This window comes from Schistocerca gregaria, chromosome X, assembly GCF_023897955.1.
Source record: "Schistocerca gregaria isolate iqSchGreg1 chromosome X, iqSchGreg1.2, whole genome shotgun sequence".
NCBI lineage: Eukaryota > Metazoa > Arthropoda > Insecta > Orthoptera > Acrididae > Schistocerca > Schistocerca gregaria.
The window spans coordinates 512,790,401-512,861,035 of record NC_064931.1 but is presented as its reverse complement, the minus strand read 5'-3'; the positions used below and the strand labels follow the sequence as shown (position 1 = coordinate 512,861,035).

Genomic DNA, 70,635 nt, shown 5'->3' with positions numbered 1-70,635 from the left:
CACCCAGAATTTGCTGTAGTGGTTTGTCAGTGATCTGATAATCTTAAGGTAGTCAATTGCCTCATCACTAGCATTAATGGATGCCACACTGTGGGCTGAAATTTGAAAATACACTCTTGAGACATGTTGAATTTGTTGTAAGATCTGGATGGTGCTCGCATGATCTCAAGGTTGCCAAATGCTTTGTCATGTACATGAATGGTTTCCGAGCTATATGCCACAATTCAAAAATGCACTCATGAGAGACACGCAGCATTTGCTGTAAGGATTTTGATGACAGTCTGATGATCTTCAGGTAGCCAAATACCACAACTCTAACATGAACTGTGTAAATTTTCATTTCTTCATCATTACCCTCAGTCATTTTGTACTCAAAATTTTAAGTATGTATATTTCTGAATTGCCATGATGCTAATTTTCTGTATAGACCCTCTCGTAAGTAACACTTATCAAGCACTTCACAAATTTTTTATCAAACGAAGCTGATCATAATAAACTACGGCATTTTTAAAGGTCACAGTGAGTGACATTCCATGTTGTAGGCTTAGACTCAACACAATTCAACTCAGGTTTATTCCGCACAGTGGCAGTAAACTCCAACCCCACATGAAACTTATCGATAGCCACAGCGGCTGCACAGCGCATGAACACAATTTGAGTTGGCAACAATCTAATGTGGATTGACTTGAAATTCCTTCAACCCAAGTTAACTCAGTTTAGCAACAGTACTCTTGGTTCATACAGCTGACAACTATGCAGCTCACGTACAACAATGAAGTATCTGATGCAACTTCGCTGTGGTATTGTAGATTCTCAAAGTTTGGTGAGTGGGTGCTGAAGCAAATATGATATTTGACCGAAGGCTTCTGATTTTTGCTGATTTCTGCCAACTAAGGATTGAAGTAAAGTTGTTTAACTTAGAGTGTTTCAAATTATTTGATTCAGCAATAAGTGAAATGCGAAACAGATCTCTCATGTAACATATTATTTCATCTTACTTTTATTCCCTGTTAGCAATGTCTGAAATGAGAGCTCTGTATCTTATTTTGAAAAATATTCAGAAAAATATTCAGCAGCTTTTGGTGTCAAATATAGCAGAAATATTGATACAGCTGAGCTGTTTAATGAAATGGTGGCTTTCAAATACCAGGCAAAAAAGCTCATGAACACTGATACAGCTTCCCATTTGTATATTTTGAAGTTTTTTTTAACCAAGTATGGGCTACAATATTGAAATTGATTGGGATAATTATAACAAGTCTAGTGACACCAGCATCTTTTCAGTGCAGTTTCAGCAAATTGGAGATAATAAAAAGCTACTTAAGATGGAGTATAGGTGAAACAGATTGTCAAATTTAGCTGTCTTGTCGACAGAATATGACGCAGTTGCCAATTTCATTTCAGAGACATAACCAATGAGTTTGCTTTGCTCAAAGCTAACAAATTTAAGTTAAAATTATAATAAAAATGTAATTTTGGGAAATGATTTCAACTCTCAAAGCTATCCATTCATTTTTTGTTGTATTTGTTGCCCTAGTTTCAGGCAAACATCTAATACTCTTGAAATTCTCAACAACCTCTGGTTCTTTCAATTAATGTGTGTCACAGCTCCTTAACTTCCTACCTTTTTGCAAATTTTTCAGTTTTAATCATATCCAATTAATAATTTATGCACTATTAATAATTCATGAGGAGCAGATCTGTTATTTACTATATGCTGTATTTGGCTAGTGTATAAGTTTGTTGCACATTTCTCTAAGTTTAATAAACACAATGGATACACATAACAGTGACTTTAGTTATCAATAATATATTCTCCTTCATTGTTTACAACAGTCTACCAAAGTTAGGGTAACTTTTCGATTTCGTGACTGTAGAAATCGCTTAGTTTTGATAGAGAGTGGAAGAGGTGAAAACCTGAGGGCAAATAATGTGGGCATGAAAGACTTCCCAGACCAACTTCTGTATAGTGTATTTTGTCAGTCTATCAGAATGTAGGCAGGCGTTATCGTGGAGTTGCATCACTTCATGGAGTCTTCCTGGCCATTGCTCATGGACTGTGTCTGCAAGACATGTCAGTATGTCACACTAATTGTCAGCAGTGATGATTACGCATTAGGGAGGCAATTTTTAGTATCCCACAATGTCGCTGTTCCACCAGATGCATAATATTATCTTTCGTCAGTGTGCCCAGGTCTTTGTTTGAGAACTTGCTGCTTTGTTTGGGCTCAACCATTCCTTTCTTTTCCTTATGTTAGCATGAAGACACCGTATCCCGTCACCAGTAATGTAGCAGGGTAGGAATGGTCGGTGTTATTCACAAGCCAGTTGATGACAAGCAAGCAGAGTTGCACATGTGACCTTCCGATGGTTTTGTGATTTTGTCTTAGAGCATGCGATACTTCCATTACCAAACTGATAATTCCTTGATGCCCCACAGTGTGTTCTGTGAACTGACCCATTATTTTGGTTTAGTTGTGCCTACATTTCTTTTTTCCCCATTTTGATTTATTTGCTATTCCATCAACACATCTAATCTTCAGTAGTCTTTTGTAACATTACATTCTAAAAGCTTCTACACTGAAGAGCCAAAGGAACAGGTACACCTGCCTAATACCTTGTAGGGCTCCCACAAGCATGCAGAAGTGCCACAACATGATGTGGCATGGACTCGACTAATGTCTGAAGTAGTGCTGGGAGGGGGGAGAGGCTGGAATTGGCACAGTGAATCTTGCAGGGCTGCCCATAAATCTGTAAGAGAACGAGGCAGTGAAGATCTCTTCTGAACAGTATGTTGCAATGCATCCCAGATATGTTCAATAATGTTCATGTCTGGAAAGTTTGGAAGCCAGCGGAAGTGTTTAAATTCGGAAAAGTGTTCCTGGAGCCACTCAGTAGAATTTCTGAATGTATGTCCTGCTGGAATTGCTCAAGTCCATCAGAATGCACAACGGACGTTAATGGATGCAGGTGATCAGACAGGATGCTTACGAACATGTCGCCTGTCAAAGTCATATATAGACGTATCGGGTGTCCCATGTCGATCCAAATGTACATGCCTCACACCATTACAGAGCTTCACCAGCTTGAACAGTCCCCTGCTGATATGCAGGGTCCATAGAGTCATGAGATTGTCTCCATACGCGTACACATCCATCTGCTTGATACAGTTTGAAGTGAGACTTGTCCGACTAGGCGATATGTTTCCAGTCATCAACAGTTCAATGTCAGTGTTGATGGGCCCAGGTGAGGTGTAAAACTTTGTGTTGTGCAGTCATCAAGGGTACACGAGTGGGCCTTCAGTTCTGAAAGCCCATATTGATAATGTTTCGTTGAATGGTTCTCACACTGATACTTGTTGATGGCCCAGCATTGAAATATGCAGCAATTTGAAGAAGGGTTGCACTTCTGTCATGTGGAACAATTCTCCTGAGTTGTCATTGGTCCCGTTCTTGCAGGATCTTTTTCCGGCCGCAGCGATGTCAGAGATTTGATGTTTTACCAGATTCCTGATATTCACAATTCACTCATGAAATGGTCGTAAGGGAAAATCCCCACTTCATCGCTACCTTCTAGATGCTGTGTCCCATCACTTGTGCACCGACTAACATCACATTCAAACTCTCTTAAATCTTGATAACGTGCTATTGTAGCAGCAGTAACCAATCTAACAACTACAACAGACACTTGTTGTCTTATGTAGGCACTGCCAAACACAGTGCCATATTCTGCCTGTTTACATATATCTGTATTTGGATATGCATGCCTATACTAATTTATTTAACACTTCAGTGTATTGTCTTCTTGTCTGAGTTTCCTTTCGTCCATGTTTCACTGCCATACACAGCTACATTCCAGTCAAGTACCTTCAGAAAAGATTTCCTAACCATTTTGGGACCATCATCAGTTGTTTTCACTTAGACGTTTCAGAGATCTGTTAAATTCTTCTCCCATTAGCATATCTCTCACCTCATCTTCATCTGCTTCTTCTTCCCTTCCTATAATCTTGCCTTCAGATTCATTGCCCTGGTAGAGGCAATAATCTTACACTGCATTTCAGCTTTCCCTTTTTTGCACGGCACTGGCTGCTATCTGAACTCATAATATTTATACAGTCGCTTCTCTTTTTTCCAATGATCTTTTTGATTTTCCATGAGCAGCATGTATTTCTTGTCTATTTATGTATGCTTCTACAGCCTCGCATTTATCCTCCACCCCTTCCTGCTGAATCTTTTTGCGCTTTCTATCAGTTTCATTTTTTAGACATCTGTATTCCCTTTCACCTGCTTCATTTTTATATTTACTCCTCTTGCCAATTAAATTCATTATCTACTGTGATATCCGAGGATTTGTACTAGGTCTTGTCTTTTTACCTATGTGATCCTCTGCTGCCTTCACTGTTTCACCTCTCAAAGTTATCCATTCATTTCTATTGTATTTGTTTCCCTTGTTCCAGTCTAACATTGTCTAATGCTCCTTCTGAAACTCTGGTTCTTTCAACTTATCCATATCCCATCTCCTTACTTTCCTACCATTATGCTAATTTTTCACTTTTAATCTACAGCTAATAACGGATAAATTATGGTCAGAGTCCACACCTGCCTCTGGAAATGTCTTTACACTTTAAAACTCGATTGCAAAATATCATCTTTCCATCACATAATCACTCTGATACCTTCCAGTGTCTCTAGGTGTCTTCCCCATACACAATATTCTTACATGAATTGAAATCAAATGTTGGCAATGATTGAGTTATGTTCTTTGTAACATTTTACCACGTGGATTCCTCTTTCATTCCTTTTATCCAGACCATGTTCTCCAAATATGAGGGTTGGAACTTAAATAGTGGCAACTATTTATTCACAACTGATACAAAAGAGTTACATGTTTGCACCTGTTACTGTCCTTAAAAGTAGTCACCAGTGTTGTGTAGAACCCGTTGCCAGCGATGTGCGAGGCGTAGTACACGGTTAGCAAAGCCTGTTCTGTTGATGGTGCGAATGGGGCTGTCTACTGCCTGTCGAATCTCTGGAACTGTTCTGAAGTGAATGTCATGAAGTGGTTCCTTCATCTTTGGAATCAAATCAAAGTCACAAGGACTTAAATCCAGTGAGTATGGTGGATGGTACAGTACTTCCCAGTCCCATCGACCGAACAGAGCAGCCCCACAGCTTGCGCCTGGGCATTGTCGTGCAAAATGATGGGTGGGTTGTGCAGAAAGTGTCGCCGCTTCTTTTGCAAAGCTGGTCACAGGTGATGCTCCAAAAATTAACAGCAATACTTTGCATCGATTACCTGCCATGGAGGAATGTAATGCGTTAGTATAACACAGTCACAGTTGTACACGAGAATCACCATAACTTTCACCATACTGGGGCTCTGACACTCTCTCAACTTTCGTGGCGACCCACAATGACGCCATTCGTTGGATTAGTGTTTCAGTTTTGGCTCATACGATGTGGCCCATGTCTCATCCAGTGTTACAATACGGTGCAAGAAAGCTGCTCCTTCACGCTCATAGTGCTCCTAGTGCGTCTGAGCAGCATCGTAACGCATCCATTTCTGCATTTCCGTCAAGTCATGCTGAACCCATCATGATGCAATTTTTCTCATGCCCAGGCATTCCTTCTGGATGCAAAGCACAGTCGTATGTGCTAACCTGGTTTCCTTGGCAAGCACACGAATCATATGTCATCAATCACTGTCCACTAATGCGGCAATAGCATGTATGTCTTCTTCAGAGATGCTAGGACGACCTCCCCAATGCATGTCTGCTACAGTTTGCCAACCTTTGTTGAAGGTTTTTACCCAATGTGCCACTGTTCTGTACGGCAATGCCGATTTCCCACACACCTCTTGAAGGCCTTGATGACACTGTCGTGCTGGACGACCTCTGGCACATTCAATCTTGATCCAACTCCATTGCTCTTGTTTCGAAAACATAGTGACACCATTACGTTAGACCACTCGCTCACAAGTGACTGTGTTTCCCTCGATTGTGCGCACATCAGCAACAATAGTAGATTCCATTGCAGTGTCTGCACAGCAGTGTTGCCACTATTTAAGTTCCAAACTGTGTATTTTTCCATCTCTTCTTTTTCCTACTACTGAACTTCAGTCAGCCATCACAACTATCTGAACAATTTCCTTTATCTCAGCACAATCTCTTCATCACCTGTGGAGCTAGTAAGCATATAAACTCGTGCTACTGTAATGCCTGTAAGATTTTGTATATCTTGGCTATGATAATTATGCTGTTTGTAGAAGCTTACCCACATTTCTATTGTCTTATTATTAAACCTACTCCTAGATTATCTCTATCTGATTTTGCATTGATAACCTTGTACTGACCTGAACACAGGTTATGTTCTTCCTGCAAGTGCACTTCATTAACTCTCACTATCGCTAACTTTAATATATCCATTTCCCAAATTAATTTCTCTAACCTGCTTACCCGATTGAGGTATATAACATACCACACTGTGACCTGAAGAATATGTTTCGTTTTTCCTGATGATGTCATCCTGCTAAGTAGTCCCCATCCAGAGATCCAAATGGGGGAACTACTTTACCTCTAGAATGTCTTAAGCAAGAGGGTGCTATCTTTACTTAACTATTTAGTACAAGTGCATTCTCGCACTCTCGTGCGAGAGAAAAGTTACAGCTATAGCTTCCACTTGCCTTCAGCCGTTTGCAGGACTAGCACAGCAAGGCCATGTTGGTTGATGTTACAAGGTCAGATCAGTCATTCAGAAACTGTTGAAAAGGCTGCTGACATTGTTCAGGAAGTACAAGTTATTTGGTGTCTTCACAAATATTCCTTCATTGTGGTTGCATCTATGGTATCTGTATCATTTCATCTATATAGCTCATTTAAGAAATATATTGTCAATAATGCTTAATTTTTATCAAACTTGCTTCACAAATTACAAAATTTCCTAAATGCATGTAGAAAACATTGTAGAAAGGTGGAAGGGGGGGGGGGGGGGGGGCAGGCTTAGCAGTTCTATCAAGGGCACAGGATCACATTGGTATGGCTCAGCATATGACTGTTTTCTTATATACTTGAAAGTTACCACAGTCAGGATTCATGGGGAAGTAAGTCGTCATTGCAGAGTGTAAAAATATTGAAAAATGCAAAACTGTGAAAAAAATTACCATTGCTAATATTTCAAGGCCTCCAGTGCAAAAAAGCAAGGGTCGAGCAATGAAAATATTTATTTGGCTCTACTTAAAAACATTAGCATAGCCAGTGCTTAATTAATTCCAAAATAATTACCAAGTTTGTCAAAAGTATTGTTTGTATAACTATATCTATTAGTTTCATTATTTAATGAACAATTCAGACTAATCTTTGTGATAGAAGGAACTGTTAAAAAAGGAGGGATTTTTCAATGGATTCAGTTAATTGAATGAGTTATATTTTAATTGTAATTTCTCTAAATTTAAAATTAAACAATGTAGTTTCAGTGCCTATTATTGTGAAGATATATAAAGGCCTGATTTTTGGCCCCAAGACAGTCAGTCCATGGCTGATTCTCAGGCGGGAATTCTGTATCAGTTAGAATAACAATAATGCATTAACTTAACAGTGGAATTAGTGTAATACCAATAGGCCATGTGTTAAAACAATGACGGTGTCTGTTCAATTTATGTGAGAAATAGTGTCACATGTACCTTAATATTCTGCAGAATTGTGAACTGTGTGGTTAGGTATTTACTGCTCATAGATGTTCAACAGCAAACTATTGTAGCAGTATGCTGATGTTTGTCTGCAAGCTATTAATAGCGAACTGGCCATATAACTTTGTAATATTGGGGGGGGGGGGGGGGGGGGGCGTTGTGAACAGTGTAAGTAAAGAACTGTGAAATGTAAATGTGCAATTGTCAGCTACATCATTGACAGCAGTCAGTGTTGAACTTCCACCTCCCATTTTTCAGCCAGTATAACAATGCAGTACGTTGAGACCAAGGACTATCAACAAAGAAATAAAGCAAGTGAATGTCATATAGTGTGGAGTGGGGTCTCGTGCTCTTCTCATATTGGAAGAGATTCAGACTTAGTTGTGATTCTGGGTATTGTTTCATATGGCGAGAAGTGGGAATGTAATGCACCCCGGAACATTGTCGCTTTTTTTGGTGGTGCAGGTACTATGGTGTGGGTATGCATAATGTTGTATGGAAATACTGACTTTGAAACTTTGAGAACAGTACACTCCCCAGTTAATATTATTGTGATACTGCATTGCTTCCCAATGTGCATCTTTTCAGGGGTGCTTTTGGCCCCGACTTCATTTTTACTGATGATAATGTGCAACCACATCAAACTGCACAGCTGAAGGAGCACTTGGAATGAGAGGATTTTCAGCAAATGGACTGGCCTACCCATTCTCCCAACTTAAATCCCACTGATCACATATGGGATGCATATTGTAGCATGTCCACATGCACCAGTCGCCATCTAGTAGTTGTCAAGTATGTTGGCGGAAGAATGGAATGCTCTACCCCAGGAACACCTCACCATCATTGTGACCAGCATGGTAAAATGTTGCAGAGCATGCACCATCATCCATAGTAAATAAAAGTGTTGTTTCTGTTTGTTTTATTGTTTTTCTTTTCTTTTCTTTTTTTTCAGTTCCCCTCCAGGTTATACTGTAACTGTTTTTCTATGTATTGTCATAGTTTCATCAAGCTATGTAACGTGGCAGTGACAAATCATGTGAAAGTGACTTTCATCCTTAAGTTCTGTACACCAGTTTATTCTCATCATTTTCATGCAGTATAGGTGTGCTTAATCTGACAGAGAGGAATATGACCATGATGTTTCGACTGCATTCCTCCTGAAATCAATTAAAGTACCACAATCACTGTGCCACCTTGATAAAACACACTGATTAGTTGAAACTACTAATAAATGGAATCTCTTGTCCAACAGGCCATAAAAAGAAGATACCCCAACTGATGCTACAACCTTTACTAAGAGGATGCCTCAAGTGGGTCAAGTGCTAAAAGTGATGTAGTCATCTTTGTTAGACTCCTATATCACACTTTGACACTTTGCCTGGTGCCCCCCCCCCCCCCTGCCCAGAAAAAAGAAAACATTTAAACAATCATTGAATGGAAACAAATTTCATTTATGGTAACTAAGTGTTGCCTCTACTTGCCCCATAAGGAGATCGTAGATGAACAGATTCTGACCAAACCTGTTGTACAACTCACTTGTATGTTCTTCCAACGAATTTAATGTGCTTTGTGTCTTCACTACCACTTGCCTCTGGGGTAAAGGTCTTGAGAACTTAATGTTTTCTAAACAGTTAACAGTCACAAACCATTACAAAGTTGGTAATCTATAGAACTGCTGAACATATTTACAACCAAAAATATTTATATTGGTGTGGAGATTAATTACAAAAAATATGTACTGTGAGCAATGTGTGATGTTATAAACAAATAACTATGGGAATTATAAGAAACAGAGTGTTCCTAACATGTTTAAAATTAGACCCAATTTATACAGAACTGAGCACTTTAGAGTTATCTAGGGTATGAATTTGTGGTTTTCATTACTTTATTATGAAATCCAAATATGGACATAACACTGAACTGTATTATTAATCTATAGATTTAATGGACAGATGCTGACTTTTATAAGAAAATAAAAAATATAGAAATGTTAGATGTAAGTGATTATCGTGAAATTCACTGTTTCCTAAGTGATTATAAAGTACTTGGAGAGGGGGAAAGTTTTATCAGTAAAATTATACAAAAATTTCAAGAGAGAGAACAGATATATGTGCATATTTACATAACACAATACAAGAGAAAAAATTAATGTTCTAAAACTCAATAATTATAGTATGCCAACTGTAGTAAAAATGTTTGTTGAAAGGTGTAGTAGATTAGATTAGATTAGATTAGATTAATACTTGTTCCATAGATCATGAATACGACACTTCGTAATGATGTGGAACGTGTCAGGTTAATAAAAGATGTCTGTACAAGAAATTACATTACACAAAATATTGCATGACACTAATGATTAAGTTTTTTTTTTTTTTTATACTTACTTTATATCTAAAAATTCAGCCAATGAGTAGAAGGAGTTGTCATCTAGAAATTCTTTTAATTTATTTTTAAATGTTTGTTGGCTATCTGTCAGGCTTTTGATGCTGTTTGGTAGGTGCCCAAAGACTTTTGTGGCAGCATAATTTACCCCTTTCTGTGCCAAAGTCAGATTTAACCCTGCATAGTGAAGATCATCCTTTCTCCTGGTGTTATAGGTATGCACACTGCTATTACTTTTGAATTGGGTTGGATTATTATCAACAAATTTCATAAGGGAATATATATACTGTGAGGTTACTGTGAGGATCCCTAGATCCTTAAATAGATGTCTGCAGGATGACCGTGGGTGGGCTCCAGCAATTATTCTGATTACACGTTTTTGTGCAATGAATACTTTTCTACTCAACGATGAATTACCCCAGAATATGATGCCATACGAAAGCAGTGAATGAAAGTAGGCATAGTAAGCTAATTTATTGAGATTCTTATCACCAAAATTTGCAATAACCCTAATAGCATACGTAGCTGAACTCAGACGTTTCAGCAGACCATCAATGTGTTGCTTCCAGTTTAACCTCTCATCAATGGACACACCTAAAAATTTTGAAAATTCTACCTTAGCTACAGACTTCTGTTCAAATTCTACTTCAGAGACAATTTAGTGTATAGATTGGTAGAAGGAAATACTGCATTCAGGAACAATTCAGCAAATTTTAAATGCTCTTTGTGAACATGATAGCTGATTACTTGTAATCAGAGGTGATACCCAACATATGAAGTCAGTTTCTGTTACCTAATTTTTAGGTGTATCAATACTGAAAATCTTATAAACTTCAGAAATTACTTACAGGACATGGACTTGGGTGCAATCTGTAATGAAGATAATGTATATGATGAGTTTAAACTATTTGTAAAAGAGTATTTTTTTAGTTTCAGGCAATATTTACAAAAAAAACTGCTCATAAAAACTACTGTGTCCCCCGCTAATAAGTGTTAGTTTACCCAAGGGATCAACACTTTGTGTAAAAAGGACTGTTTACTTCACTTAGAGAATATAATTTCCCTGAAAGAAAAATGCCCAACATGTTATACTGCAGTATTCTAAAAATAGTTCAGAAAAAGCAAAGAGCATGTCCAGTAAGTCTGAAATTGAAGCTTCCAATAATACACACATCAAAAAATGTTTTGCATCACCCTGGTCCCCAGAACTCCTGATGATATATGTTGACTGTGGATATTGTATCAAAGACACAGTCCCTTTGACTGTTCAGAGATGTCACTAAACACAGCCAAAGATGTAAACAACCATGCATGAGCAGGACCAATTAGATGGTGGTAGGGGGTGGGGTGTCTGACAGCCAATTAGTTCCAGTCATTTCACCAGAAAGGAGGTACACAGCTCGTGTTGCCTGTAGTTCAACCATGCCTAGATTGTCAATACCGCAGTTCGATCGCATCCGCATTGTTACTTTGTGCCAGGAAGGGCACTCAACAAGGGAAGTGTCCAGTTGTCTTGGAGTGAACCAAAGAGATGTTGGTCAGATGTGGAGGAGATACAGAGAGACAGGAACTGTCAATGACATGCCTTGCACAGGCCACCCAAGGGCTACTACTGCAGTGGATGACTGCTACTTAAGGATTATGGCTCAGAGGAACCCTGAGAGCAACACCATGTTGAATAACACTTTTTGTGCAGCCACAGGACATTGTGTTATGACTCAAACTGTGCACAATAGGCTGCATGATGCGCAACTTCACTCCTGATGTCCATGTCGTTGTCCATCTTTGCAACCATGACACCATGCAGCACAGTACTGATGGGCCCAAAAACATGCCGAAAGGACTGCTCAGGATTGGCATCGCATTCTCTTCACTGATGAGTGTCACAGATGCCTTCAACCAGCCAATCGTCACAGAGATGTTTGGAGGCAACCTCGTCAGGCTGAATGCTTTAGACACACTGTCCAGTGAGTGCAGCAAGGTGGAGGTTCCCTGATGTTTTGGGGTGGCATTATGTGGGGCTGACGTACACCCCTGGTGGTCATGGAAGGCACCATAACCAGCAGTACGATACATGAATACCATCCTCTGACCGATAGTGCAACCATATTGGCAGCATATTGGCGAGGCATTCCTCTTCATAGATGACAATTCGTGCCCTCATCGTCCACATCTTGTGAATGACTTCCTTCAGGATATGATATTGCTTAACTAGAGTGGCCAGCATGTTCTCTAGACATGAACCCTATTGAACATGCCTGGGATAGATTGAAAAGGGCCATTTATGGACAACATGAGCCACCAACCACTCTGAGGATCTATGCCGAATTGCCATTGAGGAGTGGGCCAATCTGGACCAACAGTGCCTTGATGAACTTGTGGATAGTATGTCACGACGAATACAGGCATGTATCAATGCAAGAGGACGTGCTACTGGGTATTACAGGTACCAGTGTGTACAGCAATTTGGACATCCACCTCTGAAGGTCTTGCTGTATGGTGGTACAACATGCAATTTGTTGTTTTCATGAGTAATAAAAAGGGCTGGAATGATGTTTATGTTGATCTCTATTCCAGTTTTCTGTACGGATTTCGTAACTGAGGTAATGCAAAACTTTTTTTTACATGTGTAAGATAAAGACTATATGGAGTATAATGAAAACAGAAACCAGAAAAACTTCAGGGGATACAAATGTAAGTGACGTGAAACATAGGATCATTTTTAATAAAACTGAGAAGTAGTAGAGATTTTCCACAATTATTTCCTGTCAGCTGCATCCCAAATTAGATGTAGTGGCTCTGTTGATGAGGCTGTGGCTTTGTTTCAAAAAACAAGTCTCTCAAATCAGAATGAGATTTTCACTCTACAGAGAAGTGTGCGCTGGTATGAAACTTCCTGGCAGATTAAAACTGTGTGCCCGACCGAGACTCGAACTCGGGACCTTTGCCTTTCGCAAGCAAGTGCTCTACGAACTGAGCTACCGAAGCACGACTCACGCCCGGTACTCACAGCTTTACTTCTGCCAGTATCTCGTCTCCTACCACTTGCCCGCGAAAGGCAAAGGTCCCGAGTTCGAGTCTCGGTTGGGCACACAGTTTTAATCTGCCAGGAAGTTTCATATCAACACACACTCCACTGTAGAGTGAAAATCTCATTCTGGAAACATCCCCCAGGCTGTGGCTAAGCTATGTCTCCGCAATATCCTTTCTTTCAGCAGTGCTAGTTTTGCAAGGTTCGCAGGAGAGCTTCTGTAAAGTTTGGAAGGTAGGAGACGAGATACTGGCAGAAGTAAAGCTGTGAGTACTGGGCGTGAGTCGTGCTTTGGTAGCTCAGTTTGTAGAGCTCTTGCCCGCGAAAGGCAAAGGTCCCGAGTTCGAGTCTTGGTTGGGCACATAGTTTTAATCTGCCACCAAGTTTCAGGTCTCTTAAATGTTAATGAGATCCAAATGTCCCCATAAATGTAAATGAAATTGAGAGGGAAATGAAAAATAAGATCTCCACTGGTATTGATGAAATATTAATCGAAATTTTTAAATACTGTTATTATCTTATAAATGGGATACTAGGCTGTAAATTCTGTAACTTTAATGAATCACTGCAACAAAGATCTGTCCCAGATCGACTTAAGTATGCCATTGTTAAACCTCATTATAAAAAGGATTAGCAAATGGAAACAATTACCCTCGAGTTTCCCTTCTTAGATGATTCACAAAAATTTTAGAAAAGCTTGTTCATGAAAGCTAGTTACCCACCATAACTTACTGATCAAAACCGAATGTCGCTTCCAGCAGAGTATATCAAGCGAACAAGCCATATTCTCATTTACCAACTAAATCTTATAATCTATTAACAGAATACTTTGTGACCTGGCCAAAGCCTTTGAATGTGTCAACCATGGGATTCTTTTAGGGAAGGCAGAGTTTTCTGGATCAAGTGGATCATATGAGATGTGGATAAAATTCTATCTAAATGAGGGTTTTGTTGAATTTCACTGCTGGAAAACCCATATCAGTCAGGCACTGGTAACTTAGTCACACTGGACTCGCATTCGGAAGGATGACGGTTCACAACTGTCTGGCCATAGAGACTTAGGTTTTCCATGATTTCCCTAAATCGCTCCAGGCTAATGGCAGGATGGTTCCTTTGAGAGGGCACAGCTGATTTCCTTCCACATCCTCAACACAATCCGAGCTTGTGCTCCATCTCTAATGACCTCAATGTTGAGGGACATTAAACCCAATCTTCCTTCCTTACTTTGGTGAATGTGTTGTCTCATAGGTCTTTATGCTTGGTTCCCTCTTGTTCCTTATCCTTATTAATGACTTTCCAATGTATTCTCACCTTGAGACACATTTTACACTTGTTACTGATGATATGTTCAGTATGGTTAACAAAGTAGTCAACAACAGTCTTGAGGAAACTGCAAATACTGTATTTTGTGAAGTTCTAAAGGACTTTAAAACAAGTGGACTCTCTCTAAATGCAGACAAAACACGGTTTATTCAGTTCAGGTTGAACAGAAAATTGCAGCGACAAATTAACATGAAATGTAATGGTCAAAACCCAATGAGTGTGGAATCATGTAAGCTTTTTAGGTGTATATACTTGTATATTTGTGGGGATCCAATGGGTTCCTATTGCATCCCGCATCTCAGCCTCCATAACAATCTGTCTGTATTCAATGGTCAAATGTCTGTTGGGCATATTCCTTTCTATCCCTTGAATCCATTTAAGTTATAGTTTTCCCCTGCAAATATAATGAAAGAAACTTCCACATGGGAAAAATATATTAAAAACAAAGATTCCAAGACTTACCAAGTGGTAAAGTGCCCGTAGACAGGCACAATAAAATAACACACACACAAACACACACACACACACACACACACACACACACACACACACACACACACACACACAATTTCGAGCTTTCACAACCAGCGGCTGCTTCATCAGGAAAGATGAAAGGATGTGGGTTTTAAGGGAGAGGGTAAGGAGTCATTCCAATCCTGGGAGCGGAAAGACTTACCTTAGGGGGAAAAAGGGACAGGTATATACTCGCGCGCGCGCGCGCGCGCGCGCGCACACACACACACACACACACACACACACACACATATCCATACACAGACACAAGCAGACATATTTACATATTTGGTAAATATGTCTGCTTGTGTCTGTGTATGTATGGATGGATGGATGTGTGTGTGTGTGGGGGGGGGGGGGGGGGGGCGAGTATATACCTATCCCTTTTTCCCCCTAAGGTAAGTCTTTCCGCTCCCGGGATTGGAATGACTCCTTACCCTCTCCCTTAAAACCCACATCCTTTCATCTTTCCTTTTCCTTCCATCTTTCCTGACGAAGCAGCCGCCGGTTGCTAAAACTCGAAATTGTGTGTGTGTGTGTTATTTTATTGTGCCTGTCTACCAGCGCTTTCCCACTTGGTAAGTCTTGGAATCTTTGTTTTTAATATATATATTTTGTGGTATTCTTTCTTGTCCCAACATCATCATCAATACATACCACTTAAATACCTGTTACATACTGATAATAATCATACTCATTGCCATAAAAAGAGCTGCACCCGTTGACAGCCGACTGGAGCAGCCGGGCTGTGGCAACACCCCCGGGCTGCGTTGCACCCCCTACCTGCCTGTGGGGTGGGAGACCATTCTTCTTCTTCTTCTTCTTCTTCTTCTTCTTCTTCTTGACCTGCCGGTTGAGTTTCCCAGGGACGCCAGAGGGTCTGGGGTGGTGACTGCGCGCCTTCCGCTTCTGCTGCCGCTGTCTCTCTCGCAGCTCTGATAGGGGCTACACAGGGCACCACATGTCTTTGCGGCTGTGTGCCCTTGATTCCCGCCCCTCAACCACCACTCTAGGTATACGGGCTATGCCATGTGATATACCTATAACATACACAAGAAAAAAATATAAGTTTAATGATGTAGGTTTAAAAGAGCAATAAATAATAGTAAGACTAAATAATGGTAATTATTTGTGGTAATGTTAATGTTCGAATGTATTCAACTTCTCCGCTCTGGTTCCATGGTTTGAGCAACTCATTGCCACATTCAACAAGGTCTCCAAACCAATCAGGCAGATCGATTTCCTCCTCCTCCTCCTCTAAAAACTCCATAATTTGGCTGTCCTCTGCAGCAGCCACCATTTGACCCTCACCTTGCACGCCTTCCTCAACACAACTCTCCCAGCCGGCCGCTGGTGGCCGAGCGGTTCTAGACGCTTCAGTCTGTGTGTGATCCTTAGTTAGGTTTAAGTAGTTCTAAGTTCTAGGGGACTGATGACCTGGGATGTTAAGTCCTATAGTGCTCAGAGCCATTTGAACAGCCCTCCCCATGCGCGGAATTAGGATCATCTAGGAAGAAAAGAAAATGTATAAGAAAGTTTAATCTACACACTTGGAAGATGAGTTATATATATATATATATATATATATATATATATATATATATATATATAAGATGTTACAAAAAGGTATGGCCAAACTTTCAGGAAACATTCCTCTCACACAAATAAAGAAAAGATGTTATGTGTCTGGAAACACTTAATTTCCATGTTAGAGCTCATTTTAGTTTCGTCAGTATGTACTGTACTTCCTCGATTCACCACCATGATTTCATACAGGATACTATACCTGTGCTGCTAGAACATGTGCCTTTACAAGTACAACACAACATGTGGCTCCTGCACATTTCAGTCGAAGTGTTCGTACGCTTCTGAACAACAGATTTGGTGGCCGATGGATTGGTAGAGGCACACCAATTCCATGGCCTCCATGTTCTCCTGACCTCAACCCTCTTGACTTTCATTTATGGGGGCATTTGAAAGCTCTTGTCTACGCAACCCCGGTACCAAATGCAGAAACTCTTCATGCTCGTATTGTGGACAGCTGTGATACAATACGCCATTCTCCAGGGCTTCAGGGATTCCATGCGACGGAGGGTGGATGCATGTATCCTCACTAACAGGGGATATATTGAACATTTCCTGTAACAAAGTGTTTGAAGTCACGCTGGTACTTTCTATTGTTGTGTGTTTCCATTCCATGATTAATGTGATTTGAAGAGAAGTAATAAAATGAGCTCTAACATGGAAAGTAAGCGTTTCCGGACACATGTCTACATAACATATTTTCTTTCTTTGTGTGTGAGGAATGTTTCCTGAAAGTTTGGCCGTACCTTTTTGTAACACCCTGTATCTACATTAGAAGAAATTATTTCATTTTAGGGACTATGATTTTATTACAAATGTACTTACATCGAGCTGCACCTGCGCCCTCTCCGTCTCGAGCTGCCGATCAAGCGCCTCATGTTCTGGACTGACGTAATCTAGAAAGATGGAAAGGATTGAGTATAATATCGAGTATGGAAATAAAAATGTCTGTAGAAGTGCAGTGACTTAAATGATACAGAAATCAGCGGACCAAAACAGATATCACATATACACACAAACACACACACAATCCGTTAAAAGACCTGGCAATCTTTAGATAGAGTGCTCCAAAATGGATATAACATGAACACGTGGACGCAGAACATGCACACACAACACGTGGACACTCAATCTGTATAGAGAGCGGTCCAAGATAGATATAACACGTAACTCACAGAACATATAGACAAACTATCCGTTAAAAGACCTGGCTATCTTTATAGAGAGCAGTCCAAAACGGATATAGACAAACAACAGGTGGACACTCAGGCTGTAGAGAGAACAGTCCAAAACAGATATAACACGTAACACGCAACATATAGACACAACACAATCCGTTAAAAGACCTGGCAATCCTTAAAGAGAGCGGTCCAAAACAGATATAACACGTAACATGTGGACACAGAACATAGAGACACACAACATATAGACACAGAACAGAGAAACAACACGTGGACACACACACACACACACACACACACACACACACACACACACACACACACACACACACACTCCGTTAAAAGACCTAGCTATCTTTATAGACAGTGGTCCAAAACGGATCTCGCACTCATACACAGAGTTAAGGCGTTCAGATATCGGAACAATGAAAATGTACTTACCAGGTAATGGAACTTAGTCCACACGAGACCGTTTGCTGCTGCTGCTGCTGCTGCTGCTGCTAGTGCCAGTCGCTGGTGCTGGATGCTCGCTTCATAATGACTGAATGCACAATCACGTCTACACACACGCATATCGAATAAAGTATAGGGGAAGAGTGAGGGCGAATTGTCTCGTCTCGCTTAAATCACGGACATCCTCTGTCCGGAGATGATGGAGGCTAAGCAGCGGTGCTGCTGTTCCTCCTTTATCCTCTATGTTGTCGTATGGATGGCCTCACGATTCGAATGGGCCTCTGGCTACCCCGCTGAGTTTAAACTAGCGAAGTAGCTGATCGCTGGCATGTCCTCTGGGGCAGGCTTACGCCTGCCGGAGCGCCACTCCTCTTTCACCCACTTCTCTGCGACCTGGCAGATGTGTTCCCAGTCGGAGGGGGTGAAGATGGGGAGGCTGTTGAGCAGTATTAGCTCCTTCCTCGTTACCACCTCACGCAACATGCCTCGCGTGTGGCGAAGGTCGCACGGTTGGTGAGGCAGTGGTGGTTTTGCGTGCGCCGGCGTGAAGGGGTACGGGTTGTCCCCATGAGGATACGTCCCGTCCTTCAGCGACGCCACGATCTTTTTCAGGAAGGGCTGCACGCTCCGCTCGTCCGGAAGCGGAAGGGGCAGTTCTTCGACGGTTTCCTCTTCTTCGGCTTGCGAAGAAGCCGGCGGCATCTCTTCCTCGGATTGGGCTGCTTCTTCCACGTCTGTCTCCGAGGGAGTAGACAGCGGAGGCGTCCAGACGTCGACTTCCATGCTCGAAGCCGCCTGCATCGTTGCAGGAGGCGAGTCAGTGGACGTCTGTGTGGCGGCGTCTACCCCCACTAGCCGCCTCACGGGGGCGGCGGGAGCAGGGACAGGCGGCGCCTTCTTGAAAAGTCGCAGCTCCTCTCGCAACTCTTGCAGCTGCCGGTGTAGACCGACGATCTCCTTCTGCATGGCCGCTCTCTCTGCCGCCATCGCGGTTTTGAGGGCTGCCACGGCGTCGTCGGTAGCGGCGCTGGGCGAGATTGCGGCCGCCCCGTTGTCCCCCTTGGGCGGGGGTGGCGGAACGGCCGCCTCTTCTTCGTGTACCGCTTTCTTGGCGGTTGTTGTTGGTCTCCGCTGCTTCAGGTATGCGCACCTGCGTGCGTTTGCGGCGTGCGAGCCGCCGCAGTTTACGCACGTCGGCGCGACGTGTGAAGGCTTGTCGCAGTCAGGTGTATCATGTGCCTTTGCACATTTCAGACACGCAACTGCTTCCCTGCACGACCTGGCGACGTGTCCCATCTTCTGGCAGCGGTAGCACTGCCTCTTGTGCTGCGGTCGGCTGCGCTTCTTCTTCTTGTTGCTGCCGCGGCCGTCTCCTACCAGCGTGAGCAGAAGCTTTGCCACAGCAGCAAGTTTGCCTCCCTTTCCGCGTCCGGACATGGCGATGGGCTAGTTTCGAAACAAACAAACAAGCGAGAGAGCACAACGCAACGGTGCGAGCCGCAGCGAGTCGAGCAGCGGAGTGCGTGTCGTGAGGGGGGGGGCTTGTGGTCTGGTTTATATAGGTTCTATGACGCAGGGTCACGTGACTCGTGCAGTAGCCAATAGGAGAGCAGAATTCTATGGGTGGGAAGTGGTACATAATGAAGGATCACTGCGCCCCTAGTGGGAAAATGTGAAAATTTTGATTTGTTCATTGAATATAGAAGTGGTAGATTAAAAGTGAAATGGAATTAAGTACTTGGGTAATTAATACGTTAGACGCGCAATGTGACTGTTACTTTAGTTACAATATTTACAGAAGACTATTTCCGGTGCATGTATGGAGATACTGGACGAGGGTGTGTGACATACGTGGTCGGACGCCTGTTTGCCGGTGACGCGGCGTGAGAAGGAACAGACAATCTTATGTCATCACCCGACGTCACGGTAGCGTTCTCTGGCGGCAACGGTATGAACTAAGCCAGTTGGGCTCTGGAGCTCGTGGTGGATACACTGGGTGCAGTCATCTTAAATAACGCTACTTGCGTCATGATCTGATGTCATGGTGGCGCTCTCTGGCGGCAGCGATATGAACTAAGCCAGTTGGAGTCCAGACCCAGTGGCAAACACATCTGCCAGAAATTGGCTAAATAATAAAGACAGGTACTTTTCCCACCATTTTCCTTGCGTAGTAGAGATAACAGGGGTGTGACGCATTATCATGTTGGAATTTGAACTTCCCGCGATTTTTCTTGGGGAGGTGGTTAGGTTAGTGGAGGTAGTCCAAGTGACCTATCTTCCCGCCAAAAATTCAAACTTCGCGCCAAAATCCGCTATCTTGATTGACGTCACAGCCGCCATATTGGATGGCGTCATCGGCACCATCTATGATAATGGTACTTTGAGCTCTTAGCGGTGTCATCCCAATAGTAGCGTGATTTGCAAACATGTACATATACATGTAAAGCCTCAGCAGGATGTAATGTCAGTTGTGCAGCACTAGTTGTGTCAGAGAGAAGGAGTACAAGACATACTTAGAAATGAGATGACATCCTCCTTATACACTGTTATTTGGCAAGGCAAGGTTGTTACCAAAATTGCATACTGTAATAAAAGCATAGTCTTTTCATAAGAGTGCAGAATGAATCAAGAAAATGTGGATGAGATGAGTACTGCAGACGAAGCACATGGAGTGAACATTGTACCCTGGGCCTGGCCACAGCTTACAATGTACAGACCAGTGTGGTGTCGAAGTGTGAGACTGATTTGGGATGGTGAGCCAGCAACCACAAACTGGCCAGTTTGTACCAGCTCGATTTAAAGGCACAAGATTGAGGCTGGCGGGTGACCAGCAAGTGGGCAACAGGCCATGACATACCACCCTGGTGTTGAGCAATGAGACTGAGATGGGCTGGTGAGTCAGTAAGTGGGCAACCACGCAGTCAATATTGGACCATTGTTGAGGCTCCAGCGAGAGACAGGCTGGTGAGCCAGCAAGTGGGCAACAGGCCAGGTCATACCAGCCTGGTGTTGAGGAATGAGACTGAGGCAGCCTGGTGAGCCAGCCACGCTGTTAATATTGTACTAGTGTTGAGACTCGAGCGAGAGACAGGCTAGTGAGCCAGCAATTGGGCAAAAAACCATGTCATACCAGCCTGGAGTTGAGGACTGAGACTGAGGCATGCTCATGAGCCAGAAAGTGGTCAAACACGCTGTTAATATTGCACCAGTGATGAGGTTCAAGCGAGAGACAGGCTGGTTAGTCAGCAAGTGGGCAACAGGCCATGTCATACAAGCCTGGTATTGAGGAATGAGACTGAGGCGGGCTGGTGATTCAGGAAGTGGGGAACCACGCTGTTAATATTGGATCAGTGTTAAGGGGCGAGCGGGAGACAGGCTGATGAGCCAGCAACAGGGCAACAGGCCATGTCATACCAGCCTGGTGTTGCGGAATGAGACTGAGGCGGCCTGGTGAGAATGCCACACTGTTAATATTGTACTAGTGTTGAGGCTCGAGCGAGAGACAGGCTGGTGAGCCAGCAAGTGGGCAACAGGCCATGTCATACCAGCCTGGTGTTGAGGACTGAGACTGAGGCGTGCTTGTGAGCCAGAAAGTGGGCAACCACACTGTTAATATTGGTCCAGTGTTGAGGCTCGAGCGAGAGGCAGGCTGATGAGCCAGCAGAAGGGAAACAGGCCATGTTATACCAGCCTGGTGTTGAGGAATGAGACTGAGGCAGCCTGGTGAGCCAGCCACGCTGTTAATATTGTACTAGTATTGAGACTCGAGCGAGAGACAGGCTAGTGAGCCAGCAATTGGGCAAAAGACCATGTCATACCAGCCTGGAGTTGAGGACTGAGACTGAGGCATGCTCATGAGCCAGAAAGTGGTCAAACACGCTGTTAATATTGCACCAGTGATGAGGCTCAAGCGAGAGACAGGCTGGTTAGTCAGCAAGTGGGCAACAGGCCATGTCATACAAGCCTGGTATTGAGGAATGAGACTGAGGTGGGCTGGTGATTCAGCAAGTGGGGAACCACGCTGCTAATATTGGACCAGTGTTGAGGCTCGAGCGAGAGACATGCTGGTGAGCCAGCAAGTGGGCAACAGGCCATGTCATACCAGCCTGGTGTTTAGGAATGAGACTGAGGTGGGCTGATGAGCCAGTAAGTCGGCAACCACGCTGTTAATATTGGACCAGTGTTAAGGGGCGAGCGGGAGACAGGCTGATGAGCCAGCAACAGGGCAACAGGCCATGTCATACCAGCGTGGTGTTGAGGAATGAGACAGAGGTGGGCTGTTGAGCCAGCATATGGGAAACCACGCTCTTAATATTGGACCACTGTTGAAGCTCAAGTGAGCGACAGGCTGGTGTGCCAGCAAGTGGGCAACCACGCTCTTAATATTGGAACAGTGTTGAGGCTCCAGCGAGAGACAGGCTGGTGAGCCAGCAAGTGGGCAACCATGCTGTTAATATTGGACCAGTGTTGAAGCTCGAGCAAGCGACATGCTGGTGAACCAGCAAGTGGGCAACAGGCCATTTCATACCAGCCTGGTGTTGAGGAATGAGACTGAGGCGGGCTGGTGATTCAGCAAGTGGGGAACCACGCTGTTAATATTGGATCAGTGTTAAGGGGCGAGCGGGAGACAGGCTGATGAGCCAGCAACAGGGCAACAGGCCATGTCATACCAGCCTGGTGTTGCGGAATGAGACTGAGGCGGCCTGGTGAGAATGCCACGCTGTTAATATTGTACTAGTGTTGAGGCTCGAGCGAGAGACAGGCTGGTGAGCCAGCAAGTGGGCAACAGGCCATGTCATACCAGCCTGGTGTTGAGGACTGAGACTGAGGCGTGCTTGTGAGCCAGAAAGTGGACAACCACACTGTTAATATTGGTCCAGTGTTGAGGCTCGAGCGAGAGGCAGGCTGATGAGCCAGCAGAAGGGAAACAGGCCATGTTATACCAGCCTGGTGTTGAGGAATGAGACTGAGGCAGCCTGGTGAGCCAGCCACGCTGTTAATATTGTACTAGTATTGAGACTCGAGCGAGAGACAGGCTAGTGAGCCAGCAATTGGGCAAAAGACCATGTCATACCAGCCTGGAGTTGAGGACTGAGACTGAGGCATGCTCATGAGCCAGAAAGTGGTCAAACACGCTGTTAATATTGCACCAGTGATGAGGCTCAAGCGAGAGACAGGCTGGTTAGTCAGCAAGTGGGCAACAGGCCATGTCATACAAGCCTGGTATTGAGGAATGAGACTGAGGTGGGCTGGTGATTCAGCAAGTGGGGAACCATGCTGCTAATATTGGACCAGTGTTGAGGCTCGAGCGAGAGACATGCTGGTGAGCCAGCAAGTGGGCAACCGGCCATGTCATACCAGCCTGGTGTTTAGGAATGAGACTGAGGTGGGCTGATGAGCCAGTAAGTCGGCAACCATGCTGTTAATATTGGACCAGTGTTAAAGGGCGAGCGGGAGACAGGCTGATGAGCCAGCAACAGGGCAACAGGCCATGTCATACCAGCGTGGTGTTGAGGAATGAGACAGAGGTGGGCTGTTGAGCCAGCATATGGGAAACCACGCTCTTAATATTGGACCACTGTTGAAGCTCAAGTGAGCGACAGGCTGGTGTGCCAGCAAGTGGGCAACCACGCTCTTAATATTGGAACAGTGTTGAGGCTCCAGCGAGAGACAGGCTGGTGAGCCAGCAAGTGGGCAACCATGCTGTTAATATTGGACCAGTGTTGAAGCTCGAGCAAGCGACATGCTGGTGAACCAGCAAGTGGGCAACAGGCCATTTCATACCAGCCTGGTGTTGAGGAATGAGACTGAGGCGGGCTGGTGAGCCAGCAAATAGGCAACCACGCTGTTAATATTGGACCAGTGTTGAGGCTCGAGTGAGAGACAGGCTGGTGAGCCCGCAAGTGGGCAACAGGCCATGTCATACCAGCCTGGTGTTGAGGAAAGAGACTGAAGCTGTCTGGTGAGCCAGCCACGCTGTTAATATTGGACTAGTGTTGAGATTCGAGCGAGAGACAGGCTGGTGAGCCAGCAATTGTGCAACAGGCCATGTCATACCAGCCTGGTCTTGAAGAATGAGACTGAGGGGGGGTTGGTGAGCCAGCAAATGGGCTACCACGCTGCTAATATTGGACCAGTGTTGAGGGTTGAGTGAGAGACAGGCTGATGAGCCAGCAAGTGGGCAACATGTCATGTCATATCAGCCTGGTGTTGAGGACTGAGACTGAGGCGTGATGGTGGGCCAGCAAGTGGGCAACCTCACTGTTAATATTGGACCAGTGTTTAAACTCGAGCGAGCGACAGGATGGTGAGGTAGCAAGTGGGCAACACGCGATGTCACACCAGCTTGGAGTTGAGGAATGAGAATGAGGCGGTCTGGTGAGCCAGCAAGTGGGCAACCTCACTCTTAATATTGGACCAGTGTTAAGGCTCAAGCGAGAGACAGGCTGGTGAGCCAGCAAGTGGGCAAGAGGCCATGTCATACCAGCCTGGTGTTTAGGAATGAGACTGAGGGGGGCTGATGAGCCAGCAAGTCGGCAACCACGCTGTTAATATTGGACCAGTATTGAGGGTCGAGTGAGAGACAGGCTGATGAGCCAGCAAGTGGGCAACATGTCACGTCATACCAGTCTGGTGTTGAGGGATGGCACTGAGGCGGCGTGGTTAGCCAGCCACGCTGTTAATATTGCACTAGTGTTGAGGCTCGAGGGGGAGACAGGCTGGTGAGCCAGCAAGTGGGCAACAGGCCATGTCACACAAGTCTGGATTTGAGGAATGAGACTGAAGGGGGCTGGTGAGCCAGCAAGTGCGCAAACATGCTGTTAATATTGGACCAGTGTTGAGGCTCGAGTGAGAGACAGGCTGGTGAGCCAGCAATTGGGCAACAGGCCATGTGATAACAGCATGGTGTTGAGGAATGAGGAGGCGGGCTGGTGAACCAGCAACGGGGCAACCACGCTGTCAATATTGGACTAGTGTTGAGGCTCAAGTGAGGGACAGGCTGGTGAGCATCCTCGCAGACAATATTGGACCAGTGTTTAGGCTTGAGCGAGAGACAGGCCGAAGAGCCAGCTAGTGGGCAACCACGCTGTTAATATTGGACTAGTGTTGAGGTTCGTGTGAGACACAGGCTGATGAGAAAGCACGTGGGCAACAGGTCATGTCGGACCAGCCTGTTGTTGATGAATGAGACTGAGGAGGCCTGGTGATCCAGCAAGTGGGCAACCACGCTCTTAATAATGGATCTGTGTTGAGGCTTGAGCGAGAGACAGGCTGGTGAGCTAGCAAGTGGCAATAGGCCATGTTATATCAGCCTGGTGTTTAGGAATGAGACTGAGGCGGGCTGATGAGCCAGCAAGTGGGCAACCACGCTGTTAATATTGGACCAGTGTTGAGGCTCGAGCGAGAGACAGGCTGGTGAGCTAGCAAGTGGTAACACTCCATGTCACACAATCTGGATTTGAAAAATGAGACTGAAGTGGGCTGGTGAGCCAGCAAGTGGGCAACCGCTCTGTTAATATTGGACCAGTGTTGAGGCTCAAGTGAAGGACAGGCTGGTGACCCAACAAGTGGGCAACAGGTCATGTCATACAAGCCCAGTGTTGACGAATGGTACTGAGGTGGGCTAGTGAGCCAGCAAGTAGGCAACCACGCTGTTCATATTCGATCAGTGATTAGGCTCGAGCGAGAGAATGGATGGTGAGCCAGCAAGTGGGCAACAGGCCATGTTATACCAGCCTGCTGTTGAGGGAAGGGACTGAGGCGGTGTGATGAGCCAGCAACGCTGTTAATATTGGACTAATGTTGAGGCTGGAGCAAGAGACAGGCTGCTGAGCCAGCAAGTGGGCAACAGGCCATGTCATACCAGACTGGTGTTTAGGAATGAGACAGAAGTGGGCTGGTGAGCCAGCAAGTGGGCAACCACACTCTTAATATTGGACCAGTGTTGAGGCTCGAGTGAGAGACAGGCTGGTGAGCCAGCAAATGGGCAACAGGCCATGTCATACCAGCCTGGTGTTGAGGAATGAGACTGAGGCAGGTTGGTGAGGCAGCAAATGAACAAACAAGCTGTTAATATTGGACCAGTGTTGAGGATCGAGTGAGAGACAGGCTGGTGAGCCAGCAAGTGGGCAACTGCGCTGTTAATATTGGACCAGTGTTGAGGCTCGATTGAGAGACAGGCTGGTGAGCCAGCAAGTGGCACCACTCCATGTCACACAAGTCTGGATTTGAGAAATGAGTCTCAAGCGGGCTGGTGAGCCAGCAAGTGGGCAACCACGCTGTTAACATTGGACCAGTGTTTAGGCTCGAGCGAGAGACAGGCTGGTGAGCCAGCAAATGGGCAACAGGCCATATCATACCAGCCTGGTGTTGAGGAATGAGACTGAGGCAGGTTGGTGAGGCAGCAAATGAACAACCAAGCTGTTAATATTGGACCAGTGTTGAGGATCGAGTGAGAGACAGGCTGGTGAGCCAGAAGTGGGCAACAGGCCATGTGATACCAGCTTGTTGTTGAGGAATGAGACTGAGGCGGGTAGGTGAGCCAGCAAGTGGGCAACCACGCTTTTAATATTGGACCAGTGTTGGGACTAGAGAGAGAGACAGTCTGCTGAGCGAGCAAGTGGGCAACGGGTCATGTCACACCAGCCTGGAATAGAGGAATGAGATTGAGGAGGGCTGGTGAGCCAGCAAGTGGGCAGCCACGCTGTTAATATTGGACCAGTGTTGAGGCTCAAGCGAGCGACAGGCTGGTGAGCTACCAAGTGGGCAACAGGCTATGTCACACCAGCTTGGGGTTGAGGAATGAGAATGAGGCGGTCTGGTGAGCCAGCCAGTGGGCAACCATGCTCTTAATATTGGACCAGTGTTAAGGCTCAAGCGAGAGACAGGCTGGTGAGCCATCAAGTGGGCAACAGGAAATGTCATACCAGCCTGGTGTTGAGGGATGAGACTGATGGTGGTTGGTGATCCAGCAAGTGGGCAACCACACTGTTAATATTGGACCAGTGTTGAGGCTCGAGCGAGAGACACGCTGGTGAGCCAGGAGTGGGCAACATGCCATGTCATACCAGAATGGTTTTGAGGAATGAGACAGAGGCGGGCTGGTGAGACATCAAGTGGGCAACCACACTGTTAATATTGGAACAGTGTTGAGGCGTGATCGAGAGACAGCCTGGTGGGCCAGAATGTGGGCAACAGGTCATGAGATACCAGCTTGTTTTTGAGGAATGAGAGTGAGGCGTGCTGGTCAGCCAACAAGTGGGCAACCACGCTGTTGATATTGGATCAGTGTTAAGGGCTCAAGCGAGGGACAGGCTGGTGAGCCAGCAAGTGGGCAACAGGCTATGTCATACCACCCTGGTGTTTAGGAATGATATTGAGGCAGGGTGGTTAGTCAGCAAGTGGGCAACCACACTGTTAATATTGGACCAGTGTTGAGGCTCGAGCGAGAGACACGCTGGTGAGCCAGGAGTGGGCAACATGCCATGTCATACCAGAATGGTTTTGAGGAATGAGACAGAGGCGGGCTGGTGAGACATCAAGTGGGCAACCACACTGTTAATATTGGAACAGTGTTGAGGCGTGATCGAGAGACAGCCTGGTGGGCCAGAAAGTGGGCAACAGGTCATGAGATACCAGCTTGTTTTTGAGGAATGAGAGTGAGGCGTGCTGGTCAGCCAACAAGTGGGCAACCACGCTGTTGATATTGGATCAGTGTTAAGGGCGCAAGTGAGAGACAGGCTGGTGAGCCAGGAAGTGGGCAACAGGCCATGTTGTACCAGCCTGGTATTGAGGAATAAGACTCAGGCGGGCTGGTGAGCTGGGAAGTGGGCAACCACGCTCTTAATATTGGACCTGTTTTGAGGCTCGATCGAGAGACAGGCTGGTGAGCCAGGAAGTGGGCAACAGGCCATGTCATAACAGCCTGGGGTTGAGGAATGAGACTGAGGCGTGATGGTGAGCCAGCAAGTGGGCAACGACGCTGTTAATATTGGACCAGTGTTCAGAATTGAGCGAGATACAGGCTGGTGAGCCAGCAAGACGGCAACAGGACATGTCATAACAGCCTGGAGTTGAGGAATGATACTGAGGCGGGCTGGTGAGCCAGAAAGTGGGCAACCACATTGTTATTATTGGACCAATGTTGAGGCTCGAGCGAGCAACAGGATGGTGAGCCAGCAAGTGGGCAACACGTCATGTCTTACCAGCCTAGTGTTGGGAATGAGACTGAGGCGAGCTGGTGAGCCAGCAAGTGGGCAACCACGCTGTTAATATTGGACCATTGTTGAGGCTCGAGCGAGAGACAGGCTGCTGAGCCAGCAAATGAAAAACAGGCCATGTCATACCAGCCTGGTGTTGAGGAATGAGACTGAGGCGGGCTGGTGAGCCAGCAAGTGGGCAACAACGCTGTTAATATTGTACCAGTGTTGAGGCTCAAGCGAGAGACAGGCTGGTGAGCCAGCAAGTTGGCAAAAGCCCATGTCATACCACCCTGGTTTTGAGCAATGGGACTGAGGCGGGCTGGTGAGCCAGCAAGTGGGCAACCACGCTGTTAATATTGGACCAGTGTTGAGGCTCGAGCGAGAGACAGGCTGTTGAGCTAGGAAGTTGGCAACAGGACATGTCATACCAGCCTGGTATTGAGGAATGAGACTGAGGCGGGCTGGTGAGCAAGCAAGTGGGCAACCACGCTGTTAATATTGGACCATTTTTGAGGCTCGAACGAGAGACAGGCTGGTGAGCCAGCAAGTGGGCAACAGGCCATGTCATACCAGTTTGGTGTCGATGAATGAGAGTCAGGCGTGCTGGTGAGCCAACAAGTGGGCAACCACGCTTTTGATATTGGACCAGTGTTGTGACTTGAGCAAGAGACAGGTTGGTGAGCCAGCAAGGGGGCAACAGGCCATGTCATACCAGACTGGTGTTCAGGAATGAGACTGAGGCAGTCTGGTGTGCCAGCAAGTGGGGAACCACGATGTTAATATTGGACCAGTGTTGTTGCTCTATGGAGAGACATGCTGGTGGGCCAGCAAGTGGGCAACAGGCCATGTCATACCACCCTGGTGTTGAGGAATGAGACTTAGGCGATCTGGTGAGCCAGCAAGAGGGCAACCACGCTGTTAATATTTGACCAGTGTTGCGACTTGAGCGAGAGACAGGCTGGTGAGCCAGCAAGTGGGCAACAGGCCATGTCATATCTGAATGGTGTTGAGGAATGAGACCGAGGCAAGCTGATAAGCCAGCAAGTGGGCAACCACGCTGTTAATATTGGACCAGTGTTGATGCTCCAGCGAGAGACAGGCTGGTGACCCAGCAAGTGGGCAAAAGGCCATGTCATACCACCCTGGTTTTGAGCAATGGGACTGAGGCGGGCTGGTGAGGCAGCAAGTGGGCAACCACGCTGTTAATATTGGACCAGTGTTGCGGCTTGAGCGAGAGACAGGCTGGTGAGCTAGGAAGTGGGCAACAGGCCATGTCATACCAGATTGGTGTTGAGGAATGAGACTGAGGCGGGCTGGTGAGCCAGCAAGTGGGCAACGACGCTGTTAATATTGGACCAGTGTTCAGCATTGAGCGTGACACAGGCTGGTGAGCCATCAAGAGGGCAACAGGACATGTCATAACAGCCTGGTGTTGAGGAATGTGACTGAGGAGAGGTGAGCCAGTAAGTGGGCAACCACGCTGTTAATATTGGACCAGTGTTGAGGCTCGAGCAGGAGACAGGTTGGTGAGCCAGCGAGTCGGCAACAGGCCATGTCATACCAGAATGGTTTTGAGGAATGAGACTGAGGAGGGCTGGTGAGCCAGCAAGTGGGCAACCACATTGTTATTATTGGACCAATGTTGAGGGTCGAGCGAGCAACTGGATGGTGAGCCAGCAAGTGGGCAACACGTCATGTCTTACCAGCCTAGTGTTGGGAATGAGACTGAGGCGAGCTGGTGAGCCGGAAAGTGGGCAACGACGCTGTTAATATTGGACCAGTGTTTAGGGTCGAGCGAGAGACATGCTGGTGAGCCAGCAAGTGGGCAAGAAGCCATGTCATACCAGCCTGGTGTTGAGGAATGAGACTGAGGCGGGCTGGTGAGCCAGCTACGCTGTTAATATTGGATTGGCGTTGAGGCTCGAGCGAGAGACAGACTAGAGAGCCAATAAGTGGGCAACAGTCCATGTCATACCACCCTGGTGTTGAGGAATGGACATAGGCGGGCTGGTGAGCCAGCAAGTATGCAATCACGCTTTTAATATTGGACCAGTGTTGAGGATCAAGTGAGGGACAGACTAGTGAGCCAGCAAGATGGCGAAGGACCATGTCATACCAGTCTGTTGTTGAGGAATGAGACAGAAGCGTGTTTTTGAGCTAGCAAGTGGGCAACCACGCTGTTAATATTGGACCAGTGTTGAGGCTCGAGCGAGAGACAAGTTGGTGAGAAAGCAAGTGGGCAACAGGCCAAGTCATACCAGCCTGGTGTTATGGAATGAGACAGAGGCGGGCTGGTGAGACATCAAGTGGGCAACCACACTGTTAATATTGGAACAGTGTTGAGGCTCGATCGAGAGACAGCCTGGTGGGCCAGAAAGTGCGCAACAGGTCATATGATACCAGCTTGTTGTTGAGGAATGAGAGTGAGGTGTGCTGGTCAGCCAACAAGTGGGCAACCACGCTGTTGATATTGGATTAGTGTTAAGGGCTCAAGTGAGAGCCAGGCTGGGTAGCCATCAAGTGGGCAACAGGCCATGTCATACCACCCTTCTGTGGAGGAAAGAGACTGAGGCGGGTTGGTGAGCCAGCAAGTGGGCAACCAAGCTGTCAATATTGGAGAAGTGTTGAAGATCAAGCGAGGGACAGGCTGGTGAGCCAGCAAGTGGGCAACAGGCTATGTCATACCACCCTGGTGTTTAGGAATGATATTGAGGCGGGGTGGTTAGTCAGCAAGTGGGCAGCCACGCTGTTAATATTCGACCACTATCGAGGCGCAAGTGAGAGACAGGCTGGTGAGCCAGGAAGTGGGCAACAGGCCATGTCATACCAGCCTGGTATTGAGGAATGAGACTGAGGCGGGCTGGTGAGCTGGAAAGTGGGCAACCACGCTCTTAATATTGGACCTGTTTTGAGGCTCGATCGAGAGACAGGCTGGTGAGCCAGGAAGTGGGCAACAGGCCATGTCATACCAGCCTGGGGTTGAGGAATGAGACTGAGGCGTGATGGTGAGCCAGCAAGTGGGCAATGACGCTGTTAATATTGGACCAGTGTTCAGTATTGAGCGAGATACAGGCTGGTGAGCCAGCAAGAGGGCAACAGGACATGTCATAACAGCCTGGAGTTGAGGAATGATACTGAGGCGGGCTGGTGAGCCAGAAAGTGAGCAACCATATTGTTATTATTGGACCAATGTTGAGGCTCGAGCGAGCAACAGGATTGTGAGCCAGCAAGTGGGCAACACGTCGTGTCTTACCAGCCTAGTGTTGGGAATGAGACTGAGGCGATCTGGTGAGCCAGCAAGTGGGCAACCACGCTGTTAATATTGGAACATTGTTGAGGCTCGAGCGAGAGACAGGCTGCTGAGCCAGCATGTGAAAAACAGGCCATGTCATACCACCCTGGTGTTGAGGAATGAGACTGAGGCGGGCTGGTGAGCCAGCAAGTGGGCAACCAAGCTGTCAATATAGGAGAAGTGTTGAAGATCAAGCGAGGGACAGGCTGGTGAGCCAGCAAGTGGGCAACAGGCCATGTCATACCACCCTGGAGTTGAGGATTGAGACTGAGGCGGGCTGGTGAGCCAGCAAGTAATTAACCACGCTGTTAATATTGGACCAGTGTTGAGGCTCGAGCGAGAGACAAGTTGGTGAGAAAGCAAGTGGGCAACAGGCCAAGTCATACCAGCCTGGTGTTATGGAATGAGACAGAGGCGGGCTGGTGAGACATCAAGTGGGCAACCACACTGTTAATATTGGAACAGTGTTGAGGCTCGATCGAGAGACAGCCTGGTGGGCCAGAAAGTGCGCAACAGGTCATATGATACCAGCTTGTTGTTGAGGAATGAGAGTGAGGTGTGCTGGTCAGCCAACAAGTGGGCAACCACGCTGTTGATATTGGATTAGTGTTAAGGGCTCAAGTGAGAGCCAGGCTGGGTAGCCATCAAGTGGGCAACAGGCCATGTCATACCACCCTTCTGTGGAGGAAAGAGACTGAGGCGGGTTGGTGAGCCAGCAAGTGGGCAACCAAGCTGTCAATATTGGAGAAGTGTTGAAGATCAAGCGAGGGACAGGCTGGTGAGCCAGCAAGTGGGCAACAGGCTATGTCATACCACCCTGGTGTTTAGGAATGATATTGAGGCGGGGTGGTTAGTCAGCAAGTGGGCAGCCACGCTGTTAATATTCGACCACTATCGAGGCGCAAGTGAGAGACAGGCTGGTGAGCCAGGAAGTGGGCAACAGGCCATGTCATACCAGCCTGGTATTGAGGAATGAGACTGAGGCGGGCTGGTGAGCTGGAAAGTGGGCAACCACGCTCTTAATATTGGACATGTTTTGAGGCTCGATTGAGAGACAGGCTGGTGAGCCAGGAAGTGGGCAACAGGCCATGTCATACCAGCCTGGGGTTGAGGAATGAGACTGAGGCGTGATGGTGAGCCAGCAAGTGGGCAATGACGCTGTTAATATTGGACCAGTGTTCAGTATTGAGTGAGATACAGGCTGGTGAGCCAGCAAGAGGGCAACAGGACATGTCATAACAGCCTGGAGTTGAGGAATGATACTGAGGCGGGCTGGTGAGCCAGAAAGTGAGCAACCATATTGTTATTATTGGACCAATGTTGAGGCTCGAGCGAGCAACAGGATTGTGAGCCAGCAAGTGGGCAACACGTCGTGTCTTACCAGCCTAGTGTTGGGAATGAGACTGAGGCGAGCTGGTGAGCCAGCAAGTGGGCAACCACGCTGTTAATATTGGAACATTGTTGAGGCTCGAGCGAGAGTCAGGCTGCTGAGCCAGCATGTGAAAAACAGGCCATGTCATACCACCCTGGTGTTGAGGAATGAGACTGAGGCGGGCTGGTGAGCCAGCAAGTGGGCAACCAAGCTGTCAATATTGGAGAAGTGGTGAAGATCAAGCGAGGGACAGGCTGGTGAGCCAGCAAGTGGGCAACAGGCCATGTCATTCCAGCCTGGTGTTGAGGAATGAGACTGAGGTGGGCTGGTGAGCCAGCAAGTGGGCAACCAAGCTGTCAATATTGGACCAGTGTTGAAGATCAAGCGAGGGACAGGCTGGTGAGCAAGCAAAGGGGCAAAAGAACCATGTCATACCACCCTGGTGTTGTGGAATGAGACTGAGGCGGGCTGATGAGCCAGCACATGGGGAACCACGCTGTTAATATTGGACCAGTGTTGATTCTCGTATGAGAGACAGGTTGCTGAGCCAGCAAGTGGGCAACAGGCCATGTCATACCAGCCTGGTGTTGAGGATTGGGACTGAGGCGTACTGGTGAGCCAGCAAGTGTGCAGCCACGCTCTTAATATTGGACCAGTGTGGAGGCCACAGCGAGAAGCTTGCTGGTGAGCCAGCAAGTGGGCAACAGGCCATGTTATTCCTGCCTCGTGTTTAGGAATGAGACTGAGGTGGCTGGTGAGCCATCAAGTGGGCTATCACGTTGTTAATATTGGACCAGTGTTGGGGCTTGAGCGAGAGACAGGCTGGTGAGCCAGCAAGTGGGCAATAGGCCATGTCATACAACCCTGGAGTTGAGGATTGAGACTGAGGCGGGCTGGTGAGCCAGCAAGTAATTAACCACGCTGTTAATATTGGACCAGTGTTGAGGCTCGTGCGAGAGACAGGCTTGTGAGCCAGCAAGTAGGCAACAGGCCATGTCATACCAGCCTGGTGTTGTGGAATGAGACTTAGGAGGAATGAGACTTAGGCGGGCTCGTGAGCCAGCAAGTGGGCAACCACGCTGTTAATATTGGACCAGTGTTGAGGTTCGAGCGAGAGACAGGCTGGTGAGCCAGCAAGTTGGCAACAGGCCATGTCATTCCTTCCTGGTGTTGAGGAATGAGACTGAGGTGGCTTGTGAGCCAGAAATTGAGCATCCTCGCAGTGAATATTGGACCAGTGTTAAGGCTCCAGCGAGAGACAGGCTGGTGAACAACAAGTGCGCAACAGGGTGTGTCATACTTGCCTGGTGTTGAGGAATGAGAATGAAGCGTCCTGGTGAGCCAGAAAGTGGGCAACCACGATGTTAATATTGGACCAGTGTTGAGGCTCGAGCGAGAGACAGGCTGGTGTGCCAGCAAGAGGGCAACAGGCCTTGTCATACTAGCATAGTGTTGAGGAATGAGAGTGAGGCGTACTGGTGAGCTAACAAGTGGGTAACCACGCTGTTAATATTGGACCAGTGTTGAGGCTCATGCGAGAGACAGGCTTGTGAGCCAGCAAGTAGGCAACAGGCCATGTCATACCAGCCTGGTGTTGAGGAATGAGAATGAAGTGTCCTGGTGAGCCAGAAAGTGGGCAACCACGATGTTAATATTATACCAGTGTTGAGGCTCGAGCGAGAGACAGGCTGGTGTGCCAGCAAGTGGGCAACAGGCCTTGTCATACTAGCATAGTGTTGAGGAATGAGAGTGAGGCGTACTGGTGAGCTAACAAGTGGGTAACCACGCTGTTAATATTGGACCAGTGTTGAGGCTCGTGTGAGAGACAGGCTTGTGAGCCAGCAAGTAGGCAACAGGCCATGTCATACCAGCCTGGTGTTGAGGAATGAGACTTAGGAGGAATGAGACTTAGGCGGGCTCATGAGCCAGCAAGTGGGCAACCACGCTGTTAATATTGGACCAGTGTTGATGCTGAAGCGAGAGACAGGCTGGTGAGCCTGCAAGTGGGCAGCAGGCCATGGTTGGTTGGTTGGTGTAGGGGATTAAAGGGACCAGACTACTATGGTCATCGGTCCCTTGTTCCATAAAATCTAAAAACACCCGAAGAGAATAAAAAACGAACAAGAGGAAAGACAGCAGACGAAACAGGGCATGAAATACTCTGACTGAGACCAGACAAAACAAATTAAAACACACAGTGTGGTTGGCCGACCGTAGAGAAAAAGAGGGAAAGCCAACCACCAAGAACACTTTAAAAACTCAGTTTAAAATCAGAGGCTAAAAGCCAGAATCAACACTAAAAAACTCAGATTAAAAGATAAAAAACCCCTGCCCGTATAAAACACAAAACCAAGTCCACCATGGCAGAGTCATCTGATAAAAGAGCAGAGAGCGTGTCAGGAATTGCAAAAGTCTGCCTGAGCATGGTTAACAGGGCGCACTCCGACAGAATATGGACCACCGTCAAGGACGCCCCACAACGACAAAGAGGGGGATCCTCACGACACTGTAAATAACTGTGCGTGAGTCGGGTGTGGCCAATGCGGAGCCGACAAAGGACAACTGAGTCCCTGTGGTTGGCTCGCATGGATGACCGCCACACAGTCGTCGTGTCCTTGACGGCACGGAGTTTGTTAGGGGTGGTCAGACTGCGCCATTCAGCATACCAAAACGAGAGAACTTTGCGGCGTAATACTGCCCGCAAATCAGCCGCCAAGAGGCCAATCTCCAGAGATGGCGCACTGGTGGCCTCTTTCGCCAGGCGGTCAACAGTTTCATTGCCGGGTATACCAACATGGCCTGGGGTCCAAACAAAGACCACAGACCTGCCGCTACGAGCGAGAGTATGCAGGGACTCCTGGATAGCCATCACCAGACGAGAACGAGGGAAACACTGGTCGAGAGCTCGTAAACCGCTCAGGGAATCGCTACAGATAACGAAGGACTCACCTGAGCAGGAGCGGATATACTCTAGGGCACGAAAGATGGCGACCAGTTCAGCAGTGTAAACACTGCAGCCAGCCGGCAATGAACGTTGTTCAGAATGGTCCCCTAGAGTTAGTGCATAACCGACTAGACCAGCAACCATCGAACCGTCGGTGTAGACAACGCCAGAGCCCTGAAATGTGGCCAGGATGAAATAAAAGCGGCGTCGGAAGGCCTCCGGAGGGACCGAGTCCTTCGGGCCCTGTGCCAAATCGAGCCGAAGGCAAGGGAGAGGCACACACCACGGGGGTGTACGCAGAGGGGCCCGGAAAGGAGGTGGAACTGGGAAACACCCAAGCCAGGAAAGAAGCTGCTTGACACGTACGGCGATCGGACAACCCAACCGGGGCCGACGTTCGGGCAGATGAACGACTGACTGCGGGAAGAGGACACGATAATTTGGATGCCCGGGTAAGCTAAAAACATGGGCAGCATAAGCAGCCAGTAATTGTTGGCGTCGTAACCGCAGTGGAGGGACACCTGCCTCCACAAGTATGCTGTCCACAGGGCTGATTCGGAAGGCACCAGTGGCAAGGCGTATCCCGCTGTGGATGATTGGATCCGGCACCCGCAACACAGGTGGGGATGCTGAGCCATAAGCCAGACTCCCAGTCCAGACAGGACTGGATAACGCCTGGTAAAGCCGTAGGAGAGTAGATCGGTCGGCGCCCCACCTGGTGTGGATCAGGCATCGCATAGCATTTAGATGCCGCCAACACGCCTGTTTAAGCTGCTGAATATGAGGCAGCCAAGACAACCGGGCATCAAAAACCATCCCCAAAAAACTCCACCACTTTAAGAAGCTCGCCGTCAAGATAAAGCCGCGGCTACGGGTGAACAGTGTGTCGCCGGCAGAAATGCATAACGCAGGTCTTGGCTGCGGAAAACTGAAAACCATGCGCTATAGCCCAAGACTGCGCCTTGCGGATTACGCTCTGTAGCTGACGTTCAGCAGCTGCAATGCCAATAGAGCTGTATTAAAGGCAGAAGTCATCAGCATACAGGGAAGCGGAGACAGTATTTCCCACGGCCGCAGCGACCCCGTTAATAGCTATTAAAAACAGACACGCACTGAGAACAGAACCCTGTGGCACACCGTTCTCCTGTACTTGGGAGGAACTATATGAGGACGCGATGTGCACGCGGAAGGTACGATACGACAGAAAATTGCGGATATAGATCGGCAGAGGGCCCCGAAGACCCCATCCATGAAGTGTAGAAAGGATGTGATGACGCGATGTTGTATCATAAGCCTTCCGCATGTCGAAAAAGACAGCGACCAGATGCTGACGGCGTGCAAAGGCAGTACGGATGGCCGACTCCAGGCTCACCAGATTGTCGGCAGTGGAGCGGCCTTTACGGAACCCACCCTGAGACAGAGCCAGAAGGCCTCGAGACTCCAGTACCCAATTCAAGCGCAGGCTCACCATCCGTTCAAGCAACTTCCAAAGAACGTTGGTGAGGCTAATGGGACGGTAGCTGTCCACCTCCAAAGGGTTTTTCCCTGGTTTCAGAATGGGGACAAGACTTTCCCGCCATTGCAACGGAAACTCACCCTCGACCCAAATGCGGTTGTAAAGGTCGAGGAGGCGTCGCTGGCAGTTTCAGCATCTGAGAGTGGATGCTATCTGGCCCAGGAGCGGTATCAGGTCAATCGGCGAGGGCACTTCGAAATTCCCACTCACTGAATGGAACATTGTGCAATTCAGGATGGTGAGTGCGAAAAGAAAGACTCCGACGTTCTATCCGCTCCTTAATGGAGCGAAAGCCCAAGGGGTTGTTGGCAGAAGCGGAATTCATAGCAAAGTGCTCTGCCAAGCGGTTTGCAATGACGTCGGAGTCAGTACAAAGTGCTCCATTCAGTGAGAGCGCAGGGACACTGACAGGGGTCCGATAGCCATAGAGGCGGCGAATCTTGGCCCAGACCTGCGATGGAGTGACATGGAGGCCAATGGCGGACACATACCGCTCCCAGCACTCCTGCTTGCGTTGGCGGATAATGCGGCGGGCTCGCGCACGCAGCTGTTTGAAGGCGATAAGGCGGTCGATTGAGGGATGTCGCTTGTGACGCTGGAGGGCCCGCCGGCGTGCTTTAATCGCTTCAGCGATCTCAGGCGACCACCAAGGCACAGTCCGCCGCCGAAGGGACCCAGAAGAACGGGGAATGGCAGATTCGGCGGCAGTAACGATGCCGGTGGTGACCGATTGAACCATTGCATCAATGGCATCGTTAGAGAGAGGCTCAATAGCGGCAGTGGAGGAGAACAAGTCCCAGTCAGCCTGATTCATAGCCCATCTGCTAGGGCGCCCAGAAGACTGACGCTGTGGCAGTGACAGAAAGACCGGAAAGTGGTCACTACCACACAGGTCGTCATGCACTCTCCATTGGACAGACGGTAAGAGGCTAGGGCTATAGATGGAAAGGTCAATGGCGGAGTATGTGCCATGCGCCACACTGAAGCGTGTGAAGGCACCATCATTTAAGATCGAGAGATCGAGCTGCGCCAATAAATGCTCAACGATGGCGCCTCGAACAGTTGCCACTGACCCACCCCACAGATAGTTATGGGCGTTAAAGTCGCCCAGTAACAGGAGGGGTGGAGGCAATTGAGCTATCAGAGCAGCCAGGACATGCTGCGCGACATCACCATCTGGTGGAAGGTAAAGACTGCAGACGATAACAGCCTGAGGCGTCCACACCCGAACAGCGACAGCCTCTAAAGGTGTGTGGAGAGGTCCAGACTCGCTGTGGAGAGAGTTCAGGACATATATGCAGACGCCACCACACACCCTTTCATAAGCTGCCCGGTTCTTATAATAACCCCGATAGCCATGGAGGGCGGGGGTTCGCATTGCCGGAAACCAAGTTTCCTGCAGAGCAATGCAGAGGAAAGGGTGAAGGCTGATAAGTTGGCGGAGCTCAGCTAGATGGTGGAAGAAACCGCTGCAGTTCCACTGGAGGATGGTGTTGTCCATGGCTGAGAAAGGCTTGACGGTACTCGGAAGGGAGATTACGCCACTGGGTCACCTGCTGCCTCCGATTTAGCACCTGTGATAGTGCTTTCCATGGCGTCTGATGGACCGGCGAGAACGAGGTCCTCAGCGGACCCCAGAATCTCTACCGCATCCTCAGACGCAGAGCTGGAAGGTTGCGGTGGGATGGCTGCCACCGCGAGTTCCTTGGGCTGAGAGCTCTTCTTGGGTTTCTCACGCCGTTCCTGGACTCGCACCGGCTGGGAGGGCTTCACCAATTCAGTCTCTGGGACGGAGGAGGATCGTGAAGCCCTACGCTGATTGCGGGCACTTACGCCATTGTCGGTCGTCAGGCTTCTCGCTGGCGGAAACCTGGGAAGGGAGGGACCCAAGGGACCCCTTGCGAGCGTGAGAAGCCGAAGAAGTTGGACACTTCTCCGGCTTAGAAGTGGGGACGGACGTCCCCGATGGGTGGTATGGTGTTGCTCTTGAGGTAGGTGGCGCAGGAGCAACCCGGTGGGTAGAGCCCCCCACTGGCGAGGGGGCAGGAGGAGTTTTACTACTCGTCGATCCGGCCACAATTGGAGAAACAGACGGGGCTAGCACAGGTCTTGTAGCAGCAGCAAAGGAAGATGTCATTCTCACAGGATGGAGTCGGTCGTATTTCCTCTTGGCCTCAGCATAGGTTAGTCAGTCCAGGGTCTTGTATTCCATGATTTTACGCTCTTTCTAAAAAATTCGGCAGCCTGGCGAGCAAGGTGAATGGTGCTCCCCGCAGTTGACACAGATGGAAGGCGGGGCACATGGAGTGTTGGGATGTGATGGGCATCCGCAATCTCGACATGTGAGGCTGGAGGTGCATCGAGAAGACATATGGCTGAACTTCCAGCACTTAAAGCACCGCATTGGGGGAGGGATATAAGGCTTAACGTCACATCGGTATACCATCACCTTGACCTTTTCTGGTAAGGTATCCCCTTCGAAGGCCAAGATGAAGGCACTGGTAGCAATCTGATTTTCCTTCGGACCCCGATGAACGCGCCGGACGAAATGTACATCTCGGCGCTCTAAATTGGCTCACAGCTCTTCATCAGACTGCAAAAGAAGATCCCTATGGTAAATAACTCCCTGGACCATATTTAAACTCTTATGGGGTGTGATCGTAACGGCAACATCCTCCAACTTGTCACAAGCGAGTAACTGTCGTGACTGGGCAGAGGATGCCGTTTGTATCAGGACTGACCCAGAGCGCATTTTTGACAAGCCCTCCACCTCCCCAAACTTGTCCTCTAAATGCTCGACGAAGAACTGAGGCTTTGTGGAGAGAAAAGACTCCCCATCAATCCTCGTACAAACTAAGAAGCGGGGCGAATAACTGCTACTGCCATCCTGAGACTTACGTTCCTCCCACGGTGTGGCCAGGGAGGGGAACGTTTTCGGATCGTACTTCTGAGAAATAAACTGAGCCCGAGAACGCTTAGAGACTACTGGCGGCTGGCCACCAGCAAGAGAATGTACCACGCTTCATTGCGCGTCATCCACCCTGATGCCACCTACACCAAACAAGGGCCCTCCCCACAGGCGCCACCCAGCCACGGCAAGAGCCACCTGGCAGGATGGCCGTTGCCGGGAGTCCCGATACCCCAGGAGGATAGGCATCTACTCCTCGGCATATGTGGGGAGTTAACAGCACAGGCATCAGTAGAGCGATCCCTGTGTTGTCAGGGGGCTACAACCAACAGGGTACATGGCGGGCCCACCACAATGGACTGGCTACCGTGCTGGATGTTAGGTAACATGTGGTCCATGGTCGCCGTCGGTGCAGAAAGAGGCACTGCACAGTGCAAGGTGTTATCTGCACGCAGAAAAAGCGTCATGCCCAAGAGATGGACAGAAGACAGGACTGCAGTTCAACGGTGTATAAGCTGGCGAAAGGTCTGATAGCAAGATGGACACAATGCACCAAGTAAGGCGCCCTTCCCCAATCGGTTAACTCTTCGGAAAATTTTGAGAGATGGAGTTAAAACCCAAAAGAGGACCATCATATAAGGCCGAAAAGTTTAAGACTCCTTTTAGTCGCCTCTTACGACAGGCAGGAATACCGCGGGCCTATTCTAACCCCCAAACCCGCAGGGGGCACCAGGCCATGTGATACCAGCCTGGTGTTGAGGAATGAGATTGAGGCGGGCTGGTGAGCCAGCAAGTGGGCAACCACGCTGTTAATATTGGACCAGTGTTGAGGCTCGATTGAAAGACAGGCTGGTGAGCCAGCAAGTAGGGAACAGGCCATGTCATACCAGCCTGGTGTTGAGGAATGAGATTGAGGCAGGCTGGTGAGCCAGCAAGTGGGCAACCACGCTGTTAATATTGGACCAGTGTTGACGTTCGAGCGAGAGACCATCTGGTGAGCCAGCAAATGGGCAACAGGCCATGTCATACCAGCTTGGTGTTGAGGAATGAGAGTGAGGCGTGCTGGTGAGCTAACAAGTGGGCAACCTCGCTGTTAATATTGGACAAGCGTTGTGGCTCGAGCGAGAGACAGGTTGGTGAGGCAGCAAGTGGGCAACAGGCCATGCCATACCAGCCTGGTGTTGAGGAATCAGATTAAGGCTGGCTGCTGAGCCAGCAAGTGGGCAACCACACTGTTAAATTTGGACAAGTGTTGAGGCTCGAGCGAGAGACAGGCTAGTGAACCAGCAAGTGGACAACAGGCCATGTCATAACAGCCCAGTGGTGAGAAATGAGACTGAGGCAGGCTGGGAGCCAGCAAGTGGGCTACCACGCTGTTAAGATGGCACCAGGGTTAAGGCTCGAGTGAGAGACAGGCTGGTGAACCAGTAAGTGTACAACAGGCCATGTCATACCAGCCCAGTGGAGAGGAATGAGACTGAGGCAGGCTGGGAGCCAGCAAGTGGGCTACCACGCTGTTAAGATTGGACCAATGTTAAGGCTCGAGCGAGAGACAGGTTGGGTAGCCATCAAGTGGGCAATAGGCCATGTCATACCAGCCTGGTGTTGAGGAATGAGACTGAGGTGGGCTGGTGAGCCAGCAAGTGGGCCACCACGCTGTTAATATTGGGCCAGTGTTGAGGCTCGAGCGAGGGAAAGGCTGGTGAGGTAGCAAGTCGGCAACATGCCATGTCACACCAGCCTGGTGTTGAGGAATATAACTGAGGCCGGCTGGTGAGCACAGAAGTGGGCAAGCACACTGTTAATATTGGACCAGTGTTGAGGCCCGAGCGAGAGACAGGCTGGGGAGCCAGCAAGTGGGCAACAGTCGGTGTCATACCAGCTTGGTGTTCAGGAATGAGACTGAGGCGGGCTGGTGAGCCAGCAAGTGGGTCACCACACTGTTAATATTGGACCAGTGTTGAGGCTCGAATGAGATACAGGTTGGTGAGCCAGCAAGTAGGCAACAAACCTTGTGATACGAGCCTGGTGTTAAAGAATGAGAATGAGACGGGCTGGTGAGCCAGCATGTGAGTAACCACGCTGTTAATATTGGACCAGCTTAGAGGCTCGAGCGAGAGACAGGCTGGTGAGCCAGCAAGTGGACAACAGGACATATCACATCAGCCTGATGTTGAGGAATGAGACAGAGGCGGTCTGGTGAGCCAGCAAGTGGGCAACCATGCTGTTGATATTGGACCAGTGTTGACGTTCGATCGAGAGACAGGCCGGTGAGCCAGCAAGTGGGCAACATGCCACGTCATACCAGCTTGGTGTTGAGGAATGAGAGTGAGGTGCGCTGGTGAGCTAACTAGTGGGCAATCACGCTGTTATTATTGGACCAGTGCTGAGGTTCGAGAGAGAGACAGGCTGGTGAGGCAGCAAGTGGGCTACAGGTCATGCCTTACCAGCCTGGTGTTGAGGAATAAGATTAAGGCTGGCTGCTTAGCCAGCAAGTGGGCAACCACGCTGTTAATATTGGACCAGTGTTGACGCTCGAGCGAGAAACAGGCTGGTGAGCCTGCAAGTGGGCAACAGGCGATGTCATACCAGCCTGGTGTTGAGGAATGAGACTGAGGTGGGCTGGTGAGCCAGCAAGTGGGCAACCACGCTGTTATTATTGGACCAGTGTTGACGCTTGAGCGAGAGACAGGTTGGTGAGCCAGCAAGTGGGCAACAGGCCATGCCATACCAGGCTGGTGTTGAGGAATGAGACTGAGTCGGGCTGGTGTGCCAGCAGGTGGGCAACCACACTATTAATATTGGATCAGTATTGACATTCGAGAAAGAGACACGCTGGTGTGCCAGCAAGTGGGCAACCACGCTCTTAATATTGGACCAGTGTTGAGGCTCAAGCGAGAGACAGGATTGTGAGCCAGTAAAGGGGCAACAGCCCTCGTCATTCCAGCCCGGTGTTGACGAATGAGACTGAGGCGGGCTGGTGGGCCAGCAAGTGGGCAACCACGCTGTTAATATTGGACCAGTGTTGAGGCTCAAGCGAGAGACAGGCTGGTGAGCCAGCAAGTGGGCAACAGGCCATGTCATACCAGCCTGGTGTTGAGGAATGGGGCTGAGGTGGGCTGGTGAGCCAGCAAGTGGGCAACCACACTGTTAATATTGGACCAGTGTTGAGGCTCGAGCGAGAGACAGGCTGGTGTGCCAGCAAGTGGGCAACAGGCCTTGTCATACTAGCTTAGTGTTGAGGAATGAGAGTGAGGCGTACTGGTGAGCTAACAAGTGGGTAACCATGCTGTTAATATTGGACCAGTGTTGAGGCTAAGCGAGAGACAGGCTGGTAAGCCAGCAAGTGGGCAACAGGCCATGCCATACCAGCCTGGTGTTGAGGGATAATATTAAGGCTGGCTGGTGAGCCAGCAAGTGGGCAAGCAGGCTGTTAATATTGGACCAGCGTTGAGGCTCGAGTGAGAGATAGGCTGGTGAGCCAGCAAGTGGGCAACAGGCCATGTCATACCAACCTGGTGTTGAGAAATGAGACTAAGGTTGTCTGGTGAGCCAGCAAGTGGGCAACCACGCTGTTTATATTGGACCAGTGTTGAGGCTCGCGAGAGAGACAGGATTGTGAGTCAGCAAGTGGGCACCAGGCCATGTCATACCAGCTTGGTGTTGAGGAATGAGACTGAGGCGGGCAGGTGAGCCATGAACTGGGCAACCACACTGTTAATATTGGACCATTGTTGAGGCTTGAGCGAGAGACAGGCTGGTGTGCTAGCAAGTGGTCAACAGGTCATGTCATACCAGCCTGGTGCTGAGGAATGAGACTGAGGCTGGCTGTTGAGCCAGCAAGTGGGCAACCACGCTGTTAATATTGGACCAGTGTTGAGGCTCGAGCGAGAGACAGGCTGGTGAGCCAGCAAGTGGGCAACAGGCCATGTCATACCAACCTTGTGTTGAGAAATGAGACTGAGGTTGGCTGGTGAGCCAGCAAGTGGGCAACCACGCTGTTAATATTGGACCAGTGTTGAGGCTCGAGTGGGAGACAGGCTGGTGAGCCAGCAAGTGAGCAACAGGCCATGTCATACCAGCCTGGTGTTGAGGAATTAGACTTAGGCGGGCTCGTGAGCCAGCAAGTGGGGAACTGGCCAGTTCCTGCCAACCCACATGTGTCAGGCTGCAGCAGGTTAGCAGTCTGCAGGAAGTGGCACTGCACATGATACTTGTGGGGTGAGATGGTTTGGGGATTGGCTGTTGGGAAGTCATGCCCAGCCGACTTCCCAATACAAAAATCTGTTGGTCGGTTGGTCAAAGCTGCCAAACATGTCCAATTTGTCAGTCGGTCAGTTTATGGGTGTTTAGGTGTGTTTAATAGGAACTGATGTCAAAATATCATGTATGTTTCCAACAGCACATTTCCAGTAAGCCAAGCTCGACATTGTGAAATGTAAGCTTTCATAGCTGTAGATGTCACAACTCATAAAGCGTTCCAGGCTATTATGCTGTGGTCGAATGCACATCACATTTCAGCCAAATGTTCCATCCCCATCTCCGAAGGACATTTTCAAGGGGAATCATAGCTACTTTAGTGTCTGCTTATCACCCTGGCTCTCTGCTTACAGCAACAATATTCCTTGCACCTGCACAGTGGCATAACGCCACATACTTTGAATTTCTGAGTGCAATTGTATGTTGCCGACTGCTGTTTTTCACTGTTTCTATCACCTAATGATGGAACGCTGGTACACTTCTTCATGGCTGGAATCCAAATGCCATTCTGTCTCATGCCCTCCTCCTTCCTACTTTAATCCTTGGGGTGTTTTATAATCTATATGGCCTCTCTCTCTCGAGCCTTTCATTGTATCCGCTTGTGGTTGCCAGTACTTAAGTCCTATCACAATGAATTGGCAGTCTCCAGGCTGCAAAGTGCGTTCTGCAACAGCTGATCTGTCAGTCTTCCCTTCTACAATTGCCCTTGTGCTCTTCGTGTCATTTTTTGATCGTTCTTTTTGTAGTACCTACGTACGTATTCCCATAACACCATGGAATCGCACCAATTCCTTTTTTTGTGCAACGATTTGTGATCATCCTCGGCCAATTTTAGGTGATCGTGCATTTTCTGAATGGGCTTTTAGATTACCATGACGTTCAGTTTTTTTCAAGATTTTTTCCTGTTCGGTCAGTAAAGTCCTTAATGAAAGGCAGGAAAACTTTCGATTTCACAGGCGCTTGTGCATTGATATGATTCTTGCCTGGCAGTCTTCGCGCTTATTTTACCTCATCAGACGAATAAGCATTCTTGAGCAATACGTAGATGAGATGTTTTAATAGCGCAGCTCTGGTTCGCAGATGTTCCTTGCTACATCCGCCAACGTTTTTATGATGCCTCACTTTTGTTGTGGGTGGTGGATTGATCCCGATATAGGTAATTGTCCGTGTGCGTGGATTTTCGGTAAACCGGCCGCTACCATTTCCTTTCTCGAAAACTAGCCCATCAAGAAAATTTAACATCTGCTTGCCTCCTCCTCCACGGTAAACTGAATCTTCGGATTAATGAGGCTGAGATGCTTGTGGAAACGACTTAGTTCCTCTATGTCATACCATCACAAAACAAACGTATAATCCACACAGCAGAACCAAAATATTTTTTTTTTTTGTTGGCAGGTCCCAGTGCTTGCTTCTCTAATTTTTCCATAAAGAAATTTACTACAACTGGGCTTAAGAGGCTTCCCATAGCCACGCTATCTGACTCTTCATAGAACTCATTGTTCCATTTTAAATACGTTCTGCGATATTTGGAGGAAAAGTCCGTTTCAGCTGTTGCAACGGCTTGAAGCGAGAATGTGGTTATCACCGCTTACAGTCATAAATGTGCAGTGCACCGGCTTTACTGCGGCGCCCACCCACTATGCTTGGTGACGGGGAAATGAGAGTCTTTGTCAGTGACATTTCTTTTTCCATACCTTGCAAGATGGCACGAATAACGTTTATCTTTAATGTCCCTCCGTATAGGTGCGTTGCATTGGCGGTACGGCTCGATCACCGATCTTGGAGGGTGATCGCTAGGAGCCATAGCGACACAACGGCCGCGTCTCCGAAAGTTCAGTTTTCGGCGACACCCGAGTAGCATCATGACTTTCACGCACGGGAGAAAAAGCACAGCGAAACGAACGAACGTGCGCCGTGAGATGAGCGCATGGGGAAAGTTTCACGTACGCGTTTGGAGGAGTCGCATAACACGACCCTCACGGTCCGCGGCGAGAAAGGTCGGAAAAGTGTGTCGCGTCACGTTGACCAGCTCGTACTGCCTCCCGCTTCCTTTGTCTCATTTGGGCTGGTGCGCGACGCACCTTTGCCTAGATTTGGCGCAATAATAATTTCTGAAAAAGAGAAATTTGTTAACATCGAGTATAGATTTAAGTGTCAGGAAGTCATTTCTGAAAGTATTTGTATGGAGTGTAGCCATGTATGGAAGTGAAACATGGACGATAAATAGTTTGGACAAGAAGAGAATAGAAGCTTTCGAAATGTGGTGCTACAGAAGAATGCTGAAGATTAGATGGGTAGATCACATAACTAATGAGAAGGTGTTGAATAGGATTGGGGAGAAGAGAAGTTTGTGGCACAACTTGACTAGAAGAAGGTATTGGTTGGTAGGACATGTTCTGAGGCATCAAGGGATCACCAATTTAGTATTGGAGGGCACCGTGGAGGGTAAAAATCGCAGAGGGAGACCAAGAGTTGAATACACCAAGCAGATTAAGAAGGATGTAGGTTGCAGCAGGTACTGGGAGGTGAAGAAGGTTGCACAGGATAGAGTAGCATGAAGAGCTGCATCAAACCAGTCTCAGGACTGAAGGCCACAACAACAACAACAACAACAACAACAACAACAATAACAATGTAGTCAAGAAGTTGGCAATCGAATAGGTGGCAGAATCACCGGTGCTCATTATAGGTCTTAGAGGAACATGTTCTGTATGCACCTTCAGCGACCCATGAAGCAGCATCACTGAATAAACAGACTTCTCTGAACGCTCTATTCACTAGTGGATTTTATTTATCAGTTATGTAATAGTTCTAACAACTTTGTCAGTGGGGTCTTCGCTCAGTTTCCTATATGTCTGCGGATATAATAAATCATTAATCTTACTATGGTAGTCTGTCACATTCAAAACAACCGTCGCATTTCCCTTGTCAGCGGTGAGAATTGTAACACTATCGTCGTCTTTGAGGCGTAGTATGACCTTCCTCTCACGCTCAATTAAATTACTTTTGTAAGAAATATTCACCACTTATTAGATCTGTAGACATATAGGAAACTGTGTAGCTATCCCACTGACAAACTTCTTAGAACTGTTACGTGGTTGATAAAAGATTTCTCTATTGAACAGAGCACTCAGAAAAGTGTTGATTTCACTGCACTACCGCCAAGCCTTTATGGGTTGATAAAGGTGCATAACGGACATGTTCCTCTAAGACATATAATGAGTGGCACTGGTTCACCGACTAAATCGATTGCCAAGTTTTTGAGAACATTATTACGACCGTATGTGGGCCGATCAGATTCCTGTATCAAGAATTCGGCACATTTTATCAGTAAATTTAACGGCATAGTGGTCCAGCTGGGGGACCTGTTAGTTTTGATGAGATATCGCTATTTATTATGGTTCCACTCAACGAAGTGCTGCAACAGCTGAATCGGATTTTTTCTCCCGATGCTGTACAATTGTTTAAATATTGTCCCAGGGCCACGAATTGCAAATAGAATTATGAGTTCTATGAAAAGATTGATGGTGTGGCTATGGGGTACCCCTTAAGCCCAGTTATAGCAAATTTCTTTATGGAAAAATTCGAGGAATAGACATCGGTAACTGCCAACAAAAAATCTAATATCTGGTTCCGCTACATTGATGATTGGTTGATTGATTTGAGCGGATGGACCAAAAAGCGAGGTCACCGATTCCATCGGATTAGGGAAGGAAGTCGGCTGTGCCCTTTCAATGGAACCATCCTGGCATTTGCATGAAGTGATTTAGAGAAATCACAGAAAACCTGAATCAGGATGGCCTGATGTGGATTTGAACCGTCGTCCTCCCAAGTGTGAATCCAGTGTGCTAACCACTGTGGCACCTTGCTTGGTTACATGGATGATACATTTATTTTGTGTAGGCATAGCAGAGAGGAAACAGGTCGTTTTCACGAGCATCTCAGCCACATTCGTCCAAAGATTCAGTTTATCATGGTGGAGGAGGCAGGCAGAAGCTTAAATTTGCTTGATTTGTTAGTTTTCAAGTAAGAAGATGGTAGCTAAGGCTACACAGTTTTTCTGAAAATCCATCCACACAGACCATTACATACAACAGGATTCGAACCACTACCCACAACAAAAGTGAGGTGGGTAGAACAAGGAACCAGAACTAATTGAGGTGGAATTAAAACATCTCACCAACACATTACTCAAGAATGGTTATTCGTCTGCTGAGGTAAAACGAGAGCAAAAATCATATTGATGCACAAGTGTATGTGAAATCGAAAGTTTTCCTACCTTTCAGTAATAATGTTACAGACCGAAAACGAAAACTCTGGAAAAAAACGCAACATCAAGGTAATCTACTAACCCATTCAGTAGATTCCAGATCACTTAAAATTGGCCAAGGATGCTCGCTCGTAAACCACTGGAGAAAGAAGGAATTTCTAGATCCCATGTAGTTGTGGGTACTACAAAAAGAACAGTCAAAAAACTAATATAAGAGCACAGGGGCAATTTCAGAAGGGAGAGACTGACAGATCAGCTGTTGCAGAACACGCTTTGCAGCCTGGAGACCACATACTGGCCTTCAGGTGAGTGAATGTTGAGTAGTGATGTATTCCATACAGCTGCGTCATTGTCTTGAAATACCTATTGTAGAACTCCTCATCATGATCCATTTGGAGATTGTCCGGGCATCGATTCTTTCCTGTCTGTAGCAAGCATTCAAAAACATCAGCGATATTTCGACCGGTTTTTGTTCTGACAGGCAGTGCACAGGCAAATTTGGAGTATGTATCAATAACCATTAAAATGTATTTGAATCCATTATTCCCATGTGAATATTGCCACATATCTACAAGATCAGCTTGCTACACGTCATCCGTGCCTGTGAGGGTATGTTTTGCACGCTGCCTTGTGCAGTTCTTGAACTACCATCTCCATACTTATTCGATGATACCTCTCTCTCTCTCTCTCTCTCGAAGCTCTGAGATTATCGAAACAATCTCATTCGAAAGAGCTGTATTACCTGCAGCAGCTGATGCCATGAGCAACCACAGTCGATCTATTAGTTCGTTGGGGTCGTCATAATTTATGGGTTTTTTGGTAGGTCTTAGGAAAATAAGATTAAGCCGGGTGTTCTGTCAAACTGCCTATCATGGATCTGTATTTTGCCTTCAGTTACAGTTATGCAATGGACACCCAACATGTACAGTCTCCCCCTGCTCACGCCGAATGTTCTATCTGACCTGGAGCGTGACTAATAATGAATTCGTCAATGGCAACACACTCCTTATCGTGTGTTTTTATTTTTGCTAAGAGCTGTCGAAGAAATTCAGTAACCGGCTTTAAGGTCTCTCTTAGTGTTTGCTGCCAATCCATATGCCCTAACCTCAGCAGCCATAATTTCTCACGAACTGCTTTACGCACTTTAATCACTTTCTGCTTCATCGACTTCTCAGTGTATACTAATCAGACATCTCCGCGGCGTGAGGCTTTATAAATCCAGTCACTTTCTTCCTCCTCTTACTATGATCGTGATCACCCTTCTCAACAACAAGGAAGTCTAGATCTATTTTCTCCTGAATGGCATCATCCTTTTCAGTTAAGTTGGTTACTTTCTTACTGACTTTATTAACTAGCTCATTTAACACATCCACCATTCTCAGAAGAATCTGGTAATATATCTCTAGTTCCGTGCCCATACCTGCAAACTTTATGTGCCATAGCCTGAATTTTCGCATCCAAGTACAAGCGAATGCTCTGTCTGTGCACACCCATCCTCTTGGGTTGAGAGGTGGACATACGGGCGAATTTGTCCATGGTGTAGTGTAGACTGATGTACTAGCCACTTACCATGCTACATATGCAAAAACTCTTGAAAGTTTCACCTGTACCTACCATCATTGAGTTTTCTTGTTTTATCAATAACTAGAATCCCATACTGTGAATGGTTCCAACAATCTGCACATATCTTTACAAACTCATTGAACGACATGTGCTTGATGAATGTGTTTTAAATTCGGATTGTCTTGTTTGAAGGCTATAATGATGTTTGCATTACGCCTGACAAGCTGTTTGGGGATTCTGGAACATGTTTGACTTAGATAAAATACATCAGCACCAATATGACGACCGAAACAGAAATGTTTTCTAATTTAGTCTTGGTTTTCCACGGAAACATCATCAAATATGAAGACTGGTTTTGCTTTTTCAGGTGGGGGAGTATCACTGCTTTCACTGAATGTCGTATGTAACACCATCTACACCATGCAATATCTCTTGCAATAGCTGATACTTGGGTTGAAAGAGTGTTCCTGAGAATACGCTAACATATTCAAATTGGACTCTGTCTACATGAGTTAGCAGAGTCATGAGGACATTAGTCTTCGTGCAATTGGATGGGTTTACAATAATTGCTCGTATATTATCGGGAACGAGAATTCGATTCTTCTTGTTCTTCTTCTTCAGCTCTTCACTTGAATCTTTACAAGACCAGTCACTGACAACAAAGTCCGTGTGGTGAAGGTGCTTCACCCAGCCCACCATGATACTAAATGCAGCAGGTACAGACAAGTAGTTGATTTTATATATATATATATATATATATATATATATATATATATATATATATATATATATAATACACCTGGAAGGATAATAGTATGTGTGTAGCCAGTATAGATCCATCACTTAACAGATTGAGCTATATTGACCACATGAAGAAAATAAGTATATATTTTACTTATGAAGAGTAACGATCATAATCTCAGTAACTGGTATAGCATTGAAAAAAAATACTTGTAATAGTTTCATTATAATGGGAAAGTAGTATGAAACACAACACAAACACGAGTTGAGATTAGAGATAAATTATTTATTTAAAAATCGTGCATTGGATTTAGTATTTCAGGGCTATCATTACTATTGGTATGTATCTTCTTAGCACCTGTACAATATCTACTAAATAATGCTTTGTGGTTGGCAATAAAATCAGGACGTATCTCACTCAAGCCAATAGGTGACTTGCAGTACTCCTGTTTTTGACAAACCCATTTCATCTGCTTGTCTATAGATTTAGTGGTCATGTGTGAATGAAAGTGCTGATTAAGATCGTCAATATGTATACTATTCACACGTAGGGAGTTTACAACTTCACTGTATGTGGCCTCTATGCTAGGCAACCAACAATTCAGTCTCTCCAGCGCAAGACATATGGCAGAGCCTAGATCATATAATGTCATACTTGACAGATATCTTAGATGCAATTGTTACCTGATTTCATGCATAAGGTGCAGTCATCATAAACGATAGTAATAGGAAGTGTCATATCAGTAAGATGAATGTCTGGGGGGGGGGGGGGGGAGGATTGAGTTGGATAATATTCGGTGATCATCTGCTGATTGATGTAGCGCTCTGCACCACACATCTCATCCCAAACGAACTCTGAAATAGGCACTTTAACACATTTGGAAACATTTTCAATTTCCATTATAGCCTGGATCCCCCAGACATGATGCACCTCTATAGCAATGTTCACACATTGTGAATTGTATGTGGTGGTGAAAAGTGTAGCTGCACTCGACGTATTCTTTTTATCTACAGTATCTAAACCCTGTGGATGCACTATCACAGGAATGTTTGACTGGGATGAGTCATATGTTGGCGTCCACTACTGACCTCCATCTAGTTGCTGTTTAACACCACCTGTGGTATCATTTGATGTGTCATGTGCAGGTCGTGTATCCTCATCAGTGGGACGAGATAAGTGGGACGGAGAGGAGCAACTCCTTGTCCTGCTCCAACAAGTGGGCTATGTGCACTACAGGATCCCACATGGCAGCCACTGATACAGTTGCAGTGGGGACTGTTGCTGTAGGTCTCAATGAGATGGCGGTCGAGGCTGATGCAAATACAGACATGTGTGCGGAGCTAGGCATGTTGGCACTCAAGCCTGTTGAACAAAGAAAAAGGAATCATTACATATGGTCCAATAAGTGAAAAGTTTGGAAAATAATAAGGCTAACATGTGAGGGAGTAATGTGAAGTATGATACTTTTCTGTTTAATCTTATTCTGCAAGACTGCGCTGGAGTTTGACTGCTGCTGCTGCTGCTGTTGGCGCATCATGGTTCTTATTCTTCTCCTGCTGACTGACGAAGACTGAGGCGCCAGAGCTACTGAGCTTAACCTATATCTCCTACAATTACATCATCGGATACTTCAATGCTATTGGCTGAAGTCGAACACGTGACTCGATTAAGGGCTCCTATTGCATACAGCCATTTTCCACACCCCAGAACGTCATCAGCTCATTCCATGAGAGAACCCTCTGGTGGCAGCGATAGGAACTAGACCTAAACCGCTTGGTGGACAGAGTGGGTGCAGCCATCTTGAATAACGGTACTTGCATCACGATCTGACGTCACGGTGGCGTTCTCTGGCGGCTGCAATATTAACTAAGCTAGTTGGAATCCAGACCCAGTGGCGAATACATCTGCTTGAAATTGTTTAAATTATAAAGATAAGTACTTTTTTCCCGCCATTTTCCTTGCTTAGTAGACACAACAGGGGTGTGGCGCATTATCATGTTGGAATTTGAGCTTCCCGCCATTTTTCTTGGGGAGGAGGTAACGTTAGTGGAGGTAGGCCAAGTGACCTATCTTACCTCCAAAATTCAAACTTCCCGCGAAAATCAGCCATCTTGATTGACGTCACAGCCGCCATCTTGGACGACGTCATCGCCGCCATCTTGTATAACGTTACTTTGGGCTCATAGTGTTGTCCCAAGTCTCACTTGTTTAGCAAAGGATTCATTGACCCACTTTCAGACCATTTCTGGACCATTCCACTATCGAATAGCTCTTGGGAAAACGAACTTCAAAATCTTTCTGTACAAGCTCTGATTTCTCATATTTTATTATGATGGTAATTTATTATTATGTAGTGGGGCAACAAAATATTTTGACATTCTGAGATTAAAGTTGGTGATTGAAATTTCGTGGAAATGTCTTGCCACCACGAATAAGCCTTTGTTTTAATGATTGACACTGCAACTCACTTATTTCCATTACATTCTCAGCCCTATTTAGCGATAGTTTGTTTTCGATGCCCTCTCTCGATATTATACGGTAAGGACCTAATACCACCAGCAGTACTCTAACAGAGGATAGACAAGCGTTGTGTAAGTAGTCTCTTTAGTGGCTTTGTTGCATCTTCTAAGGGCTCTGCCAACAAAACGACATATTTGGTTCACCTTCCCCACAACGTTTTCTAAGTGATGGTTCCAATTTAAAAGTTGTTTGTAATTGTAATCCCTATGTATTTAGCTGATATCTTATTTATCATGCACTAGAAATCTAACTCGATTTTTTATAACTCGTGTGGAGTACCTCAAATTTCTATTTTACGCTTCAGTTGAATTTTTCGTCCCACACAGATATTTTTTAAACCATTTTACATACTCGTTTTTATCTTCTTATGACCTTACTAAACGGTAAACGACAGCATCATCTGCAAACAATCTAAGAGAGCTATTACCATTGTTCCCTAAATCGTTTACACAGCTTGAGAACAGCAGACCACTTGCGTAGAGGACCTCAGATACCACTTCGGTTTCAGCAGACGACGAAACTTGACCTTACTGACAGAAAATCATGGCGATACTCCATATACACTCATTCTGATTAGAAGCTGCTTGCGAAGAATTGTGTCAAAAGCCTTCTGGATTTCTAGAAATATGGGATCTAATTGGAATCCCCTGTCAATAGCTTTCATTCTTCATGGGAATAAAGAGTTGGTTGTATTTTAAAGGAATTATATTTTCTGAATCCATGCTCGTTGTCTCAATAGGTCGTTTTGTTTTAAGTGTTTAATAATATTGAAACAGTTAAATGTTCCAAAATCTGCTACAAATCGACGCCAATGATATTGTTCTACAATTCAGCAGATTCCTTTTATTTACTTTCTTGTGTACTGGTGTGACCTGTGCAACTTTACGGTCATTAGATTTAGGTCTTTGCTCTAGCAAGTGATAATATATGATTGCCAAAAATTGAGCTATTTCTTCAACATACAAATGTGGAATGGAAGATTTTATTGTATTAAGTGACGTAAGTCGCTTGACTACATGGATGGCATCTACTTCCAAAGTGCACATGTTAGCAGCTGTTCTTGACATGAACTTTGGAATACTTACTGTGTCGTATTTGGTGAAGGAACTTCAGAAATCTGTGATTAGTAAGTCCGTTTTAATGATGCTGCCATCGGCAGCATTATCATTGTCATCATGTATTGAAAGTATTGACTGTGTCTTGCCATTGGTATACTTTACGTATGACCAGAATCTCTTTCGATTTTCTACCAGAGTTCCAGAGAGTTCCGCTGTAGAAACTGTTAAAAGCACCTCGCATTGAATTATGCACTAAATTTCTAGCATCTGAGAAGCTTTACCAGTCTTGATGATTTTGCGTTATGTTAAATCTGGCATGCTTGTTTCGTTGTTTCTGCAACAGTGCCTTGACCTACGTTGTGTACCTTAGAGGATTTTTTTCCATTTCTGTCAACTGCCATCAACATTATTTCAATGCATTTGAGTCACAGTTGGTCGATTCTTACATAGTTGGCGTGGAAAGGATGGGGAATGTGTCTTAGGAAGATGTCAAAAGAATTTTTATCTATTTTTTTTAAATAGATATATTTGCACTTATTTTTGGTGGATTTGGAATGCGAGAGGAAGTGTCAGGCAAAACTTGATTCACACGACGAGCTGTAGAAGCACCTGAAGCAGAAGGCTTTGAATATATAGCATTAACGTCCATAGGTTGATGTGAAACCTGACTATGGCGGTTGCCGTTGCGGTGACTCCCACGCGAGGCACGAGAACGGGAGACATGTTGAGAATCAGAGTTTCTCTTACTACATACAGCTTGTACATGTCCTTTCTTACTACAAAAATAACACTGTGCTTGACGGGATGGGCAACTGTCCCGTGGGTGGGCACGAAAGCAGTTCGGACACGATTTCAGTGCGCGCGGGCGGAGCGGCGTGGCTGGCTGGCTGGCAGGGCACGTGTTGTGTCGCTTCAACAGTACACACACCCGGGGTCACGTCGAACGCGGAAGTAGCCATGTCTAATGTACCTTGTGTGTCTAGCAAGTCCACTACTTACTGCAAAAAGGGTTTTTAAATTGGAGGGTTTGTTCGCGGATGCGGTGGTCCGCCACCTTCTGCGCAATAACGTCTCTAATCATGGTATCCGCATATGAGCGTCCACATGAGCAATTAAAGTTTTTTTTTTTTTAACTACGGTGAAGTTAGGGCCTGAAGGTCCGCTAACCAAGACTTATTAGACTGAGTAGGGCCATGCCGGAGACGAAAGAATTTGTAACGTGCAGCTACCACATTTACACTGTCACGAAAGTGGGAGTTCAAAGCATCAATCACTTCGTCGTAACTTTTAGTTTCTGGACGGGTCGTGGGAAACAATTCCACGAGCACACGGTACAACACAACATCCGCGTTGGCAATGTAAAAGGCAAGCCGCTCTGTACCTGGTACTTTGTAAGCTGTGAAGTATGCCTCGAGCTGGGCGATGTATTCTGGCCAGCGTTCAACATCTGGATTGAAGGCACGAAATGGCGGCGCCATCGGCGACGGCGTCGGTACAGGAGGTGACGTCGGAGGCGCCGAAGTAGCTGCAGTTTGTAGTGTGACCAGTCCATTTATGGCAGCAAGCAGCTGCGTCATTTGCTGAGCCTGAAAACAGATAAGATCGGAGAGCGAAGCCTGTTCTTGTGGCGAAGCCATGGTTGACACAAAGTCGTATAGCGACTGGGGGATATCACAAAAAAGCTAAAGCAGTACCGAGCAAAAAAGGAAAATGATAGACAAAAAAATTAGGTCCCTCATCGTTGCCATCTTTTTGTATCCCGCCTGGGAGGCGGCACGTGGGTAGGAACGGGAAAAAGGTAATCCAAGTCGGTGCTGCAAGAAAGTGGTTCACTGGTGCAAAAACAAGGTGATAACGATTACATAACTTTGTACGCAGGTGCGATGCTGAAGCGAAGTATCCTAGCTGGCTGCACTTGATGAAATGGGCAGAAGCAGTCGCGGAGCTCGTAGATCTCGACAGCACCGGTTAGAGGGTGCCGTCGTCGGTGTCTCTTATAGCGCCAACCTATCAGAGCGGACCTACGTTGTGGCATCGTACCTATCGATACCACAGACGCAACGCTATTTTGTTCGTATCCATGCATCTTCTTCAGCTGATGGAGGGCAGGAAACCTGTAGAATTTCAGATCTTGAACAGCTGCATACTTGTAGCTTCCATAAATCCATGTGATCTACTCCTTTTTACACTTGTTCACATTATCTGGACGATATAGTTGTATCAGGTCGCACATCTGACGAACATTTGCAGAATTTACGTGCTTTATTTAGTGTACTTTTGCAGGCAGGACTAAAGTGTAACAGAGACAAGTGTAAATTTTTTCAAACTGAGATACAGTATTTAGGACATATGATTAATGGACAGGGTATCCACCCCTCGCCGTCACGTCTCACAAGGGAACCTCCCCATCGCACCCCCCTCGGATTTAGTTATAAGTTGGCACAGTGGATAGGCCTTGAAAAACTGAACACAGATCAATCGAGACAACAGGAAGAAATTGTGTGGAACTATGAAAAAATAAGCAAAATATACAAACTGAGTAGTCCATGTGTAAGATATGCAACATCAAGGATAATGTGCTCAGGAGCGCCGTGGTCCTGTGGTTATCGTGAGCAGCTGCGGAACGAGAGGTCTCGAGTTAAGATTTCGCCGGCACGGTAACTCAACGCGTTCGGTCAGAGGGTTAGCTGACCTCTGTAATAAAAAAAAATCGAGTTAATGGAACGACGACGAGCTGGAATGGGTTTCTTGCGATGTCCACCCCGACCAGATCCAACGAACGAAACGAACAAAATGAGATTAAAAAAAAAACAAGGGGTCCTTGGTTCAAGTCTTCCCTCGAGTGAAAATTTCAATATTTTATTTTCAGTTTATGTGACAGACTCTTTTTTGGGAGTGATTATCACATCCACAAGAAAACCTAAATCGGGCAAGGTTGAAGAATCTTTTTACCCATTCGCCAAGTGTACAGGCTAGGTGGGTCGACAACATATTCCTGTCATGTGACGCACATGCTGTCACCAGTGTCGTATAGAATATATTAAACGTGTTTTCCTGCGGAGGAATCGGTTTACCTATGACCATGCGATCAAATGTTTTCGGTTCCCATTGGAGAGGCACGTCCTTTCGTCTACTGATAGCACGGTTTTGCGGCGCGGTCGCAAAACACACACACTAAACTTTATACAGTGAACAGAGACGTCAATGGACGAACGGACAGGCCATAACTTTGCGAAAATAAAGAAAGTAAACATGAAAATAAAGAAGGTTAACGACTTGAACCAAGGACTTCTCGTTCCTCAACACCTCACGCTAACCACGGGACCACGGCGCTCCTCAGCTCACTGTATCCTTGATGTTGCATATCTTGCGCATGGACTACTCGGTTTGTATATTTTGCTTATTTTTTCATAGTTCCACACAACGTCTTCCTGTTTTCTCTTTTGATCTGTGCTCAGTTTTTCAAGGCCTATCCACTGTGCCAACTTGTAACTAAATCTGAGGGGGGTGGGATGGGGAGGTTCCCTTGTCAGTGCAATTAGAGACTTGCCAGCATCCAGGAACTTGAAAGAATTTCAGTCTGTGTTGGGGAAAAATCACTTACTATATTCGGTTTATACCAAATGCAGCGCAGATTGCAGCGGCTTTGCATCGCCTTCGGCGTAAGAACGTTCCTTTTGTTTCGTCTTCGGAATGTGATGCCAATTTCCACAAGCTCAAATCTGCTTTGTTAGTGATTGCTTTGTGATTCCTTTCGATCCCTCCAATCCAGTTGTTTTGGCTGTCGATGCATCTTCTCACGGCATCGGCGCGATTCTCTCACACCGCATTAATTCTGTCGATCGCCCGATCGCTTTTGCGTCTAAATTGCTCAATTCTGCCCAGCAAAACTATTCTCAAATTGAGAAAGAAGTTTTAGATATTGTATATGTAGTAACTAAGTTTCATGATTTTTTTTGTACGGTCGAAAGTTCTATTTGGTCACCGACCATAAGCGTTTGACGTCGTTGTTCCACCCGTCAAAGGCAGTTCCGGCCCGTACTGCACAAAAGTTGCAACGTTGTTCTTTGTTTTTTTGGGCCAACTACAATTATGAAATTTTGTTTCGGCCTACGACCCAACATGGCAATGCTGATGCTTTGTCTCGCCTGCCTATCGGTACTGACGCAGTGTTTGATTCTTCCGAACTGTCATGCATGTTTATTGATTCCCAAGACAAGGAATTTGCTGATGGTTTTCCGGTGGATTTTCGTCGCACTGCTGCCGCGACAGCCGCCGATGCTTCTTTGCAAATTCTTTTGCAGTATATTCAGACTCAATGGCCCCCATCTGCTACGCAAATTCCTGATCCACTAATTCGACGTTACATTGCGCAACGTAACAACTTGTCTGTACACCACGGTGTTATCTTGTTACGAACTGATAATCAGTCTCGTGTGGTTGTACCTCGTTCGTTGCAGTCGGAAATCCTCCGTTTACTGCACGCTGGTCATTGGGGCATAGTGCGGACGAAGCAATTAGCTCGTCACTGCACTTGGGTCGGCATTGATAAAGATATTGAGAATTTGTTTGCTAACTGTCGATCTAGCGCGGAGCATCAATCTGCTCACCGCCAGAGCTTCTTTGCGTGGCCGACTCCTACTGCGCTTTGGCAGCGCGTTCATATTGATTTTTGCAGGTCCTTTCTGGGAAACCCGCTGGTTGATAGTTATTGATGCGTACAACAATTTCCCTTTTGTTTTCCCTATGTCTTCTACTACGTCTACTAGTAGAATTCGGGCTTTGGCATCTGTTTTTTGCATTGAGGGCCTTCCTGAAGTTATTGTGTCCGACAATGGCCCACAATTTGTGTCATCAGTCCGAAGCGTTCTGTGCTGCTAATGGCATTCGCCACCTGACCTCAGCCCCATTCCAGCCTCAGTCGAACCGCGAGGCTGAACGCTTTGTGCATACGATTAAGTCGCAGATGAGCAAGTTGCGCGCTCTGGACTTTCCTTGCTTCCTATCGCTCTCGGCCGCACGGCACCCGTTCCCCAGCGGAATTGCTACATGGCCGCGCCCATCAGTCGTTTGTCCAGCTACTGCACCCGCTGCTTCGCATCGTTGTGGCTTCGCGCAGCACGATTTGGTGTTATATCGTATTTTCTCTGGCAGGCAGCGCTGGGAGCAGGGGCGCATTCTTCGCCAGGTTGGCCGCGCCTTATTTGTCATTTCTGGTCCCGGCGCTGTCAAGCGACACCGGAACCAGATCCGTTTGCGCTGTCCTCGGTTTCCTGCCGCTGGTTGTTTTCCGGCAGAATTGGAGGCTTCGCGGCTTCCGCCGCCACGGCCCACGACTCCACCCACGGCACCTCCGCCACGGGCGCGCCTCCAGCCGTCGCCGCTGCCGGTCCGGTTACTTGCTGCGGACAGACGCCTCCCGCCGCCGCCGCGTTTCTCCGCGGTGCTAGAACCGATGGACGCTGAGGCTGCCGTCACGCCGCCGCCGCATGTGGAGGTCGTTGCTCCGCCTCCTCATCCGAGCATACCCAGTAGCGGTGCGCTTCCACGGGGCGTTTCCCCCGCCCCCCTCGCGAGCAATTCGTGGTCGCGAGTGGACAGTGCGCCACAGCACTTCCGCTGTCCGCCCCCTCAGCTGCACCGCACCCGGGTCCCTCCACCCACCGTCGGAAACCGTACTCAACGACGGTCCGTCATTTCAGGGGGAGGGATGTGAGCCAGCTAGGACACTTCGCTTCAGCATCGCACCTACGTACAGTTATGTGATCGTTATCACCTTGTTTTTGCACCAGTAAACCACTTTCTTGCAGTACCGACTTGTATTACCTTTTTCCCATTCCTATCCACGCGCCACCTCCCAAAAGTAGTCAAATGTTTTGTGAAATGATTTGTCTAAAAGAAGCAAAATAGTTAGAGAAACATTTGATGTGCCTTTCAATAACGCTCTAAATTATGTGCACCAAATGAGGTACGATAGATTAGAGAAAGATTTGATGCGCCTTTCAATGATGCTCGAAATCTTGTACAGCAAATGAGGCACATCAAATATTTCTCTAATTTATTTAATTTCTAGTTTTTAGACAAATTATTTCACAAAACTTTTGACCTTAGTTTCAAAAATTTTGTAAGCCTTATTTGTGCAGATTAATTAGATTAATTGAAACATATGGCAGTGACATTGATTACTGATTAATTACTTTCCCACCAATCATATATCAGTAAAATTTCATAGTTGTTCAATGTTTTTCATTAGGAATTTAATGTGTGTGATATACTGGGGTACGTGTATACACTTAAACATCAAGTTCTTTGAAAAGGCCTAAAAAGTATACTTTGAGATGCAGTGTAATGACAATAGATAAAACTTACTACACAGAACCGATGACAGAATTACAGTTGGGTCATTTTAAATGTGAAAAGTATTTGGGACCAAACACAGGACATACGACGTGTTTGTAACCAACCTAAGTTGATACCGCTATGCTACGGACATCTCGTACCTGAAGTCACTAATCTTTCCGTATTTACGTTAGTCAGTTATTCTTCCATACTTATTTTCTGTGGAAAGTTCGTGGTCACATAAGAGACACTCATATTTAATTCATTGATAATATAGTCGAACATATCTTTGGTTGTCCACGTATATTCGAAGAATTTGGTGACCTTCGTAGTTCATATAAACTGGAAATTCTCCATGAAGATTACTCTCCTTATAAATTTCATACATGGCGCTCTTTCATCGCCTTATTTTCCTAACTAAGGATAATTTTAATGCATTACTCTCAAGCTGCAATATTCTATGGTTTATGGACGTCATTTTGTAGAAGCAGCTGCTCAGTTCAAGTAGCCATCTTATAACAGGAAGTCGCCTCTAGCACACAGGACACCAGAGCATATCGCTGATGCTGCCACTTGTAGATGGATTGTCGCATGTCCAGATGTCGTTCGCTGTTGGTCACTTCTGTTGCTTACGTAGGACATGGCCTTATAGTTCGTTGTTTTGGAGCCTGAAAAAATAATTGCGAGGATTTTGTTTCAGCAGTATATCACTGGAAGCTTCATATTTTTCATTTTTTAACTGTTTTATTTATATTTTCTTCTCTGTTCTCGGTATCGAGAGTAAGTTTGTAGATGAAACATGCTCGAGTACAACCTATACCAGATCCCACCATCAGTTTTTGTGTGCCGGCATATGGTGCATAGTAAAGTTAAATAACGTGCTGGGGATCGACTGGTGGATGCTTGAGTAAATGAACATTTTCCTTTGGGACCACTGTGTCATTATCTCCTTCTCACCACCTAACAGTATTGCGCGAGATTAAATGAAGGATGTCTGTCTGTTTGAATTGCGCTTAAGTGATCACTTTTATCATAAATACTGTTTTGTGCACTGAAAATTAACTGAGAGAACATAAGCTTGTAGCATATCAAGTTTGGGTTTTCTTGGAAATAATGAAACAGATCAAATTAAATGAAGCCAGCTTAGCTGCTGATTAACCCGAATCTTTTCTTTCCCCAACATGTCATTCCTGCAAGCAACTTCAAAGCATTATTTGTTGCAACAAATGTGTAGTAGTAATGGCACAAATGGCTGATAACCTAAGTGTAGAAGACTCATAGAGCCTTACACATTTATGAGACCACTTTCACTAACCCTTACATACCTCTATCTACTTATGGAGATTAAGATCCACGTCATCTGTTGTGTAGTTAAATAATTTACAAAGATCATTTCGCATATTTTACCTGACCAACCCTTTGCTCTCCGAGCTAAAATCTCTGCAGGGTATGTGTGGAAAGTGAATCTCACGTTTGCAGATACAAAGAGAACGACCATAGATGGCCATGGCCACAAATATAGTAAATAACACAGGTTCAAGTGTGCAGTTTGCTCTCAGGTCAGGTACAGCAACCTTTCATATGGCGATCCTGTACCAGAATCATATTGCAACCTTTCAGTAGTAGCAGTAGATTCATAATGTAGATTCAAGTAGGTTCCTATCTAAATGTAGTAGTAGTTTCATATCACAGATTCTCAACTAGCTGTACTGCAACGGCCACCCACATTATTCTTTAACTTATACTGATTTTCAGTGTAATAGAAATTTGATATCAATATCGTGATTGGCATCATTATGTATGGGGTAGTACAACACATTAGCCAGACAGTATACTATGGCACTGCACTAGAATGTGATACCCAGATGGGATATTACAGCACATTAACTGGACGGTATAATTTAGCACTGTACCCAAACGCGATAATGGGGTAGGGTAGCACTCATGAGGGGCAGTCTACCTTCCTGTGAATGTGCCTCGTCCGATAAAGAATATTCCTTGGACACATGTCATTCAATTCCATGTATGCCAAAAACGTAGGGCAAAGTCACAGCATTGCAGCTTATCTTGGAGCTTCATTTGTTGCAAATTCTACATCTTGTAGGGACACCAGTGTAAAACAAGCCACAAATGTTTTGATCTGTTGACCAGGAGAGAGACAATTCCCATGATACAGCTTGAACACTGGCTACAGAATTTGAGGAATGTGCTGCACAGTCAACTATAGTACAGTAAATTCATCAACAACTGCCGTGGGAATGGGTCACCTCCTTCTCACCACTGCATCACTTAATTCACACAGCAGCACTCCCGACTGCAAAAAACACAAGTTTCTGATAGTTGTAAATGAATATCCACTCTCAGATTAGGAAAGTCAAACCAGTTCTCTCTGTTCAGTGCCTGCAACATGACCTTTTTCTTTCACTTTCCAGCAGCTCCCAAGAGCACATATCCCATCACCACATCCACCGACGTCACCAAACTTTAGCCAATCGATTCTCAAGTAGCTCTCCACCACATAACACACTTATTACAACACTTTGACACGTCGTGTTCAGTTGAATGGAATTAAAATGAACTGAAAACGTAAATGTAAATAGAATTGTACCACAATTCCTACACTAAAAGTCTACAACTAATTTACACATATTACATGAAACATTATTTGATATGATTTTCGGACTTCTTGCTACGTCAGTTCAGTGTAAAACCTCAAGCTTTCGATGATTTCCACAATCGTCAAACCTGCTGCTGCAGTGGCCATATTTACTCCAAAGACGTCTTCTGATTGGTCGGTAGTTACGTCATGCTGTTGCATATGGTGACAACGTGTGCAGTGGTGGTGCCACTGCTCCCGCCATAGCGTAAACATTGCGACGATTATCTCTGCCTCTTTTCTGCATTGAGAGCTCGCTTCCATGTACCGCTAACATTAGAAGGTTTTCTGACACATTGTTATTTCTACAGCCTCTGTAATTAAAGAGTCCAAGTATGTAGGAGCCTAGTAGAAAAATTTTGTTTTCTCAAACAGTATTTTATGTTTGTTTGTGAGGCTGTGCTCAGCAACTGCAGATTTCTCCAGTTCTCGATTTTTATATGCTGTTGACGTTCTGCACAACGGTCGGAAACGGTGCAGATGAACTGACTAATGTAACTGTTTCCGCACCGACATGGGATGTTGTAGCATATGCTTTATCTTCTTAGGAGGTCGTAAAATAGATCCGATACTTCGTCTTTCCAGGACTCTGCATACTTTGCTGGATGTAGCGATGCAGAAGGGAAGGAATGCAATCGGTGGCTCATCACGTCAATGTTCAACATTTTCAAGTTTCCTTTTCTTGGAGAACGCTGACTTGATATCATGTGACACACAGCTGTTCCTTCGGAACACATACTTCAGATGATTAATTTCAGAATCCAGTGTTTCTCTTCAGAAATGGTTTTTGCTCTGTGTGCCAGTGTATTTAAATCTGTTCTTTTCTGTACTTGATGGTGAAAACTCTGGGCGCTAAGTTATGAATAAGTGTGCGTCACCTTGCTGTACACTGCACAGCTGAGACTTCCATCTGACTTTCGTTGTACCAGGATATCTAAACTACGCCATGTCGCCAGACCATAAACGTGTCGTGAACATAACGATAAAATGAAGATGGATGAAGGGAAGCTTAATGTAATGCACGTTCTCAAAATGTTCCACAAAAAATGGCCTTTACTGGAGACAACGGAGAACCTACAGCCATTCCATCCGTCATTTTATAAAATTTAATGCCTTCCAAGAAGTAGGTGGTCGTCATAACATGTCAGAACAACTTAATCGTTTCAGGAGAAATCACGTTGTCGGCGCGAAACATTCACAGTTGCGGAGTAATTTGGCATTTCTGAAAACACCTTCGGGATAAGGAGATTGTGCCCAAGTTTGCTATGGTAAAATATCACCTAAGGCCGGCAGGAGTTTACAGAAGACCAGCATGGCTATCGTCAAAGAAAAGATACGACATACAACTGGATACCAATACACCCAATTTATATAATTTCCATCTCTTTTTATCTGCTGTCCTCTCATCTCTCGACTGGGAGTGGGTCGATATGTCGATGGCAGTTCATCAAAGAGTTCACAATAGCAATACAACGGTGAAACAGACTAATAAATTTGACCGACTTGCAACCACGCAAAGATAAGTGTCATCTCATGGAACAGCGCGAGCTATCATCAACTTGTCAGACAAGAAACTGGACGGAGGAGCCAACTCTGCCCTTAATAATGGACTGAATTTCGCTCCTACGCAACGTGTTGTACCTATCGTGGAGTTCATTAGTGGAGTGGAACAGGCAGTGCGGCTTCTCTTGCAAGACGACGCCGACGACGTAATACCTGTAACCAGACGCATTTTAGCCTCAGCCAAGCCGCCCAAATTTAACACCAGCAAAGCAGAGAGGAAGAGGCTCCATGTGCTGTGATAAGATGAGTATCTTGTGATACTTCCTGCTGACAAGGGAAATGTCATAGTTGATCTCAATACTACTGAATATCACAGCAAAGTGGCATCGTTATTGGAAGATAGCAACTACAAATGCCTAAAACGGAACCCAGTTCTATCGTACAGCAGAGAAACAGTGGAGCTCCTGAAGAATTCTGGTCTACCAAAGAATGCCACCAAAAATCTTATAGCACGAGCTCCTAAACTTCCTACGCTGCACGTATTACCTAAAGTCCGCAAGCAAGGTATTTCATTAAGGCCAGTTGTTAGCGTCATTGGTTCTCCCACCTACAGGCTGGCCAAGTATATAACTAAGTCGATAGCTGGCCACTGTGAACACCTCATCAAAAACTTCCAGGTGTTCATTGAGAAAATTAAACAGATGAGAGTTGGCCCAAACGATATTTTAGTTAGCCTGGATGTGGTCTCACTATTTACAAAAGTTTCTGTGGAGGAAACATTGAAACTGTTGACAGAACATTTCCTCCTGATACGATAAAGTTATTCCGACATGTTATTACGATCATCTACTTCTTGTAAGTCGATAAATTTTATGAAATGCGGATGGAATGGCTATGGGTTCTCCGTTGTCTCCAGCAATAATAAAAAAAATGTGGAACATTTTGAGGGATGTGCATTAAATTCGGCTTCCCTTCGTCAATCTTCATTTTATCGTTATGATGACGACACGTTTGTTGTCTGGCCACATGGCGTAGAAGCTCTTGAGCACTTCCAGGAACATATGAACAGCTAGAACCCAAACGTCCAGTTCACTACCGAGATAGAAGAAGCCGTTTTTAGATGTCCTGGTACAACGAAAGTTGGATGTACTTCTAGACCACTCAGAGGACCGCAATCCGACACACCCTAATTTATATCTCAGCGCTCAGAGTTTCCGCCATCCAGTGCAGAAGAGAGCAAATTTAAATGCACTGGTACACTGAGCAAGAACCATTTCTGACGAGTACCGTTTGGAGTCCAAAATTAATCATCTGATATACATATGTGTTCCAAATGAACTGTTATGGATCACGTGATATCAAGCAGCATTCTCTAAGAAAAGAAAACGTGAACATTCACGTGGTGAGCCACCGATTGATTACATTCCTTCCCTTCTGCATCACTACATCAAGCACAAAATATGCAGGTGTCGCGAATTCGACTGTTAATATTTGTAAATTATATCTCTGAAATTTGTTTGCATTCTTATTAATTATCATCTCTGATCTTGTTCACATCTACAATCTTTTGAGTGTTCATTAAACGTATAAATACATCATTTCTTGTCTTTTATGGTCCTTCTAACATAAACCATAAACCATTCAGGTTCCTGGAAAGACGAGGTATCAGATCCATGTTCCGATCTGCTAAGTAGGTAAAGCAGATTCTACTCCCTGTTACGGTCAGTGGCCTCAGTATTCCTGGGATTTACAACATCTCATGTGAGTGCAGAAGAAATTACATCGATCAGTCCACCCACACCATTTCCGATCGGGGTTCAGTACATTAACAGCATATTAAAAATCGAGAGCTGGAGAAATCTTCAATCAACATAAAATATTGTTTGATGAAACAAATGTTTTGTTCCAGGCTCATGCATACTGGGACTCTATAACTAAAGGGGCTGTAGAAATAATAATGTGTCAGAAGCCTTCAGCCGTGATGGTGTATATAACTTTAGAGGTGGATGAAAGCGAGCTCTCGACGTAGAGAAGAGCCGGAGTTACTCCTCACGGTGTTTACGCTCCGATGGAAGTGGTGGCACTACCAGCGCAGATGTTGACGCCATCTGCAGGAGCATGACATAGCTACCATTTTTGGACTACATAAGGATAGCACACCAGCAATTTTTACAGTCAGTTGCTTCTGACGTGGACGATGGAGGAAATCGTTGAAGCCTCTAGGTTTTACCGTGAACTGACGTGACAAGAATACCGAGAATGTGTTATACAACAGTGCCGTCGTGAAAGACTTGGTTCTCATTATTTGATACCATGTTTACAAACACTAATTACTATTCCTTTAAATATATATGTATGATTTACATAGATAATGATGTGCACTTATCACACTTGCAGTCAAACACTGTCAACATAGTTAATATGTTAAATTAATTTGATATACTAATAACAACGCACCGCTTCACGTATAAGTGCATCACAGCATATTTTATAAAAAAAATAATTATTTCTCTTGTTATTCATGATAATGGCTACTATGCAATACCGTTATCTGATGTTATGTCTACATTGTAAGTCAGCCTTCTTTCTTCTTTATACTGTGTAAAAATTTGTGGTGTAGAGTCTAGCTATGCTTGAAATTACGATTGGTGCTTGTGTACATAGCATAGTCTTTCTTGGACTCTCATATAACCTTTAAGCTTACTGCATCATTATTCCTTGTCTCATTCTAAGTTATTAGAGTGTCTGTTCTGTTCTGTGTTTTGATATTTCCAAACAACACTTAGCTTCAGGCATCTGCAGCTGGTAGCGGCCCTCTCAGCTTTTCCCCGAAAGTGTCTACCACGTAAGGCCAAATGCTCACTCCTGCTAGTCTTTGCTTTCACGATAGGCCCTCACCGTGCCGACATTGACGGAACCCATTACCGTTTACATGGCCTCTATTTGTACATACAGCCCAATGAACAATTTTCTGTAGCAGTTCTGTGCTGGGTGAGTTTCCCAAATTGAAAACATCCCTGGCGGTTTTCAACAACATAAACGAATAGTTATGCTCCTTCACTGATCCAGCCTTTCCACAACACTCGTTATGGGTCGTCTGTTAATTTCTCAAACCTCTGTACATTATTACAGCAGTGGAACCTTACCTGATTTCCCAATTTTAACTTACACTAACGTAGTTCCAAATAACTCTCAACGGCGGCCTGAGGCTTCCTCTCGGACCTGGTCACGTTAGAAGGTGTACCGAACCAAAAACACAAAGCTACCTCGCGGTCAGGCGCACTGAACGGAGGACGGAACATCTCAGTACATTTCTAGTGGGAACAGACCACGGATGGGGAAGGCTGTAGGTATAAATATTGGACCCATTCGACTCGACTAGCAGTCTCAGGTAGCTCCTCATGAAGACAATGAGTCACGTTGTTGAAATATTGTGCATGAACGATACTGGTAGGCATCTGGCAGAACACCCATCTCCTCAAGATGTCAACAGATCGCCGAGAAAGCATGAGCAATTACATTCACACACCTGTCGATGGTGTGTATGTGTGTGTGTGTGTGTGTGTGTGTGTGTGTGTGTGTGTGTATGAAACTGTATTGACATCTGACCATGCCTCGTGGTGCTACACTTTATTTTCTCAGGCTGTGTCTATACAGGCATTTAGTGTAGGAGAATGAAGACCACATAAATCTCATGTCTTTGGTTGCATATGATTCTCATAGGTTGTTTTGAGTTTTAAATACAGTTCCACTACAAGATGCATTCCCGCAGAATATTATTCCATATCTCACTGCTGACTCCGAATGTGCGTGATATGCCTGTACTACTGTTTCTCTTTTACAGCTTGTATTCTATATCTGTAGCATACAACAGACTGATCATACACGGAGGTGACAAAAGTCATGAGATACATCTTAATATCGTGTCCCAATCTTCATTTGTATGGTGGAGAGCTGCAACTTGGCATGGACGAATTCTACTAGTTATTGGAAGCCCACTGCAGAAGCACTGAGCCATGTTTTCTCTATAACGGTTCATAATTGCGAAAGTGTTGCCAGTGCAGGATTTTGCGCAAGAACTGACGTCTCAATTATGTCCCATGCCAGGTGGTCTGGTTGGCCAAATCATTTGGCTGAATTGTTCAGAATTTTCTTCAAATCAATATCGAACGATTGTGGCCCAGTGACATGTGCATTGTCAGTCATAAAAGTTCCATTGTTGTTGTCTGAACATGAAGTCCATGAATGGTTTCAGATGGTCTCCAAGTACCCAAACATAACCAGAGGACTCAGTCCATTCCACGTAAACACAGCACACATCATTATGGAGCAACCACCAGCTTGCACAGTGCTTGTTGAGAGCTTGGGTCCATGGCTCCATGAGGTCTGCATCACACTTGAACCCTACCATCAGCTCTTATCAACTGATATCGGGACTCGTATGACGAGACCACTGCTTTCTAGTTGTATAGGATCCAACCAATAGGGTCAGGAGCCCAGGAGAGGCTCTGTAAGTGATGTCACGCTGTTAGCAAAAGCAGTTGCGTTAGTCATATGCTGTAACAGCCCACTGACGCCAGATTTCGCCACACTGTCCTAACGAATACGTTCGTCGTACGTCCCAAATTGATTTCTGCGGTTATTTCATGCAGTGTTGCTTGTCTGTCAGCACTGATCACTCTATGCAATCGCCATTGCATTTGGTCTGTAAGTGAAGGCCATCAACAACTGTGTTGTCCATGGTGAGAGGTAATGTCTGAAAATCGGTATTCCCAGCACACTCTGTGCACTATCGACTTCAGAATATTAAATTCTTAACGATTTCCAAAATAAAACGTCCAATGCATCTAGTTCCAACTGTCACTCCACGTTCGAAGTCTGTTAATTCCCACTGTGTGGCAATAATCATGTTAGACACCTTTTCATGTGAATCACCTATGTACAAATGACAGCTACGCCCATGCACTGCCCTTTTATCCTCCTGAAACCCAGACACATTTTTGTAGAAATTATAAGCGAAATTGTTAATTTTGTGTTCCTTTAGGCCTAAAACTACTTGGGTAAATTCTTAAACAAATCTTTTACAAACAATTTTCAAGCAATTGTGTGTACAGTATATTGTTCTTTTGGGCTTTGTACTATGAAAGGTATATATAAATTCACTAATGATATCGAAAGTAAACAAATGTAATATTATTCAAACATATTTATTGAAAGTAATCAAACGGATTAAAATATACGTTAAAAACACATTTTGGTGAAATTTAAAAAAAGTAACATACATAGTAAATAAAATGTATAACACAGTCATGGGAGATTATTTTTCATGAAACATTTTAA

At 46.0% G+C, this 70,635-nt stretch overlaps 1 protein-coding gene across 1 annotated transcript; it reads left to right on the top strand.

Annotated features, from left to right (window-relative positions):
• The first annotated feature begins 31,763 nt into the window (after positions 1–31,763).
• Positions 31,764–60,513, top strand: LOC126298163 (neural Wiskott-Aldrich syndrome protein-like). Its single transcript, XM_049989473.1, has 2 exons — positions 31,764–31,924; positions 59,952–60,513. Exons 1-2 carry the CDS (start codon positions 31,764–31,766, stop codon positions 60,511–60,513), a joined length of 723 nt encoding a protein of 240 aa, XP_049845430.1.
• Positions 60,514–70,635: the final 10,122 nt, after the last annotated feature.

What these genes read in the sequence shown, in the direction of transcription:
- LOC126298163 (XM_049989473.1), top strand. Translation starts at nt 31,764, where the DNA reads ATGAGACTGAGGCGGGCTGGTGAGCCAGCAAGTGGGCAACCAAGCTGT. An exon ending in ATTGAGACTGAGGCGGGCTG is followed by an intron (nt 31,925 to 59,951) that starts GTGAGCCAGCAA and finishes TTTCTCTGGCAG; the next exon opens with GCAGCGCTGGGAGCAGGGGC.